This window comes from Hypanus sabinus, chromosome 3 (genome assembly GCF_030144855.1).
Source record: "Hypanus sabinus isolate sHypSab1 chromosome 3, sHypSab1.hap1, whole genome shotgun sequence".
NCBI classification, from domain to species: domain Eukaryota; kingdom Metazoa; phylum Chordata; class Chondrichthyes; order Myliobatiformes; family Dasyatidae; genus Hypanus; species Hypanus sabinus.
The window spans coordinates 189,860,613-189,932,222 of record NC_082708.1 but is presented as its reverse complement, the minus strand read 5'-3'; the positions used below and the strand labels follow the sequence as shown (position 1 = coordinate 189,932,222).

General features: G+C 49.1%; 1 protein-coding gene across 5 annotated transcripts; it reads right to left on the bottom strand.

The window, feature by feature from the left end:
- Positions 1-11,365: 11,365 nt before the first annotated feature.
- Positions 11,366-57,449, bottom strand: LOC132391992 (heat shock 70 kDa protein 12B-like). Of its 5 annotated transcripts, none has more exons than XM_059965860.1 (13): positions 57,190-57,449; positions 51,565-51,641; positions 46,423-46,523; positions 45,512-45,639; positions 41,473-41,659; positions 39,580-39,684; positions 36,516-36,632; positions 33,466-33,625; positions 30,119-30,205; positions 25,095-25,199; positions 19,156-19,414; positions 13,420-13,523; positions 11,366-12,936 (listed from the first exon to the last, which is right to left on the bottom strand). In XM_059965860.1, the coding sequence occupies exons 1-13, from the start codon at positions 57,228-57,230 to the stop codon at positions 12,281-12,283; spliced, it is 2,127 nt and encodes a 708-aa protein (XP_059821843.1). In that variant the 5' UTR covers positions 57,231-57,449; the 3' UTR covers positions 11,366-12,280. The 5 variants fall into 5 exon arrangements, with proteins under 5 accessions (XP_059821843.1, XP_059821844.1, XP_059821842.1 ...); XM_059965861.1 differs by lacking the exon at positions 57,190-57,449 and adding an exon at positions 55,406-55,577; XM_059965859.1 differs by lacking the exon at positions 57,190-57,449 and adding an exon at positions 54,236-55,334.
- Positions 57,450-71,610: the final 14,161 nt, after the last annotated feature.

The window sequence follows — 71,610 nt, the reverse complement described above, 5'->3', positions numbered from 1 at the left end:
CCATCAAGGGCTTTCACCATTCGATACGTTTCAATGAGGTCACCCCTCATTCTTCTGAATTCCAGTGAATAGAGGCCCAGAGGCTTCAAATGCTCTTCATATGACAAGACATTCAATCCTGGAATCATTTTTGTGAACTTCCTTTGAACCCCCTGCAGTGTCAGCACATCCTTTCTCAGATAAAGGAGCCCAAAACTGTTCACAATACTACAAGTGAGGCCTCATCAGTGCCTTATAAAGTCTCAACATTACATTCTTACTTTAATATTCTAGTCCTCTTGAAATGAATGCTAACCTTGCATTTCAAGTCAAGTCTCTTTTATTGTCATTTCAACCATAAACTGCTGGTACAGTACACAGTAAAAATGTAACAACGTTCCTCCAGGACCCTGGTGCTACATGAAATAACACAAAACTACACTAGACTGCGTGAAGCAACACAAAACTACATTAGACTTCAGACCTACATGGGACTACATAAAGTGCACAAAACAGTGCAAGACAATACAATAATTAATAAACAAGACAATAGACACAGTAAAGGGCAAACTACAATATAATAAAGTAAATGATGTAAATGTAAACAATGTTTTAACAGGAATTGAAAAAGAAATGAGCAAAAATTTCAAAGGGAGTGGTGTTCAGGTGTGTGTGTTTCTGACTGTGAGACTATGGGTGTCAGTGTGTGTGTGTGTGTGTGTGTGAGACAGCCTTTGCACCAAGACCTGGCCGTTTCACACTGAATAGGTCACACACTTCCATCTCCGACCGTTCCATCATTCTGTGGAAAGAAGACACCCTCTGTTCTGAGGCACTGACTAATAAGCGGAAGATGGATATCTCACTCCAAAACGTCGTGTCCATTCCCCTCCACAGAGACTGCCCGGTGATTTGTGTGTTGCTGCAGAATGGAGTGTGTTGATTGAACGGGCAGGAGCTTACTTTGCTCCCTGCAAGTTAGCAAGCACTGATTCTGTACCTGCCTGGCCTGTAGAGAATCCAACTCTACCTCCGTCTCAGAAAGTAAACCCTCATCCGAAGGAGTGGATTAAAAACAGACCTCAGAAGTTGGACAGTGTGCCATTAATTAGTTCTTCCACACTCTAGCCCAGCCTCTCCTGAACCAGCCTGATAGGAACAGAGAGAGGGTAAGGCTGGGGGCTCCTGTGGGGACCGACAGCAATTTCATAGAACAACACAGCACAGTACAGGCCCTTCGGCACACAATGTTGTGCTAATGTGCTCCAAGATCAATCTAACCCTTCCCTATAACATAGCTCCTCTCTTTTTAACTATGTTTATTTCGCATCAGCACAGTCTGTCATAAAATCAGGAACACTTCCCCATTCCTTCTTGTTGTAATATGCAAATTCTAACAAGAACCACTTTAGAGAACTATTAGATGAGTGGAAAGAATGCAGCAGACAAGCACAGAATTCAGAACTTTTATCAGCCTTGGTATCCATCAGTGCCAACACATGATTCAGAATGTTGATAAGCCTGTATCAGACTTGTACAGCACAGCACAGAAACAGGCCTTTTGGCCCATCTAGTCTATGCAAAACAATTTAGACTGCCTACTCCCATTGACTTGCATTGGGACCATAGCCTTCCATGTCCCTACTATCCAATGTTCATGTAGTCTTAACTTCTCTTAAATGTTGAAATCCAGCTCACATGCACCACTTGCGCTGGCAGCTCATTCCACACTCTCACCACCCTCTGAGTGAAGAAGTTTCACCTCATGTTCCCCTAAAACTTTTCACCTTTCATCCTTAACCCATTATCTCTGTTGTAGTCTCACCCAACCTCAGGGGGAAAAGACCGTTTGCATTTACCCCATCTATACCCCTCATAATTTTGTATACAGTACTACTGTCAATTCTCCTCTCAATCTTCTATGTTCTAAGGAATAAAGCCCTAACCTATTCAATCTCCCCTTATAACTCCGGTCCTCCAGACTCACTATAGCCTGGTAAATTTTCTCTGCACTCTTTCCACATTAGTTACATCTTTTGTGTAGGTAGACCAGAACTGCATACTATACTCCACATTAGGCCTCACCAATTTCTTATATAACTTCAACACAAAATCCCATCTCCTGTACTCAGTACTCTGATTAATGGCCAATGTGCCAAAAGCTTTCTTTATGACCCTATCTACCTGTGATGCCACTTCAGTGAATTATGTACCTGTACTACCACACTCCTCAGTGCCCCACTGTTCACTGTGTAAGAGCTACCCCGGTTGCTCCTACAGAAGTACAACACCTTGAATTTGTCTGCATTAAATTCCACCTGCCATCTTTCAGCCCATTTTCGATCTGGTTCAGACCCTGCTGCAAGCCATGATAGCCTTCCTCGCTGTCCATTACTCCCCAGTCTTGGTGTCATCTGCAAATTTGCTGATCCAGAACCACATTCTCATCCAGATCATTGATATAGATGACAAACAACGATGGACCCAGCACTGATCCCTGCAGCAAACCACTAGTTACAGGCCTCCAGTCAGAGAGGCAAACTTCTCCTACCACTCTCTGGCTTCTCCCACAGAGCCAATGTCCAATCTAATTTATTACCTCATCTTGAATGGCAAGCAACTGAACCTTCTTGACCAACATCCCATGTGGGACCTTGTAAAATGCCTTGCTAAAGTTAATGTAGACAACATCCACTGTCTTGGCTTCATCAAAATTCCTTGTAACTCCCTTGAAGTTCTCTGTAAAATTCGTTGGACATGACCTACCATGTACAAAACCATGTTGACTATCTTTAATCAGATCATGTCTGTCCAAATAGTTATGCATCTGGTCCCTTAGAATACCTTCCAATAACTTTCTCACAACTGATGTCAGACTCACCAGCTATAACTTCCTGGTTTATGTTGAGAGAATTTCTTAAACAGTGGAACAGCAATGGGGCTATCCTCCAATCCTCTGGTACCTCTCCTGTCACTAAGGATGTTTTAAATATCTCTTGTAGGACCCTTGCAATTTCTGCTCTTGCCTCCCATAGGGTGTGAATCCCCTTGTCAGGCACTGGGAATTTATCTACCCTAATTTGCCTCAAGACAGCAAACACCTCCTCTTCTGTATAGGGTCCAAGAAGTTGATGCCACTTTGCCTCACCTCTGTAGACTCTGTGTCCGTCTCCTGAGTAAATACAGAAGCAAAAAAAATTTAAGATCTCCCCCATCTGTGTTGGATCCTGAACATGGATTACCATTCTGGTCTTCCAGAGGACCACTTTTGTTCCTTGTAATCCTTTCACTCTCAACATATCTGTAGAATCCCTTAAGATTTTTCTTCACCTTGAGTGCTAGAGCAACTTTATCCCTCCTGATTTCTTTCATAAGTGTTCTCTGGAATTTCTTGTACTCCATAAGTACCTCACTTGTTCCTACTTGTCTATACTGCATATGCATCTTCTTTTTCTTCTCTTGACCAGGGCCTCGATGTCTCTTGAAAGCCACGGTTCCTACACTTGTTATCTTTACCTGTGTTCTCCTACCTTTTACCCCCTGTCCTTATCTTTACCTAGAAATGTTGTGACTGTGATTGGAGGCCAGAGGGACACTGAAGCTGGTGATATAGAAGATTTTATTCAGCACAACAAGCAGGCATCATTCTGGCGACTCTCTCGGCAAAGGCTCACAAACCCAGAGGAAAATCACATTTTTATATCTAAGTTAACGACAGGCAATTCACCACGATATCAATATTACAATGACGTTGTTTACTTCGTCGCTTTGAGTTGACAAATGGTTCCTTTGAGGTACGTAGTGGAAGCTTGGTGTAATTGATAAGACTCCTCTGAAGTTTCAAACACCTTTGTTGGGAGAAAATAATTAACAAAGATATTCTAAAAGCTTCTGACGGCAGAGGGCCAGACGAAACCCATGGCTGCTTGGATTGATGCAGGTCAGTGTCTTAACGTTTGGCTGCTGTATATACAAGCGTCTCATGTTCACCATTTTCCAGACCATATCCTCAGAGATAGCACAGGTTATTTGAAAAGGGGAGCTTTCAACTTTAATTTACTGCTTGCAATATTTTAAGAACTGATTTCTCATTTGAATTAATGTTTGCTATATTCAAATAACTGCAGAGTACTCCCTAAGGCATGGTGTTTGTTACAAGAGGTGTTTAAAAATTCATACCCAGCTTGAATCAGGAGAATGGCTGCCACCATTCTACCAGAATACGCTGCGTACACAGTGCCTCTGGCATTCTCCAGCCTCCCATATATCCCACAACTTCTTTGAGCCAGTAGGCTCCGCAGCATAAGAACCAGAACTGTCAGGCTGGGTGCAGCTTCTTCCTAGGCTGTTAGACTTCTTAACACCCTGTTGCTGCTCAGCACACACATGTACACCCTGTCTGATTGCACTCCATCTAAACCCTCTCCACACCCCCTCCCCAACTCATCCTGCACTGGTCACTGCTGTACCTTCTATTGCTGCTGTTTTACATATGAAACCCCGCTGGTTTCTGTGGCTGCATAAGTCTAGGGAACACACTTCGGTCCCGCCAAACCCGTGAGATTGAGGTGGCCCTGCCACCCCAAACCCCGGTGTAATTTGCTCCCCTGTTACAACTCAGTGCCAAGAAACAACAGACAGCACGCTGCATACCACTAACGGAATTACATTGCTTAACTAAAGAGTTAGTAAAGAAAACAAAACAGGCCCATTATAATTCAACAGTCGAATGTGCACAAGTTGGAGCTCATCTTGAACTTCTCTATCACTCACGCGCTGGGCCCTCAGTCTGAGTGAAAGCACAGACCACCTCCCGAACGTTGCTCGCAATCCATCTCGAACAAGTGGGTCGATGTATCCTACCAGTGGTTCTCCCCATTATCTCCTCTCTTCATCTCCTGTCGAACAAAAGACCCAAGACCAACCAAGACCCTCGGCAAAGAACCTTCCCCCCACCCTGTTCCACCATCCTGATGGCACACATTCCTCATCAATGTTATCTTCAATAATAGCCCAAACAGGCTGAAAGCAGAACAGACTGCTCTGTACCTACAGCGTAGCAGTAAAGATGTGAGCCAGGGCATTATTTATATTTATATGGCTGCTTGTTTTATTATATACTGTCAGTAATTCTATACTGTCTTACAGAAACATGCACCTCGCACTTTAAAAATACCGTGAACTATTTGAAAAATGAAAGGTTTAAAAAGGTAAATAACTCCATAACTTTAGCCTCATCCTACTCAGAAATCCCAACACAAGTTGCAGTAACTCTTTATCAGCAGCTGCACAGGGATATACCGACAATCCCCTGCAAGTCTCAGGGCAACAAGAAACTCCCACCCACTCAGAAAGTTATAAAGAGAAGGTACGGTCACTGCTCGATGTACGTATGTGTCACTATACGCTGCTGAGCTGAGGCCTCTGTTAGTCAGAGTTGACCGTGGATATTGCATCCTAGCCTGGGCAGAACAATATGGAGAGCGAGCTGCTGCCCATGAAGGGAGCTCCCTCTCTCCAAGCAGCTGATGAACCCAAAGGAACGGCGGAGACTGCAGTTTGGTACCAGCAGCGTCACGGGAGTTACCAGTCAGCATCAAACTCAATGTAGGACTGCCTTAGGGTCTCCAACTCCGGACTTTTCCCTCGGGGTTTACCTCCCCGTGAGTGGGTGTAGCCGCAAGGCAGCGGAGGCCTGAGATCAGAGTTTTCCTTCTCCTCGAGGAGCTGCCAACCACGGCTGACGAGCCCCGTCTGCTCGAAGCGACCGGTTTTAAGGTACCAGTAGCCCACTTTGCACCTTCTCCTGTCAGTAGAAATGGTTATGCCGGGCTCGGTAGCTAAGCCACACGTGGAGATCAGGAGCTGAAATTGGTTGTCAGGGGCTAGTTGAAACATACGCCGTTGGGAGCATTTAATAGGTAGTGGGAGCTTGTCCCTCATTAACACCCCCCCCCCCCCGAGCTACAGAAACCAATGTCCCCCTATACTACCTTGAGATTCTTACAGGCATTTGTAGTAGAATAAAGAAATACAGTGGAATCAATGAAAAACTACACACAAAGACCGACAAGCAATCACTGTGCAAAAGAAGACAATACAGAAGGAACCAATAAACAAGTAGGTAAATATGTTATACTGAGCACACTTGAAACTGTGTCCATAGACTGTGTAATCAGTTCAGAGTGCTGGTGAGTGCTGTTGTCCGTGCTGGTTCAGGAACCTGATAGTCGTACTTGTTCCACACCCACCCCCCAGCCCACTCTTTTGGCTTCATCTATCACTCTTCAGCTGGCTTGACCTCCTTCCTCTTCCCCACGGTCCTATTCTGGCATCTTCACCCTTCCTTTCCAGTCCCGTGGATGGGTCTCAGCCTGAAACGTCGACTGCTGCATGCTGCTGGCACAGTGGCCGGTTCTGAGGCACGACAGGGAAGGGAAAGGTCAGGCAGTGCAGTAGTTGTACGGGGCTCAATAGTTAGGGTGACCGAAAGGAGATTCTGTGGCCAGAAAAGAGACACCAGGAAGGTGTGCTGCCTCCCGGGTGCTGGGTCTGGGATGTATCGGAGTGACTGCAGGATATTCTCGAGGGGGAGGGGGAACAGCCAGAGGTTGTGGTGCATATTGGCACCAGTGACACAGGGAGAAAAGAGGAAGAGGTCCTACGCAGGAAAGAGGCTGAAGAGAAGGGCCTACCAGGTAGAAATCTCTGGATTACTCCCAGAGACACGGGTTAGTGAAGGTAGAAATGGGGTGATTGTGCAGATGAATGAGTGTCTACGGAAATGGTGCAGATGGCAGGGTTTCAAGATCTTGGGTCATTGGAATCTTTTCTGGGGAAAGGGGTGACCTGTACAAGAGGGAGGGGTTGCAGCTGAACTGAAGGGAAACTAATATTCTGGCCGCGAGGTTTGCTCACGAGAGCGATAGCTCGTTTTCCAGGGAGCCGTGAACCGGAGCCCCAGATCAGTAAGGGAAGGGTCGGACCAAAAGCTTTGAAAGGCAAAGTTGGAATTACAGGTACGATGGTTGGATAGTTTGAAGTATGTTTATCTTAACGTGAGGAGTATAATGGGTGATGAACTTACAGCACGGACCAGTACGTGGAACTATGAAGTTGAAGCCATTACTGAAACTCGGCTGAGGGAGAGACAGGAACAGGTGATTAATGTACCAGGTTTTCAGAGCTTTAGAAAAGGTAGAGGAGGAGGTAAATGATGGGGTGGAGTTGCACTACTAATCAGGGACAATATCACAGCTGCACTCACAGGAGTCCACAGCCTGAATAGAAAAGCCAGCAGCAGTTTGCTACAGCAAAAAGGAGCTTTGACCCGTGACCAACTGGCGTTTGGGATTGAATAACACGAGCAAATTAAAGGAGGGCAGTGGCAAGCACGGTGGCCATGGTCAGAGTGGACAGAGCCAGACAGGTGATCTTCAGGCTTTAGCTCCTCGAGCCCTCGGTGAAGAGAGACGTCAGTCAGAGAAAGCAAAGTCAGGAAAAGCTCAAGGTTAAGCTTTCTTCTCCTCTTCCCTTCGTTATATCTGTCAGTAGAGATAACTGACAGGACAGTGGAATGCTCCTCTTACGGGATGTGGGAAGGCAGGGTCCCTGACAGCTACAACCATGAGACGTGCATCCAGCTGCAGCTTCTAACAAACTGCATTAAAGAGTTGGAGCTGGAACTGGATGAACTCTGGATCATTCGGGAGGCTGAGGGGTGATAGATTGGACATGTAGAGAGACAGTTAAATCCAAGATGCAGGATATAGGAAACTGGCTGACAGTCAAGAAGGGGAAAGGGGTTAAGGAGCTAGTGCAGAGTTCCCCTTGACAACAGATATATCACTTTGGATACTATCGGGGGGTGGGTGGGTGGGGAGGTGGATGACCTAACAGAAGAAAGTCACAGTTGTTGGGTCTTTGGCACTGAGTATGCCTCTGTGACTCAGAAGGGAAAGGGGGCATAAGAGATGAATTGTGGTGATAGGGGATTTATTAGTTAGGAGAATGGATGGGTGGGGGTGGTTCTGTGGGTGAGAACAAGATTCCCGGATGGTATGCTGCCTCCCGGTTGCCAGGGTCTGGGATATTTCAGATCGAGTCCTTAGCATTTTTAAGTGGGAGTGCGAACAGCCAAAGGTCGTGGTCCGTGTAGGTGCCAAGGACATGGGCAGGACAAGTGGCAAGCTTCAGGGAGTTAGGTGCTAAATTAAAGGGCAGAACCCACCAGGGTTGTAATTTCCAGCAGATTTGTCAGGCAAGATTTCCCTTCACAGTAACCATGCTGAAACTGATTTTGATTTATTTTAACTTTAGTCTCCAAGTACCCCAAAACCTCATCCTTAATAGTACATCCTTAATCCTTAACACTTTCCTAACCATTGAGGTTAGACTAACTGATTTTCCTTTCTTTTGCCTTCCCCCCTTCTTAAAGAGTGGATTGACACTTGCAATCTTCCAGTCCTCCGGGACCATGACAGAATCTTGAAAGATCATGACCAATGCAAATGCATCTGTTACCTCATCAGCAACCTCTCTCAGGATTCTGGGTTGTAGTCACAGGTACATTGAAACTTATAGTGAGGAGTCATTGCCTAACGCAGTCCGAGGATGTACTGGGGCAGCCCTTGGGTATCGCCAAACCTCTGGTGCAAACCCCAACCCGTACGTCTTTGGAAAGCGGGAGGAAGCCGGACCACCGAGAAGGAACCCACACTGCCGCAATGTACAAACTTCTTACAGACTGCGGCAGTTATCAAACCCCCATCACTGGCGCTATAACGTGTTACACTGGCCATTACACTACAGTGCTGCCAGTAAATGCCAAACTCATTCACAGAAAGTGCACTGGATTGGAAAAGTTACAGACGATTTTAATCTCAGCCCGCTCCATCATGGGCACTCGTTTCCCCAGCTTCCATGACATGTTCAAAAGGTGATGCCTCAAATGAATTGAATGAATGAATTGACTTTATTACTGACATCCTTCATCTACTGTGAAGAGTAAAAATCTTTGTTATATCTCTGTCTAAATATGCAATGTGCAATTTATAGTAATTTAAAATAAATATTATGTGCAACAGGGTAGTCAATATGACATAGAAATACAGTTGTGTCAGCATGAATTAAGCAGTCTGATTGTCTGGTGGAAGAAACTGTCCCGGAGCCTGTTGGTCCTGGCTTTTAAGATAGCAGCTGGAACAGGTTGTAGTTGGTTGGAGTGACTCAGATCTCCAGTGATCCTTGGGCCCTTTTTACACACCTGTCTTTGTAAATGACCTGACTAGGGGGGGAGTTCACATCTTCAGATGCGCTGGGCTGTCCGCACCACTCTCTGCTGGGTCCTGCAACTGAAGGAGTAGAGTTCCCATACCAGGCAGAGATGCAGCCAGTCAGGGTGCTCTCAATCATGCCTCTATAGAAAGTTCTTAGAGTTTGGGGGGGGGGGCATTTCAAACTTCTTCAACCATTTTAGGTGAAAGAGGTGCTAGTTGTGCCTTTTTCACCACACATCCGATATATATATAGACCACATGAGATACTCGGTGATGTTTATGCCAAGGAACCTAAGAGAGGTGGCATCCATCATTAAGGACCCCCATCACTTAGGACGTGCTCTCTTCTCATCCCTACCATTAAGGAGGAGATACAGGAGCCTGAAGACACACATTCAATGTTTCAGGAACAATTTCTTCCCTTCTGTCACCTTCTTCTGCCCAAGGAGAGTAGTGTGAGCTGCCTTAATGACTATCGTCCAGTAGCACTCACATCTACGACAATGAAATGCTTTTGAGAGGTTGCTCATGGCTAGAATCAACATCTGTTTCAGCAAGGACCTGGATCCACTGCAATTTGTCTATTGCCACAATAGGTCCAGAGCAGACACAATCTCAATGGCTCTTCATTTGGCCTAAGACCACCTGGACAATACAAACACCTACACTTTGTCAGGATGCTGTTCATTGACGATAGCTCAGTGTTTAACACCTTCATTCCTACAGTCCTAATCAAAAAGCTACGGAACCTTTCCTAACTGGAAGACCACAATCTTTGTGGATTGGAAATAACATTTCCTCCTTACTGACGATCAACCCTGAGGGGTGTGTGCTTTGTCCGTTGCTCTACTCCCTCCATACCCATGACAGTGTGGTTAGGCATAGCTCAAATGCCACCTATAAATCTGCTGATGATACAACCATTGTTGACAGAATGTCAGATGGGAGGGTGTACAAGAGCGAGATATACCAACAAGCTGAGTGGTGTCACAGCAACATCCTTGCACTCAACATCAACAAGGCCAAAGAATTGACTGTGAACTTCAGAATGGGTAAGACGACGGATCACAAACCAATCCTCATACGGTCAGCAATTTTAAGTTCCTGGGTGTCAACATCTCTAAGGATCTAACCTGGTTGCAACATATTGATGCAGCTACAGAGAAGATAAGACAACGGCTATATTTCATTAGGAGCTTGAGATGTGGTTTGTCACCTAAAGAACTTGAAAACTTCTACAGACACACTGTGGACAGCATCTTGACAGGCATCACCATCTGGTATGAGGTGGTGGGGGGTGCTACTTATCAAAAGAAGCTACAGAAAGTTGTAAAATTAGTCTGTTCCATCATTAGCCTCCGTAGTATCCAAGACATCTTCAAGCAGTGCCTCAGAAAGGCAGCGTCTATTATTAGGGACTCTCACCCACCCAGGCCATGCCCTCTTCTCAAGGAGGCACACTCTCGGTGATTCAAGAACAGCTTCTTCCACTCTGCCATCCAATTTCTAAATGGACTTTGAACCCATTAACACAACCTGACTTTTTATTATTTCTGTTTTAGCACTATTTTAAATTTAACTTATATATATATATAACTACTGTAATTCATTATTTTTAATTTACAAAAAATTAATTTGTAATTCAGTTCTTTTCTATATTTATCATGTATAGCATTGTACTACTGCTGAGAATTAACAAATTCCATGACATTTGCCGGTGATAAGGAGGGTCTCGGCCTGAGACGTCAACTGTTCATTCATTTCCTTCGATAGAGTTGCTAAGTTCCTCCAGCATTTTGTGTATGTGTTGCTCTGGATTCCAGCATCTGCCTGCGTGTTATCTAGACTCCATTTTCTGTACATCCATATACCTATATAAGAGCCTGTAAATGCCTCTATGTCTCCACTGCCACCCCAAACAGTGCATTCCAGGCACCCACAACTTGCCCTGCACACCTCCTTACAAGTTACCTCCCTCTCCTTAAATGAATGTCATCTGGTATTAGACGTTTCAGCTCTGGGAGGAAGATACTGTCTGTCAACCCCCATCTTCCTATTTTAATACACAAACGGCAATTTCAATTTTAAATATTCATAACACCAAATCATAATATCACATAAAAATGTTTATCCATGGTTTAATGTCAGAAAATTATATAGAAATTTTAAATAACAGGTTATAGGTCAGGTTAACAGTGGCACCATGTTACTATGCCCTCCTACACACTCAGTGGTCACCAGACTGATGATCCAAGTGTTAATTTGCTCCCCCCATCTCCATCCTCCTCCTCAACCCCCAATCTGTTGATGGTGAACATCGATGGGTGAGGCCAAACCCACCCTTCTCATATCATCTTCGACTGTGGACACACAAGGCAACGAGGCCTTCCTTCCCAAGCAGATGGGACCGGGAGAGGTTCCAGTCTCAGAGGGGTTGATCTAACTGCTCACCAGGGCAAGGGTAGACTCCAAATCAATACTGAGACCTTTCTGAAGGGCAGTTTGTGCAGGTGGGAGCCTTTGGGAAGACAAGAGTCCTGGGTGCTCTGGTTCAGATTTGGGTTCTGTTTAAGGTAGAGGTTGATTAATCAGGGTGTCAATGGTTGCTAGAAGATGGCAGGAGAATGGGGTTGAGAAAGATAATATATCAGCCATGATGTAATGGTGGAGCAGACTTGATGGGTCTAATTCTGCTCCTATGGTTTAGACCAGGATGAGTGGATGTACGAGCAAGGTTCCTGACGTGGGATACTGACTGATGACAAGGTTAGGATGCGTACTCCGATTATGTCTGACCAGCTGTGCTCAGGGAGTGCCCCGCAAAGTCACCTTCACCCAGTTACCTCAGGACCATCCCAACAGAGGGTCTGAGACTACCTGCTCAGGACAGCTGGGGTGGTAGAGAGTCACCCTCCCTCAGGATGCAGGAGATAAGGATTCAGTGGGTGGGGAGAGGGTCTGAGATGTGGGAGCGGATTTAACGGGGTGTTTAAAAGGCGAAGGAGAGGGCTTCCTTTCCCCTCTCATTCCGACAGCCAGTCGAGGGTGGCTCGGACCTCGGCGCCGGTGAGGGTATCCAGGGCCGACACCCCGATCTCGGTGTCGCCGAATTGGAGGCTGACTCGGATCTCGCGGGCCGGGCCGGGCCGCTCCACCGGCTCAGCCCCGTCTTCCGGGCCGGCGTCCAGATCCAGGCTGAGGGTGGCGCAGCGCCGGACACCGGGGTCGCTGACGAAGCGCACCCCGGGCTCGGGGGCGCAGTAGAGGCTAATACGGGCGGAGCGCTGGCCGGGCCGGGCGGGCATGTAGCGCCGCTGTAGCCGCTCGCCGGGGGCCAGCGGCTGGCCGGCCCGCACCAGCCGGTCGAAGACATCGGCACACCACTGGGCGCCGTCCCGCTCCAGCAGCTTGTGGGCCGGGTGGCGGCCCGGCTCGAAGCGCCGCAGCACGGCCAGGCCGTAGGTGAGGGGCGAACGCCGCAGCCGCACCACGGCTGGCTCCAGGCCCAGCAGCACGGCGCCCTGCAGCGTGCTCAGCCCCGAGGCCTGCGGCAGCAGCAGCCGGCAGCCCTCGGGCAACACTCGCTCCAGTTCCCGCTGCAGCCGCCCCGACGCCGCGAAGCCCCCCACCAGGAAGAGGGAGCGCACGCCTGCCGCCTCGGGCCGCCGCAGCACAGCCTCTGTGAAAGGAGGGAGTGAGGGGGAGGTAAATCAGGTGGGAAGGGGAGAGAAAAGTGGGGTAGGTTGAGAGGGAGGTATGAGGGAAGGGTGTGAAGAGTGATGGTAGACGGAAGAGAGGGAGGAGAAGGGTGGAATGAGAGAGTGTGGATAGGGGAGGGAGGATGGGGAGGGAAGGAAAGGTGGAAAAAGGAGGAACAGTTATATTGGGATATTAGGCCTGGGACCACCACATGCCTTATGCCTCACACACACAGTAACCCCTCCCAATCCTCCCATTAACCCCACACACATTCCCTGCCTCCAAATTCCCTCATTCCTAGAACTTCTTCCCCTAACCCCCCCCCCCCCAACAACCACACTGCCCCTTCACCACGACTTCTCAGAGCGTAGAAAGACAAAGTGGGTGGAACAGTGCCGTCTCTCAGTGCCTGCCAAGGACACCCACCGCCCCCCCCCCCCAGGATAGCCCCTACCCCACTCACCAATGTGCTGCACCACCAGTCTGATAGTTGGCTGGAAGAGCTCATCCACAGCTTGGGGCGATATCTGCAGCATCCCCTGCGAGCTCCACTTTATCAGTTTGTTACTGTGGGCAGAGGGAGAGACACAGAGAGCATCAGCAACACCTGGGTGATTATTGTCACCGTTGGCAGGTCCAGAGGGAAGTCTGTCCTGTACAGTTCTCATACAGCTGCAATTCGTCACATCGGTGGATCGAGGTAGTCCAAAGGAGAATAACAATACTGAATCATCAGCACAAGAGCTGCTGCAGATCTCGACTGATCAATTCCCTCCATGGATGCTGCTTGACCTACTGAGTTCCTCCCACATCTTGGAATATCCTGATGACTCTCCAGTGCAACCTCATAGAGTCAGAGAGCAGTACAGCACAGAAACATCCCTTTGGCCCACCTAGTTTGTGCCAAACAGATCCTCTTGTATCCGGACCATTCCCATCCATGTACCTATCCAAACTTATCTGAAATGTTGAAATCAACCACTTGCTCTGGCAGCTCATTTTATGCTCTCATCACCATCACTTAGACAGATGAGGAGAATGGGCAAGGAAGTGGCAAATAAAATGCAATGCTGGAAAATGCATGGTCATGCACTTTGGGAGTAGAAATAAATGTGTGGACTATTTTCTAAGTGGGGAGAAAATTGAGGAATCTGAGATGCAGAGGGACTTGGGAGTCCTTGTGCAGAACAGCGAAGAAGTTCTCCCTCGTGCTCCCCTTAAGCATTTTACCTTTCACACTTAACCTATGACCTATACACCGAACCTCAGTGGAAAAAGCTGCCTTACCTTTGTCCTCATAACTTTGTCTACCTCTCCTCTCCCCACATTCTCCTTTGCCCTGGGGAATAAAGTCCAAACCTGTTCAGCCTCACACTGTAATTCAGGTCCTCAGGGCTTGGCAATTTCCTTGTAAATTTTCTCTGGCACGTCCTTGGATGTGTTGCATGTTAACACAAATGATACATTTCACTGTATGTTTTGATGGATGTGTATCTGTATCTAAATATGATCTACGCCTGTACTTTCAACCTTATTAATTTCCTGTAGCTAGAGGACCAGAACTTCACACAATACTCCAAATACTCCCAAATTAGACCATAAGACGCAGGAGCAGAATTGGGCCATTTAGCCCATCGAGTATCCTCCGCCATTCAGTCATGGCTGATCATTTTTAATCCTCTTCTCAGCCTCCCTCCTGACCTTTTCCCCATAACCTTTGATGCCATGTCCAATCAAGAACCTATCAAGCTCTGCCTTAAATACACCCAATGACCGGGCCTCCACGGCTGCCTGTGGCAACAAATTCCACAAATTCACCACCTCTGGCTAAAGAAATTTCTTCACATCTGTGTTTTAAATGGAGGCCCTTCTATCCTGAAGCTGTGTCCTCTTGTCCTAGACTCCCCCACCATGGGAAACATACTTTCCATATCTACTCTGTCTAGGCCTTGCAATATTCAAAAGGTTTCATTGAGATCCCCCCTCATCCTTCTGAATTCCAGCGAGTACAGACCCAGAGCCATCAAATGTTCCTCGTATGATAACCCTTTCATTCCTGGAATCATCCTTGTGAACCTCCTCTGGACCCTCTCCAATGTCAGCACATCTTTTCTAAGATGAGGGGTCCAAAACTGTTCACAATACTCAAGGTGAGGCCTCACCAGTGCCTTATAAAACTTCCGCATCACATCCCTGCTCTTGTATTCTAGACCTCTTGAAATGAATGCTAACATGGCATTTGCCTTCCTCACCACCAACTCAACCTGCAAGTTAACCTTTAGGGTGTTCTGCACAAGGACTCCCAAGTCCCTTTGCATCTCAGATTCCTCAATTTTCTCCCCACTTAGAAAACAGTCCGCACATTTATTTCTACTACCAAAGTGCATGACCATGCATTTTCCAACATTGTATTTCATTTGCCACTTCCTTGCCCATTCTCCTAATCTGTCTAAGTCCTACAGCCTTCCTGTTTCCACAACACTACCTGCCCCTCCACCAATCTTTGTATCATCTGCACACCTGGCAACAAAGCCATTGATTCCATTATCTAAATCATTTATATACAGCTAAAAGCAGCCCATCACAGATCCCTGCGGAACACCACTAGTCACTGTCAGCCAACCAGAAAAGGATCCTTTTATTTCCACTCACTGCCTCCTACCAATCAGCCACTGTTCTAACCATGCTATCAACACAAAAGATGCTGGAGTAACTCAGCAGGCCAGGCAGCATCTATGAAAATGCCTTCTGAAAATTCAAAATGACCAAATCCACTGCATCCCTTTTATCTTGATTAGATTCAACTTTATTGTCATTGTGCCAAGTACAGATACAAAGCCAATGAAATGCAATTAGCATCTAACCAGAAATGCAAAGAATAGTGTTATTTACAAAATAACTACGAATAAAAAGTAAGTGCTACAGCACATAAATATAAAAGTACTGAGACAGTACAATATTAGTGCAATACTGCTTAGCGCTGTGATGTGAGGTTCAGCAGGGTCACAGCCTCAGGGAAGAAGCTCTTCCTGTGCCTGCTGGTGCGGGAGCGGAGGCTCCTGTAGCGCCTACCGGATGGGGGGAGAGTAAAAGGTCCATGGTTAGGCTGAGATGCATCCTTGACAATGCTTTTTGCCGTGCCTGGGCAGTGTTTATGGTAGATGTTCTCAATGGTGGGAAATTGGGTGTCGATAATCTGCTGGGCAGTTTTCACCACACGCTGGAGTGCTTTGCGGTCCGATAATTGCCATACCTCACTGAGATGCAGTTGGTGAGTATGCTCTCAATGGTACAGCGGTAAAAGTCCATCAGTATCCTGGGACAGAGGTGAGTTTTCTTGATGCTCCGCAGGAAATAAAGGCTCTGTTGCACCTTTTTGATCAGGATGGAGGAGTTCAGGGACCAGGTGAGATCCTCGGAAATGTGGACACCCAGGAATTTGAAGCTTGATACACGCTCCACTACAGCTCCATTGATGTAGATACGGACGTGAATGTGGCTCCTAGCACGCCTGAAGTCCACAATGATCTCCTTGGTCTTCTGGGTGTTAAGGGCCAGGTTGTTGTCGGTACACCACGCGACCAGGTGTTACTTGGAATCTCCTCAAAGAATTCCAACAGGTTTGCTAGGCAAGATTTTGAGTAAACCATGCTGACTGTGTCCTATCTTGTCCTGTGTCACCAAGTACTCCATAACCTCATCCTTAACAATTGACTCCAACATCTTCCCAACCACTGAGGTCAGGCTAACTGGTCTATAGTTGCCTTTCTGCTGCCTTCCTCTTTTCATAAAGAGTGGAGTGACATTTGCAATTTGCCAGTCCTCCAGAACCACGGCAGGTTCCAATGATTCTTGAAAGATCATTACTAATGCCTCCACAGTCTCCACCACTACCTCTTTCAGAACCCTAGGGTGCAGTTCATCTGACTGGGGTGAATTGTGTACCTATAGATTTTTCAGCTTTTTGAGCACCTTCTCTCTTGTAATAGTAACTGCACTCACTTCTCTTCCCTCACACCCTTCAACATCTGGCACGCTGCTAGTGTCTTCCACAGTGAAGACTGATGCAAAAATACTCTTATTTATTTCACCTGCCATCTCCTTGTTCCTCCCTCGTTATTATTTCTCCAGCCTCATTTTCTAGCGGTCCTACGTCCACTCACATCTCTGTTTTATTTTTTACATACTTGAAAAAGCTTTTTCTACCCACCTTGATATTGTTTGCAAGCTTGCTTTCATATTTCATCTTTTCCTTTCTAATGATTCTATTAGTTGCTTTTTGTAGGTTTTTAAGACCATAAGACCCAATCCTTTATCTTCCTGCTATTATTTGCTTTGTTGTATGCCCTCTCTTTTGCTTTTACATTTGCTTTGACTTCTCGTCAGCCACGGTTGTACTATTTTGCCATTTGAGTATTTTTTTTTGGAAAGATTTTCAATCCTGTACCTTCCTCATTTTTCCCAGAAACTCAAGTCATCCCTGCCAGCACTTCCTTCCAATTTACTTTGGCCAGTTCCTCTGTCATACCACTGTAATTTACTTTACTCCACTGAAATACTGCTGTCAGACTTTCTCCCTATCAAATTTCAAGTTGAACTCAATCATATTGTGATCACTGTCTCCTAAAGGTTCCTTTACCTTAAGCTCCCTAATCGTCTCCGGTTCATTACAAAACACCCAATCCAGTATAGCTGATTCCCTAGTAGACTCAATGACAAACTGCTCTAAAAAGCCATCTCTTAGGCATTCAACAAATTCACTTGCTTGAGATCCATTATTAACCCGATTTTCCCAATCTACCTGCGTTGAAATCTCCCATGACTATTATAACATTGCCTTTTTGACACACCTTTTCTTTTTCCTGTTGTAATCTGTATTCCACATCCCAGCTACTGTTTGGAGGCCTGTATATAAGTGCCATCAGGGTCCTTTTACCCTTGCAGTTTCTGAGTTCAATCCACAAAGATTCAACACCTTCTGATCCTATGTCATATCTTTCTAATACTTTGATGCCATTCTTTACCAGCAGAGCCATGCCACCCCCTCTGCCTACCTTCCTATCCCTCCGATATAACGTGTAACCTTGGACTTTCAGCTCTCAACTACAACCACCCGTCAGCCATGATTAAGTAATGGCCACAACATCAAACCCAACCATCTGTAAAAGGGGAAGAAGATCATCCACCTTATTTTGTATACTCCATGCATTGAGATATTACACTTTGAGTGCTGTATTTGCTACCCTTTTTGATTCTGCATCCCTAATGTACTGATACTCACCCTGCTGGCTGTAATTTTGTCCTGTCATCTGCCTGCCTTTCCTGACAGCCTGACTGCACACTGTCTTTGCTTTTTTACCATCTGTCCTATCCTGAGTCCCTTCACTCCGGTTCCCACACCCCTGCCAAATTAGTTTAAACCCTCCCCAACAGCTCTAACAAACCTGCCTGCGAGAATATTGGTTCCCCCTTGGGTTCAGCTGCAGCCCATCCTTTTTGTACAGGTCATAACCACCCCCCCTCCAAGAAATTCCAATGATCCAAGAACCAGAAGCCCTTCTCAGCCATGCATTTATCTCCCAAGTCCCCCTGTTTCTACCCGCACTGGTGCATGACACGGGTAGTGATCCAGCTGTTACTTCCCGGGAGGCCCTGCCTCTCAGCTTTCTACCTAGCTCTCCGAATTCTCTCTTCTTCAAAGACTTCTTTGCTTTTCCTTTCTAAGTCATTGGTACCAATATGTACCAAGACATCTGGCTGCTCTCCCTCCCCCTCCAAAATGCTGTGTCCCTGATCCTGGTAGCAGGGAGGCAGCGTACAACCCAGGTGTCCTGTTCATGTCCACGAAACTTCTCATGATCCTCTGCAAGTCTTTAACAGGGATGCTTCCTACATTGTGGGGTCACTGATCGGGCAAACCCACATTAAGGGGGACCTTAATGGTAACACCTCCCCAATTACAGAGTTTCTGGTAACACTCCCCAGCTACAGAGGGAAGTCACCATCATAGAGGTCTCTGATGGAGATATTCTTCATTTATAAGAGAGGGTGTCCCACCACCAATTTCCTCCTCCTCCTCATCCTCCTCAAACTGGGCTCCCTGATGGACCCTTCCTCCCCTTCCAGGGGTCCCATTGGGCCAGATTGACTTCCCCCCCACCCATGGTGATCAGGGAGGAGGGGCAGTGGTCTCTGTTACCTGCACTTTTTCAGCACCGCCTCCACACTCTCGCCTCTGTGCTTCCTGTAGAACTCAGTGAAGGAGAAGGGCAGTGATATGTTGAGTGGAGTGGTGAGTTTATGCGAGATGGACTGTTTCCGGGCCTCGAACGCCATCATCAGATCCACCCAGGCTGCCGGGCGCTTCAGCCTGAATCCCTCGATCAAGTCACAGCCGAAAATCTGACACAGCATCTCCTGGAAGGCCAGGTCCACACCCACTGCTCCGTATGGACCACCTGTGGGAGAGGCCACACATCATTACCACAAGACAGAGCAGTATAACATGGCCATTTGGTCTGTCAAAGTCTGTCCTGCCATTCATAAGCCCATAAGACAGAGGAGCAGAATTACATCAATTGGCCCATTAAGTGTGCTCTGCATTCCATCATGGCTGATTTATTTTCCCTCTCAACCCTATTCCCCTACTTTCTCCCCATTACCTTTGACATCCTTACTAATCTAGAACCTATCAGCCTCCTCTTTAAATATATAAGAATGACTTGGCCTCCGCAGCCGTCTGTGCCACTAAAGGACACATCCTTTCCAACTAGGCCTTTCAATATCTAAATGGTTTCATCAAGATCCTCCCTTATTCTTCTAAACTCCAGTGAGTACAGGCCCAGACCGTCAAATGCTCCTCATAGGTTAAAGCCTTTCATTCCCGGGATCATTCTCGTGAACCTCCTCCAGTCTCTTCTATTCCAGAATATCTTTCCTTGGAAATGGGGCCCAAAACTGCTCACAATACTCCAAATGTGGCAGCCACCTTCTCCCCACGTATGCTGTCGCAGGAGACTAGCAAATTTCGACAGTGGAATGCAGGAGAGCATACTGACCAGTTCTGAATGCTCTCTGGTCATGAGAGCCTGACTTATAGGGAGGGTTATGACTGGCTTTATTCTTTGGAATGTAGGAGAGTGAGGGCTGATCTTATAGAGGTGTATAAAATCATGAGGGGCATAGAGAGGGTAAATTTTCCCCCTAGACAATGGGAACTTAAAACTAGGGAACTTAGATGAGAATCAAAATCAGGTTGAATATCACCAGCATATATTGTGAAATTTATTAACTTTATGGCAGCATGAAATACATGATAAATAAATACAGGGGAAAACTGAGTTACGTTAAGTATATATATGTCTATTAAATATTTATGTTAAAATAAGTCGTGCAAAAATAAACATAAAAAAAGTAGTGAGGTAGTGCTCATGGGTTCAATACCCATTTAGAAATTGGACAGCAGATGGGGAAAAGGTGTTACTGAATTGCTAATTACCTTCCCGACGGTAACGGTGTGAAGAGGGCATGTCCCGGGTGGTGGGGAGCCTTAATGGTGGATGCCCCCTTCCTCACGCATTGCTCCTTGAAGACGTCTTGGATCCTACGGAGGTTGGTACCCATGATGGATCTGACTAGTTTTACAAGTTTCTGCAACTTATTTTGATCTTTTGCAGTAGCCTTCCCCATATTAGACGGGGATGCAGTCTGTCAGAATGTTCCCCATGGTACACTTGTGGAAGTTTTTGAGTGTTTTAGCTGATAAACCAAATACCTCAAACTCCTAATGAAATATAGCTGCTATCTTTCCTTCTTTATAGCTGCATCAATACTTTGCATCCAGGTTCAATCCTCAGAGACAACATTGATTTCTCAAACTTCCAGCAATACCCCACCTTCACCATTTCCCATCCCCTTGTCCCTTTTTCATGTTATCTTCTGCCCATCCGTCACCCCCTCGCCACCTTTTTCTTTCTTCCATGGTCTTCTGTCTCTTTCACCAATCAACTTCCTGGCTCTTTGCTTCATCCCACCCCTCCAACTTTCACTTATAGCCTGGTGTTTCTCTCTCCCCTCCCCCCCATCTTTCAAATTTACTCCTCAGTTCTTTTTTCTCCAGTCCTGCCGAAGGGTTTCAGCCCGAAACTTCGACAGTACTGTTTTCCATAGATGCTGAGTTCCTCCAGCATTTTGTGTGTGTTGCTAGGTCCTCAGAGACCTTGACACCCAGGAACTTGAAATTGCTCACTCTCTCCACCTCTGGTCCCTCTATGAGGATTGGTTTTTGTTCCCTTGTCTTATCCTTCCTGAAGTCCGCAATCAGCTCTTTGGTCTTTCTGACGTTGAGTGCATGGTTGCTGCTGTGACACCACTCAGCTAACTGGTGTATCTTGCTCCTGTACACCTGAAATTCTGCCACCAATGGCTGCATCATCAGCACATTTATAGATGGTATTTGAGCTATGCCTAGCCACACAGTCATGGGTGTAGAGGGAGTAGAGCAGTGGGCTAAGCAGACATCCCTGTGTTGCACCAGTGTTGATCATCAGCGAGGTGGAAATATTATTTCCAATCTGCACAGACTGTGGTCTTCCTGAGAGAAAGTCGAGGATCCATTTGCAGAGGGAGGTAGAGGGCCAGGTTCTGTAGCTTTTCGATTGGGACTGTAGGAATGATGAGTTATAATTGATGAACAGCAACCTGACGTAGGTATTTGTATTATCCAGATGATCCAAGGCTGCATGGAAAACCACTGAGATCACATCTGCTGTAGACCTATTGTGACGATAGGCAAACTGCACTGGGTCCAGGTCCTTGCCGAGGCAGGAGTTGATGATAGTCATGACCAACTTCTCAAAGCATTTCATCAACGTCGATGAGAGTGTGCCAGACGATAGCTGTTGCAGCAGCTCACACTGATCTTCAGGTGTAATTGCCCTTTTGAAGCAGGTGGGAACTTCCGACTGGAGCAGTAAGTGAATGAAAATTTCTTTGAATACTCCCACTAGTTGGTTGGCACAGGTTTTCAGAGCCTTATTAGGTACTGCCACCCACTGACTTCATAGCTTTTGAATTGAACCCCTCCACTAATGAAGGCCAATGCATCACACGCCTTCTTGACCATCCTATCAACTTGCGCAGCAACTTTGAGGGATCTTTGGATGCGGATCCCGAGATCCCGCCGTTCCTCCACACTGCTAATTTGCACTGGTGGAAATATATCTCTGCTCCTTCACCATCTAAGCTCTGGAACTCCCTCCCTAACAGCACCAGCTAAGCACCTTCATCAGAAGTCTAGTGGTTCATGTAGCTTCACCCCACCTCCTCAAGGGGCAGTTCAGAATGGGCAATAAATGCTGGTATTGCTGAGAGCGTGAATAAAAAGTTAACACAAAGTATACTGCAGATGCTGTGGTCAAATCGAGACGTACAAAAAAGCTGGATGAACTCAGCAGGTCGGGCAGCATCCGTTGAAAGAAGCAGTCAACGTTTTGGGTCGAGACCCTTCGTCAGGACTAAAGCAGGAGGGGGCAGGGGCCCTATAAAGAAGGTGGGGGGAGGGTGGAAAACCAATCAGAGGAAAGATCAAGGGGTGGGGGAGGGAAAACAGGGAGGGGATAGGCAGGAGTGGTGAAGAGGGAATGTAAGGGGAAAGCACTATGGGTAGTAGAAGGAGGCAGAGTCATGAGAGGTGATAGGCAGCTGGAAGAGGAGACAGAGTGAATGTGGGATGGGGGAAGGGAGAGGGAGGGAATTACTGGAAGTTGGAGAATTCAATGTTCATACCAAGGGGCTGGAGACTACCCAGACGCTAGATGAGAATGAGATGTTGTTCCTCCAACCTGAGTTTGACCTCATCATGGCAGTAGAGGAGGCCATGTATGGACATATCCGAATGGGAATGTGAAGTAGAGTTGCAGTGAGTGGCAACCGGGAGATCCTGTCTATTGTGATGGACGGAGTGGAGGTGCTCGATGAAGTGGTCCCCCAACCTGCGTCGGGTCTCGCCGATGTAGAGGAGGCTGCACCAGGAGCACCGGTTGCAATAGATTACCCCAACAATAAAAATACACCAAATAAAAAGTTGATGTTGCTGCAAAACCTGTAACATAATGAATCACACCCACCCTGTTTGTCCCATTCCCACCTGGGTGGAGGCTACGTAGCATCTCAAAAATAGTTGCTTTCCTCAAGCAGTGAGGCTGATCAACACCGCCACCCACTAACCCACCCCTCCACACCCCCAACCAACATTAATTCATCATTTCTTGTCAGTCACCTTACATACAGACGCTTCTGTGCCTAGCGTCACTTTATGGTCGTATAATCAATCTATGTATATAAGCTACCTTGTGTTTTTGTATTTATTGTGATATTTTATTATTGTGTTCTTTATCTCAGTGTGTTTCGTTTTGAGATGCATTGGATCTGGAGTAACAAAGCTTTTGTTCTCCTTCACACTTGTAAACTGGAAATGACATTAAACAATCCTGAATCTAAAGTTTGTGAGAGGAAAGAGATTTTGACTGTTGGTTGTCAGTCATTGTTTATGTCTAGCCGTTTCATAAGTTCTGTTGCATTCTTTAGCAAATGCATACAAGAAAATGAATCTCAAAGTATGTATATGGTAACATATACATACTTTGAGAATACTGTAAATTTATTTTGAACTATGAGATTTAATAGGGGTATGAGGAGCAACTTCACACAGTTGACGGTAAAGGGAACAAGCTGCCAGAAGACGTGGTTGAGACAGGTACGGTGCATTAACAAAATTCAAAAGGCACATGGACAGGTAGGAAAGGTTTAGAGAGATGTGGGCCAATGGGATTAGCTGGGTGGGTGTGGACGAGTTGGGCCGAAGGGCCTGTTTCTGTGTAGTGACCGGAGGGTGCTGACGCAGCCCGACAGGAGAGTCAGAGACTTCCCATTGTGACTGTACTCAATAACGTGAGAATAAAACACTTGGCAGGCTTTCAGCTCATTGCAGAGAAATCAAACAAAGGGCAACCGGAGTGCCACAGACCATTCCCACCCAGTTCAGACGGGACTGGCACTCTCGAGGCCACTGGATGAGTGGCACAGAGCCAATGGAAAGCTCATATTGTTGCAATAGGACGTAGATCAGAGCAGCCCTTCAGCCCACAATGCTGTGCTGACCCTTTAACCTACTCTTAAGATCAATCTAGCCCTTCCCTCTGGCCCTCTAGTTTCCTATCACCCAAGTGCCTATCTAAGAGTGAGTTCCACCCACCCACCACTCTCTATGTAAAAAACTACCTTTGCTCAGTATCTCAATCATAAATGAAATGGTCACAGGGAGAACTTTTAACCTCCACACAGACAGCACTGGAGGGTTGGGATTGAACCTGGATCTCTGGAGCCGCCACCACCTGCTGTGCCATCGTCTCCCTCTAACCCTGACATCTTGTTGAGTGATGTGAATGATCACAGGGTGCTGAAGGGAGATGGGTCTCCCCATGGTCTCCTGGTCCTGTATGTACCCCCAGCCAGCGCTTGAGCCTCTGGTACTACTACTCTGGGAATCCTGCATGGATCCACCTTCCGTAAGACCATAATTAGGCCATTCAGCCCATCATCTTCTCCGCTATTCCATCGTGACTGATCTTTTTTATCCCTCTCAGCCCCATTCTCCGGCCTTCTCCCCATAATCTCTAAGGCCCTTGCTAATCAAGAACCTATCAATCTCCGCTTTAAATATACCAAAAGACTTGGCTCCCACAACTGTCTGTGGCAATGAATACCACAGATTCTGACTAAAGAAATTCCTCCTCATGCCTGTTCTAAGTGGACATTTCTTTATTCAGATGCTGTGCCTTCTGGTCGTAGGTTCTTTCACTACGGAAACATCCCCTCCACATCCACTCTATCCAATGGGAGGTTTGGATGCAATCCCTCCATTGCCTCTGTGATGAGGCTCCAGCTCGCCTGATCAGCGGGTGGGAAAACCAGTGAGAAAGCAGCAATAACACCACCACCGAGTGGCTAGCACCGGCCTCCCACTCTGCACCAACCCAAAGCCAAGGCTCCAGCTGATCTCCTTTCACTGGGCTCCTTTTCCGTTTGTCCGTGCACCCCGGGACTCAAACTGCACATGGGAACAGCCTCTGTCCTCACCTGAGGCTTTGTAGAGCTCCTTCAGCGTCCCTGCCGGCTGCTCGATCTCATGGACCGTGAGGTCAACGGTCCCGCCACCACAATCTGCCACCATGTAACGGTCTCCTGGAAGCAGAAATAGGATTCAGTGAGGAGGGAGAGAGGGGGCAGGAGAAGGGAGGGAGAGGGGTTGGGGAGTGAGAGGGTGGTGGGGGAGAGAGAGGGATGAGGATGGGGAGAGATGGAGAGACGGGAATAGAGGGGGTAGAGAGAGAGAGGGAGAAGAACAGGAAGAAAATTGTGTGGAATACCACAGCTGTGAAACCGAAAACCAAACTAGGCTGTGCCTCTAGTACCCCCCCAAAGGCGTGGGACACTGCCCGGGTCTGCCCAGACAGTGTGACCCTCAGACTACAGGCGCTGGAATGGATCCTGTTGTCAACATCAATGAATAAAATTTCAGAGAATTTTTCACAGTCGTTTGGAGCAAGAGAGTTGGGGAAGCACAAAGGAGTCAACCTTTGCTCAAAGCCAGAGAGAATGGGTGAGGTCCTGATTGAGTACGTCACCAAGAAAGTGGATGTTGGTGAGATCAGAGAGAATGTGTTCATATTCCACTGCAGGTTGGCATAAGGGAGGAGGAGATGAGTGTGTCATGAAAACATGAAGAAAGGGCTTAATTTTAAGGTGATTGCAAGATCTACTTTGAGGGGGGTGATTTGAACATCCTGTTTGGCTGCATCATTGTGTGATACGGAAGTTACAGGGCATTGGACCACAAGACAGTACAGAGGACAGTAAAAACCACAGGCAGATCACTGGGGTCGCCCCTCCCACAACTCCCCCATTTGTGTCAATTACAGAGAACGTTGTATACAAAGGGCCTGAAGCATTGTTGAGGAAGCCGACCACACAATCCCACAATCTCTGACCCACCACTGCCAGGAAGGAGCTACAGGAGCATCAGGTCTAGGACTGCCAGACTGGGTACTGGGCTCCTTCCCCAGGCTGTGAGACTCATGAATACCTGCCACCACCAAGGTCTCGTCACTAGGACAGCGAGCTGTATACTGTTTACCTCCACCACATGCAATATTTTATTAGCAGTTCTGGTAATATTCTGTTTTATATGCTGTGTGCAGTATATGTTTTGTGGGAGCACCGTGGTCCAGAGGAACGTAGTTTCATTTGGTTTTATCTATGTACAGTCAGATCAGATGACAATAAACTTGACCTTGAAAGAGTAGGGGGATGTCGGAGGTAGAGAGTGATGGGTGCCTGGATGGGTGGTGATAGAGGCAGATACTCTTAAGGCTTAGAGTAGGTTAAACATCATGGACTGAAGGGCCTGTACTGTGCTGTAGTGTTCTGTATTCTTTAAGTCTCTGGAGACTGAAGGTTCCTTAAGGTTGTCATTGTCGAGGTGGGGGAGGTGGGGATAAGCTCCCACTACCTATTAAATGCTCCCAGTGGTGTGCGACTCAAATAGCCTCTGACAACTGTCCAACTTCTGGCCTTCACGCGAAGCTCAGCTACTAAGCCCAGCAAGAACCATTTCTACTGACAGGAGAAGGGGAGAAGGGGCGAGGGTGAGTTAAAACCGGTCGCTTCAGGCAGATGGGGCTCATCCTGGAGAAGGAAAACTCTGATCTCAAACCTTGTGGCTACACTCACTCACGGGGGAGGCTTTGAGAGTAAAACCCCAGGGAAAGTTCCGGAGCTGGAGTCCCTAACGTAGTCCTATGTTGCATTAATTGGCTAACTGGCAACTCCTGCAATGCCACTGGTGCCAGATTGTATTGGTCTCTGTCGTTCCCTTGGGTTCATCAGCTGCGTGGAGAGGAGGAGCCCGCTTGTTCTCCATAGCGTATTGTCCTGGCTTGGATATCAAGGAGACAGCGAGGTCACAACATCTATGGTCGACCCTGACCAGTGGAGGGCTACTGAATGGATCTATCCTAGAATGCTGAGGAGGCCAGGGAGGAGATTGCAAAGGCCTTGACAGTGATTTCTGTGTCCGCTCCAGCCACAGGCGAGATCCTACAGTACTAGAGAGAAGCCAGCACTGTTCCTTTGTTTAGCAGGGACAAGGCAGGAAGTTATCGCCCCCTTGAGTCTTTCACCATGAGTAGGGAAATTACTGGAGAAAATTCTCAGGGTCGTGATTTACCTGCATATGGGAAAGTGTGGACTCGGAGGGAGTCAGCATGGGCTTGTGTGGGGAAGATCAGCTGTCACAAATGTGAATGAGAAAGTGACAACGATGGCGAGGCTGTGGACGTTGCCTGCATGGACTTTGATAAGCATTTGACACGGTCACTTAAGGCAGAACATAGAACTCCGAACACTACTGCACAGTACAGGCCCTTCAGCCCACAATGTTGTGCTGACCTTATCACCTACTCAAAGATCAATTTAAACCCTCCCTTCTACAGAGCCCTCCATCTTTCTATCATCTGTGTGCTTATCTGAGATTCTCCTAAATGCCCCCAGTGTATCTGCCTCTACCACCATCCTGGGAGTGTGTTCCACACACCCACCACTCTCTGTGTAAAAAAATACCTTCTAACATTCCTCTGGTCACCTTACAATTATGGTGACAGGGTAGGCCCATCCCAGAGACTAAGTCACATGGGATCCACGCTACATCCAAAAGTGACTTGCCCACAGATGACGGAGTGGTGGTGGGGTGGTGTTTCTGTGACTGGAGGTCTGTGACCAGTCGTGATCGGGGCTGCAGCTGTCTGTCATTTGTAGATATAACTGACTTGGAGTTAAGTGTAGATGGGTTGATTAGTAAGTTTGTAGGAGACACAAAATTGGTGAAGTTGTGGACAGGGAAGTTGTCAAAGGGCAGAGGCACTTAGCACAACACTTTACGATGGGGTTTAATTCCCACTGCTGTCTGTAAGGAGTTTGTTATGTTCTCCCTGTGACCTTGTGAGTTTCCCCCCACATCCCAAAGACGTACAGTTTAGGGTTAGTAATTTCTGGGTAAGCTATGTTGCTGCCTCTGGCACCTCCTCGCTGTGTCAGTCATTGGAAATGATGCATTTCACCATTTGTTTTAATGTCATGTCAACGGCAGTCTGTAAAGGATATAGCAGGTAGTGCGATGTTGCACCTTGGGATGGGATGGCAGGACCCTGAGGAACACTGGTGCACAGAGCGATCCTTGACTTTCTCTGTCAGGGCAGTGAGTACAGAAGCTGGAAGTCCTTTGCAACTGTATAAAACTTAGGTCAGGATGCATTTGGAGCATGAGGAGTTCTGGTCGTCCCACTTCAGGAAGGATGTCGCGGCTTTGGAGAGGTTTGCCAGGATGCTGCCTGGGTTAGAGGGCAGGCGTTGTCACGAGAGGCTGGATAAACTTGGGTTGTTTCCTTTGAAGCGGCAGAGGCTGAGGGGAGATCTGATAGAAGTTTATAAGATTATGAGAAGTATAGTTAGGGTCTGCTTCTCAAGGTGGAAAAGTCAGATAATAACACAGCTGTACAATGATCGGGGAAGGTTTAAATGGGATGCTTGGGGCAGGTTTTTTTTTTACACATAGTGGTGGGTGCCCGGAATGGGTGGTGGTGGAGGCAGATAGAACAGATTAAGTGGTATTTAGACCATAGACACGTGACCAGGCAGGGAATGGAGAGATATCAATCATGTACAGGCAGATGGGATTAGTTTAAATTGGTATCTCAGTCAGGATGGGCAAGATGGGCCAAAAGGCCAGTTCCAGTGCTGTACTGATCTGCATTTCCACGCTCGTTTCACCAGGACCCAAACCCACTACCTCTCAGGGCAACACCACCACCTGCAGGTTCCCCTTCCAGTCACTCACCACCCAGCCTTGGAGCCACATCTCGGTCACTTCACCGTCACTGGGTCCAAACCCTGGAGCCCACTCCCCAACACCACCATGGGAGAAATCTCACCAGCTCGGGAAGATGGACCAACCCTACCCTCTGGAAGCATAGACCAGTACAGGCCCTTCAGCCCATGATACTGTGCTGACCCTTTAACCTACTCCTATGTCAATATCTTGGAAAGAAACCCTGGACCAATTCACCCTTCGGCTGTCCCACCCTGTTGTGGTTGATTTACAGTATCTAATTAACCAATGTCGTTGGGATAGAACATAGAACAATACAGGCCCTTCAGCCCACAATGTTGTGCCAGCCCTTCAGAATCAATCTAACCATTCCCATAAGACCAGAAGACATAGGAACAGAATTAGGCTATTCAGCCCATCGAGTCTGCAACCAATGAAGCCAACACACCAAATGCCTTCTCAACCGCCCAACCAACTTGTGTGGTAAGTTTGAGGGACCTACGGATGTGGACCCCAAAGGCTCTTTGTTCTTCCACACTTGGGGAATATATCTCAATTCTTCAGCATCAGTGAGATTCCCTCCCCAACAGCACCCTATCAATCAGTATGGCAACTTTGAGAGTTTCCCAAGGGACGGTTAGGGATGTGCGATAAATGCTGGTCTTGTCAGCGATGCAAACATCCCGAAAGTAAAGAAGGAGAGAGACAGGGAAGCAGGACAGAGGACTCCCCCAGCGTCCCTGAGAGTTTGGAACCCGAGTCAGCCCAGCATCCCTCCCTTTCAGGGCCGACAGCGTATGGTAGTGCTTCAGAGCGCCAGTGGCCTGGGTTCAACTCCTGTTGCTGTGTGTACCTTCTCCCCTTGACCACGTGGGTTTCTTCCGGGTGCTCCGGTTTCCTCCCACGGCCCAAAGGAGAACGGGTTAGTAGGTTAATCGGACACGTGGGTTTCTTCCGGGTGCTCCGGTTTCCTCCCACGGCCCAAAGGAGAACAGGTTAGTAGGTTAATCGGACACGTGGGTGTAATTGGGAGGCGCAGGCACGTTGGGCTTGAAGGGCCCGTGACCGTGTTGCACCTCTTCGTAAACTGAATAAAAACTATCGCCCCAGGAGCAGGGGCCCGGGACCTAACAACCTGGGTTGTTGGTACCAATCAGCAAGGGGGAACAAGATGTCATGAGCACTGTGCCCACCGAATGAGAGGGGACACTCAGCATACCTGACTCCATTCCTGCCCACAGCTCTCCCATGCTGCTCTCTAACAGAAAGATCCGACTGTTCCGGAATCGTCGCAGCTGCTCCCGAGCTGGAAAAATTAGAAATCTCGGATCACAAAGTACCAGGAATTGAGTCCAACAGAGAGCTAAGTGAACCACTCCACACCATCCCATCACACACTCCCGGGGTCAGACACAGAGTGAAACCCCCTCCACACTGTCCCATCACACACTCCCGGGGTCAGACACAGAGTGAAACTCCCTCTACACCGTCCCATCACACACTCCCGGGGTCAGACACAGAGTGAAGCTCCCTCCACACTGTCCCATCACACACTCCCGGGGTCAGACACAGAGTGAAACTCCCTCCACACTGTCCCATCACACACTCCCGGTGTCAGACACAGAGTGAAACTCCCTCCACACTGTCCCATCACACACTCCCGGCGTCAGACACAGAGTGAAACTCCCTCCACACTGTCCCATCACACACTCCCGGGGTCAGACACAGAGTGAAACTCCCTCTACACCGTCCCATCACACACTCCCGGGGTCAGACACAGAGTGAAGCTCCCTCCACACTGTCCCATCACACACTCCCGGCGTCAGACACAGAGTGAAACTCCCTCCACACCGTCCCATCACACACTCCCGGGGTCAGACACAGAGTGAAACTCCCTCCACACCGTCCCATCACACACTCCCAGGGTCAGACACAGAGTGAAGCTCCCTCCACACCGTCCCATCACACACTCCCGGGGTCAGACACAGAGTGAATCTCCCTCTACACTGTCTCATCACACACTCCCAGGATCAGACACAGAGTGAAGCTCCCTCCACACTGTCCCATCACACACTCCCAGGATCAGACACAGAGTGAAGCTCCCTCTACACTGTCCCATCACACACTCCCACAGTCAGACACAGAGTGAAGCTCCCTCCACACTGTCCCATCACACACTCCCACAGTCAATAGACAATAGACAATAGGTGCAGAAGTAGACCATTCGGCCCCTCGAGTCTGCACCGCCATTCTGAGATCATGGCTGATCATTCACTATCAATACCCAGTCCCTGCCTTGTCCCCATATCCCTTGATTCCCCTATCCATCAGATATCTATCTAGCTCCTTCTTGAAAGCATCCAGAGAATTGGCCTCCACCGTCTTCCGAGGTAGTGCATTCCACACCTGCACAACTCTCTGGGAGAAGAAGCTCTTCCTCAACTCTGTTTTAAATAACTGACCTCTTATTCTCAATCCATGCCCTCTGGTACTGGACTCTCCCAACATCTGGAACATATTTCCTGCCTCAATCCTATCAAATCCTTTAATTATCTTAAATGTTTCAATCAGATCCCCTCTCAATCTCCTCAATTCCAGTGTGTACAAGCCCAATCTCTCCAATCTCTCTGCGTAAGACAGCCCTGCCATCCCAGGAATCAACCTAGTGAATCTACGCTGCACTTCCTCAATTGCCAGAATGTCCTTCCTTAAACCTGGAGACCAAAACTGTACACAATATTCCAGGTGTGGTCTCACCAGGGCCCTGTACAAATGCAAAAGGACATCCTTGCTCTTGTATTCAATTCCCCTTGTAACAAAGGCCAACATTCCATTTGCCCTCTTCACTGCCTGTTGCACTTGCTCATTCACCTTCATTGACTGGTGAACTAGGACTCCTAGGTCTCTTTGCATTTCTCCCTTACCTAACTCTACACCGTTCAGACAATACTCTGCCCTCTTGTTCCTGCTTCCAAAGTGGATAACTTCACATTTATTCACATTGAATGACATCTGCCAAGTATCTGCCCACTCACCCAGCCTATCCAAGTCTCCCTGTATTCTCCTAACGTCCTCTTCGCATGTCACACTGCCACCCAGACACAGAGTGAAGCTCCCTCCACACTGTCCCATCACACACTCCCAGGGTCCGACACAGTGTGAATCTCCCTCTACACTGTCGCATCACACACTCCCGGGGATCAGACACAGAGTGAAGCTCCCTCCACACTGTCCCATCACTCACTCCCGGGGATCAGACACAGAGTGAAGCTCCCTCCACACCGTCCCATCACACACTCCCAGGGATCAGACACAGAGTGAAGCTCCCTCCACACCGTCCCATCACACACTCCCGGGGTCAGACACAGAGTGAAGCTCCCTCTACACCGTCCCATCACACACTCCCGGGGATCAGACACAGAGTGAAGCTCCCTCTACACTGTCCCATCACACACTCCCGGGGTCAGACACAGAGTGAAGCTCCCTCCACACCGTCCCATCACACACTCCCGGGGTCAGACACAGAGTGAAGCTCCCTTCACACTGTCCCATCACACACTCCCGGGGTCAGACACAGAGTGAAGCTCCCTCCACACCGTCCCATCACACACTCCCACAGTCAGACACAGAGTGAAGCTCCAACCACACCGTCCCATCACACACTCCCAGGGTCAGACACAGAGTGAAGCTCCTTCCACACTGTCCCATCACACACTCCCGGGGTCAGACACAGAGTGAAACTCCCTCCACACTGTCCCATCACACACTCCCGGGGTCAGACACAGAGTGAAGCTCTCTCCACACCTGTCCCATCACACATTCACGGGGTCAGACAGTGAAGCTCCCTCCACATTGTCCCTGCACTGGGATAAGACAGGATCCCCCCCACACTGTCCTGCACTGGGATGGGACAGGATCCTCTTCTCACTGTCCCTCACTGGGATGAGACAGGATCTCCCACACTGGGATGAGACAGGATCCCCCCACAGTGTCCCACACTGGGATGGGACAGAATTCCCCCACACTGTCCCACACTGGGATGGGACAGGATCCCCTCCACACTGTCCCACACTGGGATGGGACAGGATCTCCCACACTGTCCCACACTGGGATGGGACAGGATCTCCCACACTGTCCCACACTGGGATGGGACAGGATCCCCTCCACATTGTCCCACACTGGGACGGGACAGGATCCCCCCCACTGTCCCACACTGGGATGGGACAGGATCCCCCCACACTGGGACGGGACAGGATCCCCTCCACATTGTCCCACACTGGGACGGGACAGGATCCCCTCCACATTGTCCCACACTGGGATGGGACAGGATCCCCCCCACTGTCCCACACTGGGATGGGACAGGATCCCCCCACACTGGGATGGGACAGTATCCCCCCACACTGTCCCACACTGGGATGGGACAGGATCCCCCCCACTGTCCCACACTGGGACGGGACAGGATCCCCCCCACTGTCCCACACTGGGACGGGACAGGATCCCCCCACACTGGGGCGGGACAGGATCCCCCCCACACTGGGAAGGGCTGTGTGTGTCCGGGGGTCAGACCTTGCCTGAAGCTGGAGTTGAGCCTGGGCTCTGGCGTCCGTGGGCTGGCGCACAGGTCCGTCAGCTGGTTGGGCCGCAGTCTCCGGCAGTAGATGGAGGCGGCCTCGGGCTCCAACACCAGCAGCAGCCGCTCTGGGCAGTCGGGGGAGGTGAGGTCGGCCTGTAACCAGGTGGGTGGAGGGACAGGACAGGAGGGAGGGGGAGGGTGGCGAGGGAGAGGGTTAGAGGGGAAGAGGTAGGGGGAGGTGGGTGGGGGTCAGAGGAGATAGAGTGAGGACAGTAGGAGTGGAGGAGGGAGAGGGAGAGATGCTTGGGGAGACAGACAGAGATGGAGGGGAGGAGGACATAGAGGGGGATGGGGGTGAGGGAGAGAAGAGTGGGAAGAGGGAGAGGTGAGCACGAGATGGGTGACCAGAGGTGGGAAAGGAGAGAGAGAGGGGTAGGAAGGGAGGAGGGAGAGGGGGTGATTGGGAGAGGGGGAGATGGTGGAGGGAGGGAGGGAAAGAGAAGTGGGACATCAGGGGAGTGAGAATGAGATAGGAGGGAGAAGGAAGGGGAACGTGAGGGGAGTGAGAAGGAGGTGGGAGGATAGGAGGGAGGGGGTGAGCGAGGAGACACATTGAGTTAGGCCACAACATTGCCATTGCTGCCTGCTGATCACTGAATCTGTGACGAATACCAGGACTGCCTCCACCTCTCGCCCACAGATCGCTATTCAGCCCACCTAGTCTCAGCGCCACATCCGCCCCTCTCACATCCTCTCCCGCTCCTACACACTAGCGATCATTTACAGTGGCCAATTAATCCCCTCAGGCTGGAACGTGAGAGGAACCCGGACCACTCCGAGAAGCACCCGCAGTCACAGGGTGAGCGTGCAAACTCCGCACAGGGAGCACCAGAGGATCTCTGTGGATGTAGAAGCACAGGAACAGGCCCCTCACCGATCACAATGCTACTTCAGACTGAGGAACAGCACCTTCCCCATTTTCAATATCCCTCAGTTCCCTGCTGGCTCCTGCATCTGTCCAACAGCCTTTCAAACATTGGCATTCTATCTGCCTCTACCACCATTCCAGGCTCCCACCACTCTGTGTAAAAAACTTGCCCCTCGCATCTCCCTTGAAATTACCCCTCTCACCTTAAATTCATGCCCTCTGGTATTATACATTTCAACCTCGGGAATAAAAACTTCTGTTTACCCTATCTATGCCTCTCATAATCTTTGCTTTTGCACTTCGGTTGTTTGTCCATCTTTGTCTACTTATGTAAAGTTTTATATATAATTCTATTGTATTGCTTTTGTCCTGAAAATGCCTGCAAAAAGTGAATGTCAAGGCTGTACATGGTAACATATATGTACTTGATAATAACTTTACATTGAACTTTCTATTGGGTGTCCCCTCAGCCTCCACTGCTGTAGGAAACCATCCAGAGACTGCTCTCCCTCCCCTCCCAGCCCCTCCCTCAAGTTGATAGGTGATTAAGAAGGCGTTTTGGAGTGTTGGCCTTCATTAGTCAAGGGACTGAGTTCAAGAGCTATGAGGTGCAGTAATGTTGTAGCTCTATACACCCCTGGTTAGACCACCCTAGGAGTATTGTGTTCAGTTCTTGTTCCCTCATTATAGAAAGGATGTGGAAGCTTTGGAGGGGATGCGGAGGAGATTTACCAGCCTGTTGCCTGGGTTAGAGAGCATGTATTATGAGGCTAGGTAGAACTTTTCTCTCTGGAGGGAAGGAGGGTAAGAGGTGACTTGACAGAGGTGTACAAGATGATAAAGGCAGAGATCAAGCGCACAGTCAGAGTCATTTCCACAGGGCAGAAGTGGATAATACGAGGGGCCATAATTCTGGTGTGTTCGGAGGAAAGTATAGGAGGGATTCAGAGGCAGGTTCTTTACACAGAGGGTGTGTGGAATGAGGGGCTGGTGGTAGAGGCAGATACCTTAGGGATATTTAAAAACTCTTGAAATGTGTGAGGATATTTTAGATTGATCTTGGAGTACATTAAAGGGTCAGCAGAATGTTGTGGGCCGAAGAGCCTGCTGCTGTGTTCTGTACTCTCTCCTCAAGCTAGCTCTCGTGCCGGTGTCGGGGTGAGGCAGGGTCCGAGTTACCGACGCCTCACGTGCCGGTGTCGGGGTGAGGCAGGGTCCGAGTTACCGACGCCTCTCGTGCCGGTGTCGGGGTGAGGCAGGGTCCGAGTTACCGATGCCTCACGTGCCGGTGTCGGGGTGAGGCAGGGTCCGTGTTACCGACGCCTCACGTGCCAGTGTCGGGGTGAGGCAGGGTCCGAGTTACCGACGCCTCACGTGCCAGTGTCGGGGTGAGGCAGGGTCCGAGTTACCGACGCCTCACGTGCCGGTGTCGGGGTGAGGCAGGGTCCGAGTTACCGATGCCTCACGTGCCGGTGTCGGGGTGAGGCAGGGTCCGTGTTACCGACGCCTCACGTGCCGGTGTCGGGGTGAGGCAGGGTCCGTGTTACCGATGCCTCACGTGCCGGTGTCGGGGTGAGGCAGGGTCCGAGTTACCGATGCCTCACGTGCCGGTGTCGGGGTGAGGCAGGGTCCGAGTTACCGATGCCTCACGTGCCGGTGTCGGGGTGAGGCAGGGTCCGAGTTACCGATGCCTCACGTGCCGGTGTCTGGGTGAGGCAGGGTCCGAGTTACCGACGCCTCTCGTGCCGGTGTCGGGGTGAGGCAGGGTCCGAGTTACCGATGCCTCACGTGCCGGTGTCGGGGTGAGGCAGGGTCCGTGTTACCGATGCCTCACGTGCCGGTGTCTGGGTGAGGCAGGGTCCGAGTTACCGACGCCTCACGTGCCGGTGTCGGGGTGAGGCAGGGTCCGAGTTACCGATGCCTCACGTGCCAGTGTCGGGGTGAGGCAGGGTCCGAGTTACCGATGCCTCACGTGCCGGTGTCGGGGTGAGGCAGGGTCCGTGTTACCGATGCCTCACGTGCCGGTGTCGGGGTGAGGCAGGGTCCGAGTTACCGATGCCTCACGTGCCGGTGTCGGGGTGAGGCAGGGTCCGAGTTACCGATGGGGCTGCTCACCAAGTAGGCAGCTTCCCTCATGAACTGTCTGGCCGGCTGCTTCCAGATGGCTGGTACGGTGACCACCCAGCGGACTTCTCCTTCCTCCAACTCCCGGCAGAACTGCTCAGCCAGCTCCTGCGACGGACAGACACCGGGCACATCAGCAGAGCCACAGGCTGCAGCCTCAGACTCAACCCCTGGGCCACAGCCACCCCTCTCACTCACCCCCACCCCCAAAACCTCCCACACTCGGCCACAGACACCCCTCTCCCTCACCCCCACCCCCAAAACCTCCCACACCCAGCCACAGATGCCCCTCTCCCTCACCCCCACCCCCAAAACCTCCCACACCCGGCCACAGACGCCCCTCTCCCTCACCCCCACCCCCAAAACCTCCCACACCTGGCCACAGACGCCCCTCTCCCTCACCCCCACCCCCAAAACCTCCCACACTCGGCCACAGACACCCCTCTCCCTCACCCCCAAAACCTCCCACACCTGGCCACAGACGCCCCTCTCCCTCACCCCCACCCCCAAAACCTCCCACACCTGGCCACAGACGCCCCTCTCCCTCACCCCCACCCCCAAAACCTCCCACACCTGGCCACAGACGCCCCTCTCCCTCACCCCCACCCCCAAAACCTCCCACACTCGGCCACAGACACCCCTCTCCCTCACCCCCACCCCCAAAACCTCCCACACCTGGCCACAGACGCCCCTCTCCCTCACCCCCACCCCCAAAACCTCCCACACCTGGCCACAGACGCCCCTCTCCCTCACCCCCACCCCCAAAACCTCCCACACTCGGCCACAGACGCCCCTCTCCCTCACCCCCACTCCCAAAACCTCCCACACTCGGCCACAGACACCCCTCTCACTCACCCCCAAAACCTCCCACACCTGGCCACAGACGCCCCTCTCCCTCACCCCCACCCCCAAAACCTCCTACACCCGGCCACAGCCACCCCTCTCCCTCACCCCCACTCCCAAAACCTCCTACACCTGGCCACAGATGCCCCTCTCCCTCACCCCCACTCCCAAAACCTCCCACACTCGGCCACAGACACCCTTCTCACTCACCCCCACCCCCAAAACCTCCCACACCCGGCCACAGACACCCCTCTCCCTCACCCCCACCCCCAAAACCTCCCACATCTGGCCACAGACGCCCCTCTCCCTCACCCCCACTCCCAAAACCTCCCACATCTGGCCACAGACGCCCCTCTCCCTCACCCCCACCCCCAAAACCTCCCACACTCGGCCACAGACACCCCTTTTCCTCACCCTGGACCACAGCCACCCCTCTCCCTCAGTCCCACCCCCAAAACCTCCCACACCTGGCCACAGACACCCCTCTCCCACACCTGGCCACAGACACCCCTCTCCCACACCTGGCCACAGACACCCCTCTCCCTCACCCTGGTTCACCGTCTCCCCTCTCCCTCACCCTGAATCAGTCTCCCCTCTCCCTCACCCTGGATCAGACTTCCCTCTCCCCCACTCCCTTACCCTGGACCACATCCTCTAGGGTAAGTTTGTATTTATTCAAACCTCGTAAATGTTGCAATTGAACCTGCATTAAACCACTTCCACTGGCAGCTCGTTCCACACTCTTACCACCCTCTGAGTGAAGAAATTTCTCCTCGTTCCCCTTAAGTATTTCACCTTTCACCCTTGACCCATGATCTCGAGCTTAGTCTCCACAACCTCAGTGGGTAAAAGCCTGTTTGCATTTACCCTCTCTATACCCCTCGGAATTTTACATATCTCTGTCAAATTTCCTCTCAATGACTACATTCAAGGGAATAAAAACCTTTTCTCATAACTCAGGTTCTCAAGTCCCAGCAACATCCTTGTAAGTTTTCTCTGTACTCTTTCAACCTTATGGATGACACTCCCGTACACAGGAGACCAGAAATGCACACAGTACTCCAAATTCAGCCACACCAAAGTTTTAAACAACTTTAACATAACATTCCAACTGTCTTCATAAATCAAAACTTTAATCTACCAAAAGCTTTCGTAATGACCCTATCTATCAAGGAATTATGGGTCACTAATCCCAGATCCCTCTGTTCTACCACACTCCCCAGTGTCCTGTTGCTCATTAAGACCCACCCTGGTTTGTCCTCCCAAGTGTTCCCCCCCCCCCCCACACTTGTCAGCATCAAGTTTCTGAGGAGGAATTTATTTAACCAGAGGATAGTGAATCTGTGGAATCCATGGCCACAGACGACTGTGGAGGCCAAGTCTTTTGGTATATTTAAGTGGAGGTTGATAGGTTCCTGATTTGTCAGGACTTCACAGGTTATGGGGAGAAAGCAGGAGAATGGCGTTGAGATGGATAATGATCAGCCACGATGGAATGTTGGAACAGACTCGATGGGCTGAATGGTCAGGCTCTGTTCCTACAGCATGCCTTATGATCTTAAACTCCATCTACTCCAGATCTCACTGCAAGCTTTGATAACCTTCCTTGCTGTCCACTATGCCACGATCTTGGTGTTATCTGCAAATTTGCAGATCCAGGTTGCTTGCTCCAGCACTGTCCCATGTCCCGCGCCACATTTACTCCCCCCACCCCCACCACAGAAGCCCACAGCAGGGGCAGTGAGATGACCCTCCCCAGGGTGGGATATTCCCCCCCACCCTTCGGGTAATACCCCTCACCGTTTCATTCTGGCTTCTGCTCTCTTTCTTTTCAGCCTCAACCCTGGGGAAAAGAATGTGCTCACCTACCCTACCAATGCCCCTCCTCATTTCATATACCCCGATAAGATTGCCCTCTTCTATGCTCCAAAGAAAAAAGTCCCAACCACTCCCTGCAATTCGGTTCCTCGGGTCCTGGCAACATTACTGGTGAATGTTTATCACCCCCTTTCCATGCCCAGTTTAACCACACTTTACAAAAACCGTACAGAACACTCATAGATCCCGAGTAACACACACAGAATGCTGGGGGAGCTCAGCAGGTCTAGGGAGGGGAATAACCAAGTCCTGATCTTGGCCCGATACATCAACTGTTCATTTCCCTCCTGACCTGCTGAGTTCCTCCAGCGCTTTGTGTGGGAAGCTGCTTTACCTTCAGGGCCCGAGTCCGGAAAAATCTCAGTGCGTGAGCAAACACGTGTAGAGCTTTCATCGTCTTGCCGTTTACAGCCTCCAGCTCTGTCTCCAAGGTAAGGTCCTGAGACACAAAACACAATCAGCACCATGGGTTACTGAAAACCCTACCAGTCCTGTCCCATCACACACTCCCAGGATCAGACACAGAGTGAAACTCCCTCTACACCACCCCATCACACACTCCCAGGGTCAGACACAGAGTGAAGCTCCCTCTACACTGTCCCATCACACTCTCCCGGGGTCAGACACAGAGTGAAGCTCCCTCCACACTGTCCCATCACACTCTCCTGGGGTCAGACACAGAGTGAATCTCCCTCCACACCGTCCCATCACACACTCCCGGGGTCAGACAAAGAGTGAAGCTCCCTCCACACCGTCCCATCACACACCCCCGGAGTCAGACACAGAGTGAAGCTCCCTCCACACTGTCCCATCACACACTCCCAGGATCAGACACTGAGTGAAGCTCCCTCCACACCGTCCCATAACACACCCCCGGAGTCAGACACAGAGTGAAGCTCCCTCCACACTGTCCCATCACACACTCCCAGGATCAGACACAGGGTGAGGCTCCCTCCACACTGTCCCATCACACACTCCTGGGGTCAGACACAGAGTGAAGCTCCCTCCACACTATCCCATCACACACTCCCAGGGTCAGACACAGACTGAATCTCCCTCCACACCGTCCCATCACACACTCCCGGGGTCAGACACAGAGTGAAGCTCCCTCCACACCGTCCCATCACACACTTCCGGGGTCAGACACAGACTGAAGCTCCCTCTACACTGTCCCATCACATACTCCCGGGGTCAGACTCAAAGTGAAGCTCCCTCCACACTGTCCCATCACACACTCCCGGGGTCAGAGACAGCATGAAGCTCCCTCTACACCGTCCCATCACACATTCCCGGAGTCAGACACAGAGTGAAACTCTCTCCACACCATCCCATCACACAGTCCCAGGATCATCACAGAGTGAATCTCCCTCCACACTGTGCCATCACACACTCCCGGGGTCAGACACAGAGTGAAGCTCCCTCCACACTGTCCCATCACACACTCCCGGGGTCAGACACAGAGTGAAGCTCCCTCCACACTGTCCCATCACACACTCCCGGGGTCAGACACAGAGTGAAGCTCCCTCCACACCGTCCCATCACACACTCCCGGGGTCAGACACAGAGTGAAGCTCCCTCCACACCGTCCCATCACACACTCCCAGGGTCAGACACAAAGTGAAGCTCCCTCCACACCGTCCCATCACTCACTCCCGGGGTCAGATACAGAGTGAAGCTCCCTCTACACTGTCCCATCACACACTCCCGGGGTCAGACACAGAGTGAAGCTCCCTCTACACTGTCCCATCACACACTTCCGGGGTCAGACACAGAGTGAAGCTCCCTCTACACTGTCCCATCACACACTCCCGGGGTTAGACACAGAGTGAAGCTCCCTCCACACTGTCCCATCACACTCTCCCGGGGTCAGACACAGAGTGAAGCTCCCTCCACACTGTCCCATCACACACCCCCGGGGTCAGACACAGAGTGAAGCTCCCTCCACACCGTCCCATCACACACTCCCGGGGTCAGACACAGAGTGAAGCTCCCTCCACACCGTCCCATCACACACTCCCGGGGTCAGACACAGAGTGAAGCTCCCTCCACACTGTCCCATCACACACTCCCGGGGTCAGACACAGAGTGAAGCTCCCTCCACACCGTCCCATCACACACTCCCGGGGTCAGACACAGAGTGAAGCTCCCTGCACACTGCCCGTCCCTTCCATTGACCAGTGCTGTCTGGTGTGAGGTTAGTGACCGACAGATATTCCCTTCCACTTACCGATGAGGTGTGGATCTTCATCTTGAACTTGTCGAAGTAAAGCCAGTGAGAGGCCTCTCTCGGGTTCAGACTGTGGTAGAAATCCCGGGCGGTGTAACCCAAGCTGTGGAAACTGCCCTCAGGGGTCAGCAGCAGGCAAGTCGGGCTCTTCTGGTTGGCCACCCCTGGGTCGCCACCCTCCCATCGCCTAGCAACAAGACATCAATCAGCAACCCAGCGATTGGGGTTCCTGCCACTCTGCCCATCACCTTTCTCCCTGCTGACCCAATGGACCCCGAGCCACCTCAGGAATAGAGCTTTCAACTGCGAGGAGAGGGTGAAGGCAGTTTACCTCTCGACTCCATTCTCCCTGAGGGTGATATCTGGAACGCAAGGCCAGAGGAGGAGGTGGAATCAGACAGAGTTACTCTGATTAAAAGCATTTAGACTGACATTAAAACTAGTGAGGGATATGGTCTTTATCTGGCCAAGTAGGATTAATAGGTGATGATTTATTGGAGATGGTTTCTTTGGTCAAGAAAGCCCAGCAGCATCTCCACTTCCTGAGGAGACCCCTCCTCCCCCCCAACTTCCATTCTAACCAATTTTTACAGGAGCACCATTGATAGTGTCCTGGCCAGCTGCATCACTGGTATGGGAATTGCAAGCCATCTGACCCCAAGTCCCTACCAAGGATTGTGAGGACAGCTGAGAGGATCATCCTAAGAAAGGTACAGGAGGCTTAGGTCCTACAGCACCAGGTTCAGGAACAGTTATTACTCCTTAACCATGAGGATCTCGAACCAGAGGGATAACTTCACACACCCCATCAATGAACTATTCTCACATCTATGGACTCTCTTTCAAGGACTCTTTATCTCATGTTCGTGATATTTCTGTCTTATTTACTATTTTTTTCCTTTTTTATACTTGTGCAGTTTGATGACTTTTGCACATTAGTTACTTGTCCACCCCTTTGGGTATTGTCTTTCACTGATTCCATTGTGTTTCTTGATCATTGTGTAAGCCTGCAAGAAAACGAATCTCAGGGTTGCATACGGTGACATATATGTATTTTAATAAGAATAAGTGTACTTTGAACTTTACTTACTGATTAGGTAAGAAAAGGATCTTGGTGATTGTAGGGATGACTTACAGTGGACAGAAAAGCTTGAGCATGTAGATATTAAGGAAGAGGATGTGCTGGAGCTTTTGGAAAGCATCAAGTTGGATAAGTCACCGGGAGTGAACGAGATGTACCCCAGGCTACTGTGGGAGGTGAGGAAGGAGATTGCTGAGCTTCTGGCAATGATCTTTGCATCATCAATGGGTCGGGAGAAGTTCCAGAGGATTGGAAGGTTGTGGATGTTGTTCCATTATTCAAAAAAGTTAGTTTTAAGCCCAATCCTTTAACTGTCTTATTTGGTATTGTTGAGGAAAGAACTATAATTTTGGAGCCTTCTCAATTGCGGGTACTGGCTTTTATTTCTCTTATGGCTAGGAGGGTGATCTTGCTTAAATGGAAGGAGTTGCCCCCCCCCCACACACGCTCAATGGTTATGTGATATTATGTCATGTTTAAATCTAGAGAATATTCGTTGTTTGATTTCCAATTCTAACCAAGATTTTCAAACGTTATGTGGACCCTTTCTGAACTATTTTAAAAGTCTTTGAATTGTTATTATAGTATAGATCTGGGCTATTATTATAAAATACTATATGGTAATAAAGTACCCTTTTCTTTTTTTCTTGTTTTCCTTTCTCCAACCATCTTTGTCTAGGTAGGGAGCATCGATTTTTTTTTTAACAATATAATCAATCATACTAATTAATTTATTTTATTTGATAGATCATCAACATGGGATACTGTGATTGTATCACTATGATTTATATATAGTGCATTTTGTGCTATCTTATTTTGATTTATAATAAGTATCCTTATGAACTCTGTATTTGTGTATATGAAATTCAATAAAAATATTGGAAAAAGAAAAAAGGGAGTAGAGATAGCCAAGGAAAGTAGAGGCTAGTGAGTCTTACTTCAGTGGTTGGTAAGTTGATGGAGAAGATCCTGAGAGGCAGGATTTATGAATCTTTGGAGAGGTATAATATGATTAGGAATAGTCAGCATGGCTTTGTCAAGGGCAGGTCGTGCCTTACGAGCCTGATTGAATTTTCTGAGGATGTGACTGAACACATTGATGAAGGAAGAGCAGTAGATGTAGAGTATATGGATTTCAGCAAGGCATTTGACAAGGTACCCCATGCAAGGCTTATTGAGAAAGTAAGAGGGCATTGGATCCAAGGGGACATTGCATTGTGGATCCAGAACTGGCTTGCCCACAGAAAGCAAAGAGTGGTTGTAGACGGGTCATATTCTGCATGGAGGTCAGTCACCAGTGGAGTGCCTCAGAGATCTGTTCTGGGACCCTTACTCTTCGTGATTTATATAAATGGCCTGGATGAGGAAATGGAGGGATGAGTTAGTAAATTTGCTGATGACACAAAGGTTGGAGGTGTTGTGGATAGTGTGGAGGGCTGTCAGAGGTTACAGCAGGACATCGACAGGATGCACAACTGGGCTGAGAAGTGGCAGATGGAGTTCAACCCACATAAGTGTGAAGTGGTTCATTTTGGTAGGTCAAATATGATGACAGAATATAGTATTAATGGTAAGACTCTTGGCAATGTGGAGGGTCAAAGGGATCTTGGGGTCCGAGTCCACAGGATGCTCAAAGCTGCTGCTCAGGTTAAGAAGGCATACAGTGCATTGGCCTTCAACAACGGTGGGATTGAGTTTGGGAGCCGAGAGGTAATGTTGCAGCTATATAGGACCCTGGTCAGACCCCACTGGAGTACTGTGCTCAGTTCTGGTCGCCTCACTACAGGAAGGATAGAAGGATAGAAACCATAGAAGGGGTGCAGAGGAGATTTATGAGGATGTTGCCTGGATTGGGGAGCATGCCTTATGAGAGTAGGTTGAGTGAACTCGGCCTTTTCTCCTTGGAGCAACAGAGGATGAGAGGTGACCTGATAGAGGTGTATAAGATGATGAGAGGCATTGATCATGTGGATAGTCAGAGGCTTTTTCCCAGGGCTGAAATGGCTAACATGAGAGGGCACAGTTTTAAGGTGGTTGGAAGTAGGTACAGAGGAGATGTCAGGGGTAAATTATTTACACAGAGAGTGGTGAGTGTGTGGAATGGACTGCTGGCAACGGTGGTGGAGGCGGATACGATAGGGTCTTTAAAGAGACTTCTGGATAGGTACATGGAGCTTAGTAAAATAGGGGGCCTTTGGTGAGCCTAGTAATTTCTGAGGTAGGGAAATGTTCGGCACAGCTTTGTGGGCCGAAGGGCCTGTATTGTGCTGTAGGTTTTCCATGTTCTATGTCTTTCTATGATTAGTTGTGCATTTCTTTAACACTGATATAAAAGGGGGTGACTGGAGTTTGTACAGACACCAGTATTAAAGACTGAAAGGGTTCTGCTCATTGAGATGTGCAGTCATGCAGTTCAGTACATTTACCTGACTATATTCTAAATGTTGAAGAATGTGAGGATGTGCTGGGGGCAGCTCTCAGGTGTAACCATGGTTCAGGCATCAACACAGCAGGCCCACGGCTTACTAACGCTTACTGTACGGTACCCACATCCCACAGAGCACCCAGAGGAAACCCATTTGGACGTGGGAAGAATGTACAAAGCCCATACCGACAGCGGTGGAATTGAACCTGGGGCGCGGGCGCAGTAATAGTGTTCTGCTGCCCGCGTTGCTCCTTGTGACTTTGCCAGTCACAGCAAGCCTCCCCCTGTCAGCGGAGGAAGGTGAGGAGAGTCGGGTCAGTGTGGGAATGGGGGATGGGAACTACAGTGGCTGGATGCCAGCGATGGGGATCACGGCAGAGTGGACTAGTCAAAGATCGGACCCCTCACCGAGGGCTGAGTGAGGTCTCCGTGCTTCACTTCCCTCGCTGGAGCACCCCTCCCCAATGCCCTGCACCCAGAACGTGCCTCCCGAGCCCCCTCCCTGTCACCATTCTCCCCTCTCGCCCACATACCTCATCATGTGAATGGCTCCTGGCTCCCGGACCAGGCAGTACGCGTACCCGCTGGCGGTGGTCCCAAAATCAATCGCTACCACCGCAAGGAAAGACTGGGAGGGCGGGGCGTCCCGACGGGGGGAGCACTGAGAAGGAAATGGAGACATGGTCAGGTAACAGACTCAGACCTGAGAGTGGGGGGGGGGGGGGCGGGGGGAGAGTGCATGAAGATCAGGAATTGTGTATGTGGGGGGTTTGCTGGGATGTTTGGGGTGTCCGATGAGGAGTAGCACCTCTGGGTGAAGGGCCTTGTTGTGTCCATTCCAGGGCGGATCACTCAGCTTTGGTCCCCACTGGATACTCAGCTCTCACCGAGTTGCTGTTTGCATGTGACCACGGCCGCACCCCATTCCACCACTGCCACTGGGGGGGATAAAGCAGGTGATAGCAGCCGGCGACCTCGTACCCAGTGAGACTGGGGCAAGCCTATCCCAGCATTGGTGGATTGGGCCGACGAGATCAACAGTGAGATCCGTGGACTGTAACGCTCCGTGGAGAGCGAAGGGCTTGACAAGGCACAAAAGACACCATGGCCATCCACGACAGCCAAGAAGGACCCCAGTTTGTGACCACTCGGCCCAGATTTCTGAGGTTGAGAGAGTGGAATAGCCCCACTTTACAAACTCTCCCACAGAGGTTTCCTGTTCTTGTTGGATACGAGGGACAACCAAAACTGGGTCAGCACTGCAGTGGGGAGTGTGAATCACTCGCCAGAGTGTGGAGAGGGATGGGAGAGGTGTGAATCTGTGGAATTCATTGGGGAGTGGAGAGAGACGCTGGGTGTGTGTTGGGCAGGAGGGGGTGGCTAAGTTGACGAGTGTGAGGAGTGTGAGGGGGTTGTGGTCTGTGTGAGGGTGCGATCCACCTACCGGTGAGAGTCTGGGTGTGAGGGGGGCAATCGCACAGGTCTCCGGCTGCAGAGCAGATCCATTCCCCGGGGTCCTGTCTGCTGGATTCTCCTCTCTCGGTTCTGTGGAGCAGGAAGAGACGTCAGGCTCACACTTGGGATACGCGGGAATCTAGGATCCGCGTCTCCGCACCCTACCAGGAGCTGCTCAGCCCCTTTGCTCTGTCCCACGGGACCCATGGTGTGTACCGCAGGGGTGGGTGGGCATCTCTGTAAGCTCGGTGGATCGGTTTAATATCACTGACATGCAATGTGAATTTGTTGTTTTGCAGCAGTACAATGAATACATTTTAAAAAAGTATACAAGTACAATAAGGTATATTAAAAAAAAACATTATTAGGCAAAAGACAGCAAAACAGCAAACCACAACGTGGAACTGGATGAAGCCTTCAACAGGGTTCAGCCCCAAAGTTGGATGCTGTCTGTGCAGTTCAGAATCAGAATCAGGTTTATTATCACTGACAAATGTTGTCCGATTCGTTTTTCTTTGTAGGGACTGTACAGTGTAATACATAAAAAATGAATATAAATTACAGTTTAAAAAAAAGTGCAAAAGGGGAACTGTGAGGAAGTGGTCATGAGCTCATGGACTGTTTATAAATCTGATGGCCAAGCGGAAGAAGCTGTTCCTGAAATGCTGAGTCTGTGATAGTATTATTATTATTTATCGTGATACAGCATGGAATCAGCCCTTCAAACTGCAGCCCCCAGCAATCCCCCTAGCCTAACCACAGGACAATTTACAATGATCAACAACTGCGTCTTTGGACTGTGGGAGGAAACTGGAGCACCTGGAGGAAACCCACATGATCACAGGGAGAACATGCAAACTCCTTACAGTCAGCGAACCTGGATCACTGGTACTGTAAATCCTTGTGCTAACCACTACACTACTGTGCCGACCCATTCAGTATTGAGTTGTGCAGAAGTTACACAGTAAATGAGAGGACCCTGGGGATTGTTGCAGATCAGAGAGACCTAGATGCACAGATATATGGTTCCCTGAAAATGGCGACACAACTAGACAGGGCAGTGAAAAAGGCTTTTTAAGATTCAAGATTGTTTAATGTAACACACACACACAAAACACTGGAAATTAATAAGCAGTTGACATTTTGGGCCGAGACCTTTCATCAGGACTGGAAATGAAGGGGGAAGATGCCAGAATATAAAGGTGGGGTAGGGGAGAGGAAGGAAGATAGAGAGAAGGTGAAGAGAGGTGAGGAGAAGTGGAGCCAGGTGGGTAGGTTGGAGAAGAAGGAATCTGTTAGGAGAGGAGAGTGGACCATGGGACAAAGGGAAGGAGGTGGGTTCACAATGGGATGTGATTGGCGGGTGAGGAGAAGAGGTAAGAGACAAGAGTGAGGAATAGAAGAAGAGGGGAAAAATTACCAGAAGGAGAAATTGATGTTCATGTCATCCGGTTGGAGATCACCCAGAAGGAATGTGACGTGTCGCTCCTCCACCCTGAGAGTGGCCTCATCGTGGCAAAAGAGGAGGTCATGAAATTGTTGGAATGCAAACGGGCGTAGGAATGAATATGTTTGGCCGCTGGGAATTTCCGCTTTTGGTGGATGGAGCGGAGGTGTTCAATGAAGGGGCCTACAACTTAGTGTCAAGTCTTACTGATATAGATGCTGCACTGGGGACACTGGATACAATAGACAACCCTGACAGTCTTACAGAAGCGTTTAATGTCTATTAGACCATAAGACATAGGAGCAGAATTAGGTCATTCAGCCCATCGAGTCTGCTCCAGCATTCCATCATGACTGATCCTGGATCCCAATTGACCCCATACACCTGCCTTCCCGCCATACCTTTTGATGCTGTTACTGATCAGGAAATGATCAACTTCCGCCTTAAATATACCCATGGGCTTGGCCTCCACTGCAGTCTGTGGCAGAGCATTCCTTAGATTTGCTGTTCTCTGGCCAAAAAATTCCTCCTTCCTTCTGTTCTAACAAGTTGCCCCTCAATTTTGAGGCTGTGCCTCTAGTTTTGGATACTCCCATCACAAGAAACATCCTCTCCACGCCCACACTATTGAGTCCTTTCAACATTCAATAAGTTTCAATGAGGTCCCCCGCATTCTTCTAAATTCCAGTGAGTACAGGCTCAAAGCTGCCAAATATTCCTCATATGTTAACTCCTTCATTCCTGCAATCTCTCTGGACTCTATCCAATAACAATGCATCCTTTCTGAGATACGGGGCCTTAAACTGTTGGCAATACTCCAAGTGCAGCCTGACTAGTGTCTTATAAAGGCTCAGCATAATCTCCTTGCTTTTATATTTTATTCCACTTTGAAATAACTGCCAGCATTGCATTTGTCTTCTTTACCACAGACTGAACCTGTAAATTAACCTTCTGGGGGTCTTGCACGAGGACTCCTAAGTCCCTCTGCACCTCTGATGTTTGAACCTTCTCCCCATTTAGATAATAGTCTGCACTATTGTTCCTTTTACCAAAATGCATTATCATACATTTCCCAACACTATTCCATCTGCCACTTTTTTGCCCATTCTTCCATTTTGCCCTAGTCCTGCTGCAATCACATTGCTTCCTCAGCACTCCCTACCTCTCCACCTACCTTTGTAACATCCGCAATCTTCGCCACAAAGCCATTGATTCCATTATCCAAATCATTGACAAATAATGTGAAAATACTGACCCCTGAGGAACACCACCGGTCACTATCAGCCAACCAGAAATGGCCCCCTTTATTCCCACTCGCTGTCTCCTGCCTGTCAGCCATTCCTCTGTCCATGCTAGTATCTTTCCTGTAACACCATAGGATTTCATCTTGTTAAGCAGTCTCATGTGTGGCACCTTATCAAAAGCCTCCTGAAAATCCAAGTAAATGACATCCACTGCCTCTCCTTTGTACGCCCGATGTATTAACTTCCTCGAAGGGCTCTAACAGATTTGCCAGGCAAGATCTCCCTTTACAGAAACTATGCTGACTTTGACTTATTTTATCATTAGCCTTCAAGTACCCCGAAATCTCATCCTTAATAATAGACTCCAACCACCCTCCCAACTATGAGGTTAGGCTTACTGGCCTATAATTTTCTTTCTTTGCCTTCCTCTTTAAACATTTGTAATATTCTAGTCCTCCGGAACCATGCCAGAATCAAGTGATTCTTGAAAGCTCATGACTAATGCATTTTTTTAGTGCTTCAGCAACCTCTCTCGGGACTCTGGGATGCAGTCTGTCTGGTCTAGGTGAATTATAAAACTTAAGACCTTTGAGTTTGCCTAACACTTTTTCCTTTGTAATAGCAATGTCACTCACTCCTGCTCCCTGACACTCACGGACCTCTGGCACACTGTTAGTGTCTTCCACAGTGAAGACAGATGCCAAGTACCCATTAGGTTCATCTGCCATTTCTTTGTCCCCCATTACTACCTCACCAGAATCATTTTCCAGTGGTTCAATATCAACTCTCACCTCCCTTTTATTCTTTATATAACTGGGAAAAAAAAAACACTTTTGGTATCTTGCTTTATATTATTGGCTGGATTGCCCTCATATTTCATCTTTTCCCTTCTTATCACTTTCTAAGTTGCTTTTTGTTATATTTTAAAAGCTTCTCAATTATCCAACATCCCACTCACTTTGTTACCTTATTTACCTTTTCCTTGGCTTTTATGCAGTCCTTAGCTTCCTTTGTCAGCCACGGTTGCCGACCCCTGCATTTGAGAACTTCTTCCTCTGTGGGACATGTCTATCCTGCACCTTGTGAATTACTCCCAGGAACTTCAGCCACCTCTGCTCTGCTGTCTTCCCCACCTGTATGTCATTATGTTCTGGGACTGTGAGAGGTTGTGCAAGATGCACACTCCCGGGAGTTCGAAACTGCTGGAAGATTCCACTGCTGTGTGGCTGATGCTGTGAGTCCTCCTGAGGTCAATAACCATCTCCTTTGTTTTGTTGATAATGAGTAAGAGGTTATTTGCCTGGCATCAGGACGAACTCTTCCAATTCCTCTCTGTAGTCTGTCTCATCGCTATTCTGTCATCGGCGAACTTGACGATGTGCTTTGGCTGGGCAGACATGTGTGAGCAGAGTATCCAGCTATGGGCTCAGCACACAGTCCTGCAGTCACTCGTGTTGGGAGGGGCAGTTGTGCACCCTGACTATCTGAGGTCTGTTGGTTAGGAAGTGCAACACCCTGTTGCTCAGGGGCGTACTTAGACCGGGGAGTAGGAGTTTGTTCATCAAGGTCCGTGGGACAATAGTGTTGAATGCTGAACTGATATCCAGAATCAGCATCCTGACGTAGGTGTGTCAGGGCCAAGTGGTGACTGATCTTATGCTGCATGCTGGTCTTTATCAGTCAGGGCACTGACTACAGAAGCTGGGAAGTCATGTTACGCAGTAAAAGACGTTGCTGAGTCCCTGGTGTACTCTGATCACCGGCTATGGGAAGGCTGTCATTAAACTGGAGAAGGGGCAGAAAAGATTCGCCAGGATTTTACTGAGACCAGAGGGCTTGAGGAGAGGCTGGCAGGCTGGGACTGTTTTCCCTGGAGTGAAGGAGGCTGAGGGGTGATCTGATAGAGGTTTATAAAATCATGAGGGGCAGAGAATAAGGGGATGGTCATAGTCTTTTCCCAAAAGTAGGGGGAAAAACTAGAGAACACAAATCTAGAGAGTACGTTTAAAATGAGAGGGGGAAGATTTAAAGGGGACCTGAGGGACAACATTTTCACAGAGACAGAGTGGTGGGTAGATGAATGAGCTGCCAGAGGAAATTGTTGAGGCCAGAACAATAGAATCATTGAAGAAGCAGTTGAACAGGTCCATGAAGAGGTGAGGCTTTGAAGGACATGGGTTGACCAGGAAAGTGGGGCTAGCTGGCTGGCATGGACTGGATGGGTTGAAGGGTCTCTATCTCTGCTGTAATGCCTAATGAGTAGTCCAAACCCCTGGTATACTACATCAACTACTCTCCGTAGATTAGCATTCAATGTTCTCCCTCAAGGCTAGGTCACCTGTCTGGAGATGAGGGAAAAGGGGTGGGAGAGTCCACTGGGGGTGGGGTAGGGGGTAGAGTCTGCTGGAGGTAGGGCTGGGGTGGGAGGGGACAGTCCTACCTGTAGCCCGCTTCACAATGGGGGTGTTGATGGTTGAGTTCATGTTATAGGCTTCCGGCACTCCTCCTGGGCAATCCCTGGAAAACAGCAGAGGACTGGTCATTCTGGGAGCTGGCCAGGAGCCTCCACCACACTGCCCTCCCCCAGCCCCATGTCCTGGGTGGGCACACCCTGGGTTCTGCATGGGTAAGGCCAGCCGAGACGGTGGGCCGCACTATTGCTGAGGAAATATACTCAGTGGCCACTTTATTAGGTACAGGATCAGAATCTGGTGCAGTTTCCTGCTGCAGTCGCCCGTCCATTTCAAAGTTCGACGTGCAGCGCATTCAGAAGTTCTCTTCTGCACACTGCTTTTGTAATGTGTGGTTAATTGAGTTGCTGTTGCCTTCTTGTCAGCTTGAACACGTCTCTCCATTCTCCTCTGACCTCTCTCATTAACAAGGCATTTTCTCCCACACTCACTGGATTGTTTTTGTTCCTGGCTCCATTCTCTGTAAACTCTCAACTACTGCGTGTGAAAATCACAGATCAGCAGTATCTGACATCCTCAACCAACCCCGTCTAGTACCAACAAACATTTGACGGCCAGTCACTTAGATTACATTTTCCTTCATTCTGACATTTGGTCCAAAGAACTGAACCTCTTGACCATGTCTGCATGCTTCTATATTGCCACCTGATTGGCTGATTAAATGTGCAGGTGTACCTAATAAAGTGGCCACTGAGTTTATATCACACGGGCACTGGTACTTGTAGGGGAAGTGGTAGGGGTGGGGAGAGAGAGAGAGAGAGTCAATCACAATCTCTCTCTCTCACACAGACAGGTTCTCTCTCTCTCTCTCTCTCACACACACACACAGGTTCTCTCTCTCTCTCTCTCTCTCTCTCTCTCTCACACACACACACACACACACACACACAGGTTCTCTCTCTCTCTCTCTCTCTCACACACACACACACACACAGGTTCTCTCTCTCTCTCTCTCTCTCTCTCTCACACACACACAGACATGTTCTCTCTCTCTCTCACACACACACACACACACACACACACACAGGTTCTCTCTCTCTCTCTCACACACACACACACACACACAGGTTCTCTCTCTCTCTCACACACACACACACACAGGTTCTCTCTCTCTCTCTCTCACACACACACAGACATGTTCTCTCTCTCTCTCTCTCACACACACACACACACACACACACACACACAGGTTCTCTCTCTCTCTCTCTCTCTCACACACACACACACAGGTTCTCTCTCTCTCTCTCACACACACACACACACAGGTTCTCTCTCTCTCTCTCTCTCTCACACACACACACACACACACACAGGTTCTCTCTCTCTCTCTCTCACACACACAGGTTCTCTCTCTCTCACACACACACACACAGGTTCTCTCTCTCTCTCTCTCACACACACACACACACACACACACACAGGTTCTCTCTCTCTCTCTCTCACACACACACACAGGTTCTCTCTCTCTCTCTCTCACACACACACACACAGGTTCTCTCTCTCTCTCTCTCACACACACACACACACACACACACACACACAGGTTCTCTCTCTCTCTCTCACACACACACAGACATGTTCTCTCTCTCTCTCACACACACACACACACAGGTTCTCTCTCTCTCTCTCTCTCTCACACACACACACACAGGTTCTCTCTCTCTCTCTCTCTCTCTCTCACACACACACACACACACACACACAGGTTCTCTCTCTCTCTCTCACACACACACACAGGTTCTCTCTCTCTCTCTCACACACACACACACACACACAGGTTCTCTCTCTCTCTCTCTCTCACACACACACACACACACACAGGTTCTCTCTCTCTCTCTCTCACACACACACACACACACACAGGTTCTCTCTCTCTCTCTCTCTCACACACACACACACAGGTTCTCTCTCTCTCTCACACACACACACACACACACAGGTTCTCTCTCTCTCTCTCTCTCACACACACACACACACACAGGTTCTCTCTCTCTCTCTCTCACACACACACACACACACACAGGTTCTCTCTCTCTCTCTCACACATACACAGACATGTTCTCTCTCTCTCTCTCACACACACACACACAGGTTCTCTCTCTCTCTCTCTCTCTCACACACACACACACACAGGTTCTCTCTCTCTCTCTCTCACACACACACACACACACACAGGTTCTCTCTCTCTCTCTCTCACACACACACACAGGTTCTCTCTCTCTCTCTCTCTCACACACACACACACACACAGGTTCTCTCTCTCTCACACACACACACAGGTTCTCTCTCTCTCTCTCTCTCACACACACACACACACACAGGTTCTCTCTCTCTCTCACACACACACACACACACACACACACACACAGGTTCTCTCTCTCTCTCACACACACACACGCGCGCGCGTACGTTGTCTCACATAGTCTCACACACGGATAAAGATGAAATATTAGCTTGGTTTAGGAATATAAGAAACAGGAGCAGGAGTAGACCATTCGGCCCGTCGAGCCTGCTCCGCCATTCAATAAGATCATGGCTGATCTGGCCATGGACTCATCTCCACCGACCTGCCTTTTCCCCAAAACCCTTAATTCCCCTACCATGCAAAAATCTATCCAACTTTGTTTTAAATATATTTACTGAGCAAGCCTCCACTGCTTCGTTGGGCAGAGGATTCCGCAGATTCTCCGCTCTCTGGGATAAGCGTTGAAAGTTGACTGAAGTCTATAACCGGCAACCTGCCATATGAAACCCATTTTCCAGGTGGGACAGGACGGAGTGGAGGGCAGAGGCTATTGCATCATCAGTGGATCGATTTGAGCGATAAGCGAACTGGAAAGGGTCCAGTGTATCCGGGAGGAAGGCTTTAAATTGCTTCATGACCAGCCGTTCAACGTATTTCAAAATGGTTGATATTGGCACAGGTCGATCGCCATTTAGGCAGGATTCTGTTGCATCCGAGGGGTTTGAAAACCGAGGGGACAATGGATAGTTCCAGAGTCTGGGCCCCGCAGTCTTTCAGGCCCCGAGCTGGTATATTATCGGCCCCGCAGCTTTGCGAGGGTTGACTCTGACCAGGGTCTTCGTCACGTCAGCTTCAGCCAGACAGAGTGTCTGCTCTCCGGCGGGGAGGGGTGCCCTCCCTGTCGGTACTTTGTTCCGAGCATCCGACCGGGCGTAAAAGACATCCAGCCTGCCGGGGAGTGAGGTATCCTGGTCACTGACGCACAGGGCAGACTCTGGTCGGTAATCCTCTGAATTCCCCGCCACACGCACCTCGTGTCTCTGGTATCGCAGAAGTGGTTGTATATTCTCCGAGAATGCTCCTGTTTCGCCTTTCCGAAAGCACAGTTCTTGCTGCCCTGAGCTAAAGGCAGCATCACCATCCCGATAAACAAACAGAGCCCGAGGGTGTTCTGGGGGGCTGTACACAGGTGCTTCCACGGTCCCTGCGTCAACACAGCGTGCCCACACCTTAGAAGTCCTAACCCGTATGTGGGAGGAAACCCGCGTGTTCACAGAGGGGCGGGAATTGAACCCGGGTCACAGCCGCTGTAACGGTGTTAACCAGACCGTCATACTACCGTGGTTGCTGCCTGCTCGAGCTGGGTCGCCCCCTGTACTCACCCTGCCTCCCTACAGGTTTCTCTCGCCCAATGCACTTCAGCTCCGCACACCCCAATTCCTACCACTTCACTTGCCCACCTCTACCACTTGCCCCGGCAGCTCGTTCCGTACACTCGCCACCCTCAATGTGAAAAACCTGCCCCAAGGTCCCCCTCCCTCCCTTTAAACTGTTGACTCCCCTACCCTGGGGAAAAGCCTGTGATCATCCGCCTTGTCTCCACCTCCCATCAGAAACAGCAGACGCAGTGGAACTCCACTAGTCACAGATTCCAGACAGATTAGGAACCATTGACCACCACCCCCTGTCTTCAGAATGTGAGGGAGGATCTCCTCATCTCCCTCAGTGTGGAGGCGAGTCCCAACAATTTCCCTTTGCTTTACAAAAACACATTGATCGCAAATTACAATTCCACAATACTATGCCAAACACAGAAACAATCACAGTGACGAACACAGTCTAAATTAAACCATTCCCATCTCTTTTTTCCCCTGTGGCACCCAACAGTCCTGGAACACCCCTGGATCATCGGGCTGCCCACCTCCAGGGACATCCTCCTCCCTCCTTGTCCCCTCCCCTTACTGGAAGACCACATAGAAAGAGGTTGGGACTAAGATGCAACCAGAAGGCGAGGAGCGGCCCCGCAGACTGCGACCTCGCTCACTCCATGTGGCGCACGGTCCCGTCCAGGCCGCAGAAGGAACAAGTGGTTGGGAGATCCGTGCACAAACTTTGCGGCGGGGATCGTTGCTACAACATGCTGGAGGAACTCAGCCAGTCAGGCAGTCTCTGTGGAAGTTTCGGGCCGAGACGTGATTCACTTCCGTTGGATGCCGCTGGACCTGCTGAGTTCCGCCGGCATGTTCCGTGCCCTACTCTGGATTTCCAGGGTCCGCAGACTTCCTCAACTTTATGACAAACTAGAAGATGTACAAGGTCTTGGTTGAGGTGTACAAGATGATGAGATGCACAGACTGAGTGATCAGCATCGACTCACTGAAATTAAATCTAAGACAAGTCGGAGTCTCAACCGGGTGTGGAGGTCTCTCCCCTCCGACCCAACTCACAGCCTCTAAACCCCAGGGAACACAGCCCTGGCGAGTGGGCGAACCCTGTAGCCTCCGCTCTGTCCCGGAAATGTCACCCTCACCCTCCCTGCGACCCACATCTCATGCAACGCCCAACCCAATGGAAGAACCGTGCGGGGATTACAGCATCCGGATTCTCAACGACCATATGACCTAGGAGCAGAATTGGGCCCTTCGGCCCTTCGAATCTGCTCTGCCATTCCATCATGCTGATTGATTGCCCCTCTAAACCCGATTCTTCTGACATCTCTCCGTAACATTTGACGCACTTATTAATCAAGACCTGTCAACCTCCGAACACAGAACACCTAGAAATGATGGCGGGTGGGAGGGGGGAGAGATGGAGAAGGATGGAGTACCAGAGCTTAGTCCTGAGGCCAGATGTCCGTTTCGGGCAGAGGGAGGCAATCACGAGTCAGAGGGCCGTCGGAGTGGCTCAGGATTCTGGCACTCATTTGGGGGTTGTGGACGGGGTACAGGGACGGAAAGATACCGAAGGTAGGGATCTGGGGCTGTAGCAGCGCTATGCTGTCAGGATGTAGTCTAGAGGGGGAGAACACGGGTTACAGGGAAAAGGGGGGAACAGAAGGGGGTGTAGGGTGTAGGGAGGAGAGGCAGGAGTGAGAAAGGAAGGGGAACGGGTAGGGAGAGGCATGTCGCAAGGCTGGAGGTGAATGGGGAGGGAGGGAAGGGGAGGTGTGGGGTGTATATGGTCGGTGAGAACAGGGGGTAGGTGGGCAGTGGATCCCTCGCAGAAGGAGGGGATGCCCCTCAGAGCGCATTCCCCGGACACGGTAAGATCTCACAGGCAGCCGTATTCCGGGTGTCGGGGGTCGGTGGAGATGCTGCCGCGGGGGGTGAGGGTGTTCGGACGGACTCACCCAGCGATCGCCCCCTCCAACGCTGTTCCCCCGGTGCTCATCGCTTGCGGGGGTGGGCGCAGAATGCGCGATGTCGGCCCGCTCCGTAACCCGGTGCCGATTTGCGGAGAGTCCCTTCGCCCGCTCCACTCACACTGTGTCAGGCGCGGTGGCTCGGAGCGGGATGGTCCCGCCCCGGGATTAACCCTTCACCGGCTTCTCACTGACAAACTCACCCACACACACACACACACACACACACTTGGCAGTGCACTTACTCTGAAACACTCACTCTGAACTTTGACACACGTGACATGCATTCTCACTTTGAAAACTCACAATGACAAACACACACACACGCACACTTACCCACCGGGGCTCTCACGCACAGAGCACACACACACGGGGCTCACCTAACCACACTCATTGACAAACACACATCTGCACGACTCATATTGACAATGGGAACTCACACACACACACACCGAGGACTTTCACCTACAAACACACAGCAACACTCCCACGTTCTACTACATACACACTGAAGTATGATTATTCACACTCACAAGCAGACACGCTCATACACTCACGCAGAGATGTCAGACACATCGGGATCGTGGCCGAGGTTCGTAGGGATGGGGACAGAGAGCGCGGTTAGGGTTCGGGGACAGAGGAAGGGGGCTTGTCACGAGTGGAAAGGTGGACACCAGCTCTGACCACACAGTGTACATCACTGTTCTGCCCCAAACTCTGGACGACCCCTTCAACCAGAGGTTCAAGTTTATGGTCATCTGTCTGTACATGTTTACAAACAAATGGTCCTTCAGACCACGGTGCGCCCACAAAACGTACATCACACACACAGCACATAAAAAGACTGCCATATATAGGTAGATTAACTAGCACACAAAATGCATGTAGTGCGCCGCCCAGGTAAATTGTCATGCTCTGTGTTTTCCGGTCACAGAAACGACGAGCAGAACGAGAAATGGCCGCACTGATTGAAGCCGGAGAGGCCAATGCGACCGTGCGATCCGCCATTCTGTGAAATCAGAAGACATTCTCCCAGCCACCTCGACAGACGCCGGTCACTTTCAGACTCTGTCACATGCCAACTGTCCCAAACCCAGTCCACCATCTCCCTACTCCCTCAGTCTGACCACTCCCTGCTCCCTCAGTCTGACCATCTCCCTACTCCCTCAGTCTGACCACTCCCTGCTCCCTCAGTCTGACCATCTCCCTACTCCCTCAGTCTGACCATCTCCCTACTCCCTCAGTCTGACCACTCCCTGCTCCCTCAGTCTGACCATCTCCCTGCTCCCTCAGTCTGACCATCTCCCTACTCCCTCAGTCTGACCACTCCCTGCTCCCTCAGTCTGACCACTCCCTGCTCCTTCAGTCTGACCACTCCCTGCTCCCTCAGTCTGACCACTCCCTGTTCGCCACCCCTCTCTGCTCCGAGACAGGCTAACACATTGCTGGGGGGGTGGGGGCGAGAGGGACTGAGGCAGTGGCAGCGGTGGGCTAGGATGAGGTGAGGGTGTGTGGGGGGTAGATTGGATGTGGGAAGGCTCAGAGAGGAGGCAGAAAAATGGGGTCATGGAAAGGTTGAAGGTTGGGGCTAGGCATCGGGGTAGGATAGAATGGGAGGGATTAAATGTTGAGGTATGAGATTCGAATGGAAAGAGGTTTGGGAAAGGGGTTGGTATTGGGGATGGGTTGGAATGGGGAGATTTGGGATGGGAAGTGTTTAGGTTGGGAGGGGAGGGGTTTGGGATGGGAAGTGTTTAGGTTGGGAGGGGAGGGGTTTGGGATGGGAAGGATTTGAGAGAGGAGGATATTGGGATGGGATGGAAAAGGGGGATTGAGGGAAGAGGGGCTCGTGGAAGGGGTTGAGATGAACTGAGAGAGAGTTGAGCTCTCTCCCCCCTCCCCGGGTGAGACTCCTTGGACTTTGTGGGGACGTGAGGCTGGGAGTAAGAGATCAGACCCCGTCCCGCTGCCCCGCGGCTATGCTCAGTGTGTGCCGGGCTGTGTGCAATGGAACAACTCTCTGAGGACAGAAGACCACCATTCCACCAGGAATTCCAATTCCTGTTCGTGGCCGCTCCACGCACACACCTCCTCCAACAGCTGGCCGACAGAACGGGTTCCTATACTGAGAGCGGGACAGGCCAATCCTTCGCTCTGTCTCTGACCCCGGGAATGGTGATGGGATGGCGTAGCGGGACAGTGTCTGACCCCAGGAGTGTGTGATGGGGCAGTGTAGAGGGAGCTTCACTCTGTGTCTGACTCCGGGAGTGTGTGATGGGGCAGTGTAGAGGGAGCATCACTCTGTGTCTGACCCTGGGAGTGTGTGATGGGACAGTGTGGAGGGAGCTTCACTCTGTATCTGACCCTGGGATTGTGTGATGGGACAGTGTAGAGGGAGCTTCTCTCAGTGTCTGACCCCGGGAGAGTGTGATGGGACAGTGTAGAGGGAGCTTCACTCTGTGTCTGACCCCGGGAGTGGTGATGGGACGGTGTGGAGGGAGTTTCACTCTGTGTCTGACCCCGGGAGTGTGTGATGGGACAGTGTGGAGGGAGTTTCACTCTGTGTCTGACCCCGGGAGTGTGTGATGGGACAGTGTGGAGGGAGTTTCACTCTGTGTCTGACCCCGGGAGTGTGTGATGGGACAGTGTGGAGAGAGATTCACTCTGTGTCTGACCCCGGGAGTGTGTGATGGGACAGTGTAGAGGGAGATTCACTCTGTGTCTGACCCTGGGAGTGTGTGATGGGACAGTGTAGAGGGAGCTTCACTCTTTGTCTGACCCGGGAGTGTGTGATGGGACAGTGGGGAGGGAGCTTCACTCTGTGTCTGACCCCGGGAGTGTGTGATGGGACAGTGTGGAGGGAGCTTCACTCTGTGTCTGACCCTGGGAGTGTGTGATGGGACTGTGTAGAGTTAGTTTCTCTCTCCGGGAGTATTTGATCTAAAAAGACGGCTTAGTGCAGCCACATACACTGCATCTGGCAGCGATAGGGTTGACCGGAATTTCGACTCTGATCCAAACGGGTCGGGCCGTTATCCAGGACTAAACTGAAGCATTGTTGCCCTGTTTTATTTCGGGAAAAGGCCGTTCTGTATCCGCAGCTGGAGTTCCGCCTCCCGCTTCCCATACCCATTGACAACCTGTCACGCAAGAGGCGCCGGCAGCCAGGAACCAGGAGGTGACCGAGGCACTCCTCCCTCACGAACAGACTCCACACCCTCTGTGTGACTCCTTCCCCTTCTCTGTGACCCCTGCTGTCTCTGTAACCTCCTTTGACCTCTACATCACTCTGTCTCTGTAACCCACTCCATCCCCTACACCCCTCCCTGTCTCTGTGAACCCCGTCTGTACCCTACACTTTTCCCAGTCTCTGTGACCATCCCCCTCTCCAATCCCCCTCCTTGTCTCTGTAAACCCTTCTGACTCCTACACCTCTCCCCATCTCTGTGACCATCCCCTCTCTGACCCTTCTGTCCCCTACACCTCCCCCCATTTCTGTGACCATCCCCTCTCCGACCCTTCTGTCCCCTACACCTCCCCCCATCTCTGTGACCATCCCCTCTCTGACCCTTCTGTCCCCTACACCTCCCCCCATTTCTGTGACCATCCCCTCTCCAACCCTTCTGTCCCCTACACCTCCCCCCATCTCTGTGACCATCCCCTCTCCGACCCTTCTGTCCCCTACACCTCCCCCCATCTCTGTGACCATCCCCTCTCCAACCCCCTTCTCCATCTCTGTGAACCCCTCCTTCTCTCAATGATAAATAAATCTAATCATTTTAACCATTTAGACAGGTTGGCAGAGATGTGTTGGATGAATGACCTTTTTATGTGCTCAGAGTTTCATGTACCCTCCCTCATGGACAATGAACCACCAGGCTTATGTTATAGACATCCTAACAATGTGTGTGACATTTCTACTGTGCCCCCTCCCCCAGGATAACAATACACCGTGAACACACTGTGGTTATTAATAACCACACAAGAATTATGTGGACTGCACCAGGATCCCACACCCTCAACTTCCTTCCCACTAAAACTTGTACAACTTTCAAATGCCGCGTACATTCATACAGAGCTTTTCACATGGCAGACATTCCCAGCCGGTCACTCCACTATAGGAAGGAAGTACACAAGTTCACCATGGTGCCTGGATCGGAGTCAGGTGCTGGGAGAAGATGTTGCATGGCCTTGGGTTGTTTCCTCTGGCAAACCTGATATAAGTTCAAGAGTTTTAGTTTTATTGTCAGAATCAGGTTTATTATCACTGGGGTATGTTGTGAAATTTGCTGCTTTGCGGCTGCGTTCAGTGTGATACACGATATAACCATATAACAATTACAGCACGGAAACAGGCCATCTCGGCCCTCCTAGTCCGTGCTGAACTCTTAATCTCACCTAGTCCCACCTACCCGCACTCAGCCCATAACCCTCCACTCCTTTCCTGTCCATATACCTATCCAATTTTACCTTAAATGACACAACTGAACTGGCCTCTACTACTTCTACAGGAAGCTCATTCCACACAGCTATCACTCTTTGAGTAAAGAAATACCCCCTCGTGTTTCCCTTAAACTTCTGCCCCCTAACTCTCAAGTCATGTCCTCTAGTTTGAATCTCCCCTACTCTCAATGGAAACAGCCTGTTCACGTCAACTCTATCTATCCCTCTCAAAATTTTAAATACCTCGATCAAATCCCCCCTCAACCTTCTATGCTCCAATGAATAGAGACCTAACTTGTTCAACCTTTCTCTGTAACTTAATTGCTGAAACCCAGGTAACATCCTAGTAAATTGTCTCTGCACTCTCTCTAATTTATTGATATCTTTCCTATAATTCGGTGACCAGAACTGCACACAATATTCCAAATTTGGCCTTACCAATGCCTTGTACAACTTTAGCATTACATCCCAACTTCTGTACTCAATGCTTTGATTTATAAAGGTCAGCGTTCCAAAAGCCCTCTTCACCACCCTATCTACATGAGACTCCACTTTCAGGGAACTATGCACAGTTATTCCTAGATCTCTCTGTTCCTCTGCATTCCTCAATGCCCTACCATTTACTCTGTATGTTCTATTTGGATTATTCCTGCCAAAATGTAGAACCTCACACTTCTCACCATTAAACTCCATCTGCCAACGTTCAGCCCATTCTTCTAACTGGCATAAATCTCCCTGCAAGCTTTAAAAATCCACCTCATTATCCAATAATGGAAATGAATAACGGATATGATGGAAAAGAATCATGAATTACAATATGGACTTTGTGTAGTGAGAACGGATTCATGTAGTTTGAGAATGGAGGGATAAGATAAAGGTAAGCTCCTTTAATTAATCTAATTAGATTAGGAGTAGGTAATGGAGGCAGCAGTTAGGGCAGTTGAGTGCTCCGTTTGCAGTGCGTGGGAAGTCGGGGCGTGCACTGCTGTCCCTGGTGACTACACCTGCAAAAGGTGCATCCAGCTGCAGCTCCTGACAAACCGTGTTAGGGAACTGGAGCTGGAGCTGGATGAACTTCGGATCATTCGGGAGGCAGAGGCAGAAATAGACAGGAGTTTCAGGGAGATAGTCACCCCTAGGAGTCAGGAGACAGGTAGTTGGGTGACTGTCAGGAGGGAAGGGGAATAGACAGGAAGAGCAGAGCACCCCTGTGGCCGTTCCCATCAACAATAAGTATACAGTTTTGGATACTGTTGGTGGGGACGACCTACCTGGGACAAGTTGCAGTGGTTGCGTCTCTGGCACCGAGACTGGACCCTCGGCTCAGAAGGGAAGGAGGGAAAAGAGGAGAGCAGTAGTGATAGGGGATTCGATAGAGGGACAGATAGGAGGTTCTGAGGAAGAGATCGAGAATCCCGGATGGTCTGTTGCCTCCCTGGTGCCAGGGTCTGCGATATCTCAGATCGAGTTCTCAGTATTCTCAAGAGGGAGGGTGAGCAGCCAGATGTCGTGGTCCATGTAGGGACCAATGACGTGGGTAGGAAGAGTGAGGAGGTCCTGAAAGGTGAGTTTAGGGAGATAGGCACTAAGTTAAAGGACAGGACCTCCAGGATAGCAATCTCAGGATTGCTACCAGTGCCATGTACAGGTGGGTTTAGAAATAGTAAGATAGTGCAGATCAACACGTGGCTGAAGACATGGTGCAGGAGGGAGGGCTTCAGATTTATAGATAATTGGCCATTTTTCCAGGGAAGGTGGGACCTGTTCCTGCAGGACGGTTTACATCTGAACTGGAGGGGGACAAATATTCTTGCAGGTAGGTTTGCTAGACAGGCTACAGTGGATTTAAACTAGATACAAGGGGGGAGGGAAACCAGAGACTAGGAATAGATAATGGGAGAAGGAAGAAAAAGAAGACAGTAAAGTTCTTTGTACTGTTAGAGATAAACAGAGAGGAAGAGGTGGAGAGTTTCTTAAATGCATTTATTTTAATGCTAGGAGCATTGTAAGAAAGGTGGGTGAGCTTAGAGCATGGATTGATACCTGGAAATATGATGTTGTAGCTATTAGTGAAACATGGTTGCAGGAGGGGTGTGATTGGCAACTAAATATTACTGGATTTCGTTGTTTCAGGTGTGATAGAATCGGAGGGACAAGAGGGGAAGGTGTTGAGTTGCTTGTCAGAGAAAATATTACAGCGGTGCTCTGGCAGGATAGATTAGAGGGCTCGTCTAGGGAGGCTATTTGGGTGGAATTGAGGAATGGGAAAGGTGTAGTAACACTTATAGGAGTGCATTGTAGACCACCTAATGGGGAGCTAGAATTGGAGGAGCAAATTTGAAAGGAGTTAGCAGATATTTGTAGTAAGCACAAGGTTGTGATTGTGGGAGATTTTAATTTTCCATAGACTGGGAAGCCCATTCTGTAAAAGGGCTGGATGGATTGGAGTTTGTAAAATGTGTGCAGAATAGTTTTTTGCAGCAATATGTAGAGGTACTGACTAGAGAAGGGGCAGTGTTGGATCTTCTGTTAGGGAATGAGATAGGTCAGGTGACGGAGATATGTGTTGGGGAGCACTTCAGGTCCAGTGATCACAATGCCATTAGTTTCATTACAATTATGGAGAAGGATCGGACTGGACCCAGGGTTGAGATTTTTGATTGGAGAAAGGCTAACTTTGAGGAGGTGCGAAAGGATTTAGAAGCAGTGGATTGGGACAATTTGTTTTATGGGAAGGATGTAATAGAGAAATGGCAGTCATTTAAAGGTGAAATTTTGAGGGTACAGAATCTTTATGTTCCTGTTGGGTTGAAAGGAAAAGTTAAACGTTTGAGATAGCCATGGTTTTCAAGGGATATTGGAAACCTGGTTAGGAAAAAGAAAGATATCTACAATAAATATAGGCAGCATGGAGTAAATGAGGTGCTTGAGGAATATAAAGAATGTAAGAAGAATCTTAAGAAATAAATTAGAAAAGCTAAAAGAAGATACGAGGTTGCTTTGGCAAGTAAGGTGAAAATAAATCCAAAGGGTTTCTACAGTAATATTAATAGCAAAAGGATAGGGAGGGATAAAATTGGTCCCTTAGGGAATCAGAGTGGACAGCTATGTGTGGTGCCAAAAGAAATGGGGTAGATGTTGAACAATTTCTTTTCTTCGGTATTCACTAAGGAGAAGGATATTGAATTGTGTAAGGTAAGGGAAACAAGTAGGGAAGTTATGAAACTATGAAGATTAAAGAGGAGGAAGTACTGGCACTTTTAAGGAATATAAAAGTGGATAAATCTCCAGGTCCTGACAGGATATTCCCTAGGACCTTGAGTGAGGTTAGTGTAGAAATAGCAGGGGCTCTGACAGAAATATTTCAAATGTCATTAGAAATGGGTATGGACGTATTGCTCATGTGGTTCCATTGTTTAAAATGGGTTCTAAGAGTAAACCTAGCAATTATAGGCCTGTCAGTTTGATGTCAGTGGTGAGTAAATTAATGGAAAGTATTCTTAGAGATGGTATATATAATTATCTGGATAGACAGGGTCTGATTAGGAACAGTCAACATGGATTTGTGTGTAGAAGGTCATGTTTGACAAATCTTATTGAATTTTTTGAAGAGGCTACTAGGACAGTTGACGAGGGTAAAGCAGTGGATGTTGTCTATATGGACTTCAGTAAGGCCTTTGACAAGGTTCTGCATGGAAGGTTAGTTAGGAAGGTTCAATCGTTAGGTATTAATATTGAAGTAGTAAAATGGATTCAACAGTGGCTGGATGGGAGATGCCAGAGAGTAGTGGTGGATAACTGTTTGTCAGGTTGGAGGCCGGTGACTAGTGGTGTGTCTCAGGGATCTGTACTGGGTCCAATGTTGTTTGTCATATACATTAATGATCTGGATGATAGGGTGGTAAATTAGATTCGTAAGTATGCAGATGATACTAAGGTAGGTGGCGTTGTGGATAATGAAGTAGGCTTTCAACGCTTGCAGAGAGATTTAGGCCAGTTAGAAGAGTGGGCTGAAAGATGGCAGATGGAGTTTAATGCTGATAAGTGTGAGGTGCTACATTTTGGTAGGAATAATCCAAATAGGACATACATGGTAAATGGTAGGGCATTGAGGAATGCAGTAGAACAGAGTGATCTAGGAATAATGGTGCATAGTTCCCTGAAGGTGGAATCTCATGTGGATAGGGTGGTGAAGAAAGCTTTTGGTATGCTGGTCTTTATAAATCAGAGCATTGAGTATAGGAGTTGGGATGTAATGATAAAATTGTACAAGGCATTGGTAAGGTCAAATTTGCAGTATTTTGTTCAGTTTTGGTCACCAAATTATAGGAAAGATGTCAACAAAATAGAGAGAGTACAGAGATTTACTAGAATGTTACCTGGGTTTCAACACCTAAGTTACAGGGAAAGATTCAACAAGTTAGGTCTTTATTCTTTGGAGTGTAGAAGGTTGAGGGGGGACTTGATAAAGGTATTTAAAATTATGAGGGGGATAGAGTTGACATGGATAGGCTTTTTCCATTGAGAGTAGGGGAGATTTCAACAAGAGGACATGGGTTGAGAGTTAGGGGGCAAAAGTTTAAGGGTAACATGAGGGGGAATTTATTTACTCAGAGAGTGGTAGCTGTGTGGAACGAGCTTCCAGTAGAAGTGGTAGAGGCAGGTTCAGTATTGTCATTTAAAGTAAAATTGGATAGGTATATGGACAGGAAAGGAATGGAGGGTTATGGGCTGAGTGCGGGTCAGTGGGACTAGGTGAGAGTAAGCATTTGGCACGGACTAGAAGAGCTGAGATGGCTTGTGTCCGTGCTGTAATTGTTATAAGGTTTTATGGCTATGGACATTGTGAAGGAAGAAATGATTTGTTTAGTTGGGGAGTGGAGTTATGTGGATATTGTGTAGGAAGGAAGAATTTGATTAGTTGGGGAGTGGAGGGATATGGACATTGTTATGGCAAAGCAGATTTGTTTAGTTGATGAATGGGGAGATAAGGATATTATGTAGACAGAAAGGATTCATTTAAATTGGGAATGGAGGGGTATGAACATTATGTAGGAAGAAAGGATTTGTTTAGTTGGGGAACTGACAGAGATGAAACTGTGCAGGCAGAGAAGTTTCATTTAGTTGTTGACTGGAGTGATATTGACACTGTAGACAGAATGGATTTGTCTACTTGGGGAATGATGGATATGGATGTTGTGCAGACAGAGAAGATTTGTTTAGTTGGGGAATGGAGGTTTACGGACATTGTGTAGACAGAAATTATTTGTCTAGTTGGGGAATGGGGGGGATACAGACATTGTGGAGACTGAAAAGGTTTGTTTAGTTTGGGAACGGAAGGAGAGGAACATTGTCTAGTGAGAAAGGATTTATTTAGTTGGGGAATGGAGGGATATGAATATTGTGTCGGAAGAAATGATTCATTTAGTTGGGGAATTGAGGTATATGGACATTGTGTAGACGGAAAGGATTCGTCTAGTTGGGGAATTGGGAGTGTGGACATGGTGTATGAAGAAAAGATTCATTTAGTTGGGTAATGAAGGGATATGGACAATTTGTATGTAGAAAGATTTGTTTAGCTGGAGAATTGAGGGATATGGACATTGTGTAGATCGAATGGATTCATTTAGTTGGGGAAAAGAGGGAGATGGACACTGTGTGACAGAAAGGAACCATTTATTTTGGGAATGGAGGAAAATGGACATTGTGTAGTTGAAAGGATTCATTTAGTTGGCAAGTGGAGGAATATGGACATTGTGTAGACAAAATGGATTTGTCTACTTGGGGAACAAGAAGATATGGACATCATGTAAAAAGAAAGGATTCATTTAGTTGGGGAATGGAAGGATATGGAGATTTTGCAGACAGAAAGGATTTGTTTAGTTGAAGAATGGAGGGATATAGAGATTTTGTAGACAGAAAGAATTCATTTAGTTGGGGAATGGAAGGATATGGACATTATGTAAACAGAAAGGATTCGTTTATTTGGGGAATGGAGAGACATGGAAAATATGTAGGCAAAGCATTTTTTTAGTTGTGCAGTGGATAGATTTAGTCATTGGTAGGAAGAAAGGATTCATATAGTAAGAATTTAATTACCATTTTAATTAATTTGACACAACTGTGTGGTGTGGGTTGAAGAGCCTGTTCCTTCAGGGTATCGTGGGGTAGCGGCTAGTGGAATACTTAACGATGCTAAACATCAGGGTTCAATTCCCGTTGATGTCTGTAAGGAGTTTGTATGTTCTCCCCAGCTGTGGGCTGCCCCCAGAAATTCTCAGACTGTATTGGCTGCTGGTGCAAATGACACATATCTCTGTATTTTTTGGTGACATGTGACAAGTAAAATTAATTTAATCTTTGAAATCAATTCTTCGCTGTGCAGTCCCATTTTCTAACCCTGAGCAGTGAAACCAGAGATGAACGGTGAGCGGGGGTAGAGAGGGGTTGGGGTGGAGGTGGGAAGAGTGAGGCCTGATGAGGGTCAGAGAGGAAATTTTGACCTCAGGGCTCAGGAATGTTGGGAGGTTGTGGGGGATGTAGCCATCAGGGATCTGGAGGAGTTTCCTGAAGGAAGGGATTTCTTCCCAGAATGAGAACACTGCAGTCCATTCAGCCCATCCTGTCCCTGTGTGCTAGCAGCCAGCCACTGGACTGCCCATTCATAAAGGCACAGGTTTCAGGGTCATTTTCAGGAGGTCTCTCTGCAGAACTGTCCCTGGCCTTTACCCCCTCTCTCCTTATGTTCCACTCTCTTTAGCCCCCCTTTTGTCTTAAAACCCCTTACTGCACACCACATCACCTTTCCCTCTTACACCCACACCTTTATTCCCCTTCCCGTTTACCCCTCCTCTATTCCTTCCTTTTCCTTCCCCCTCCCCTTTCCAGATGTTCCCCTCCCAATGCTCACACTTCTCCCTCACACTCCCCTCTGCACACCCACTCACCACCTCCATGACTTGGCGGGGTAGAAAAGTCCCACCACCACATCCCTGTAACTCTGATCGATTACCTCCTCACTCTCCCGTACAGACTGGAGGTCACCCAGTAGCTGCTCCAGACCCTGAACACGGTCTTCAAGGAGCTGCAGCTGGATGACTCCACCATCCGGTACGGAGAACACACAGCAGTCGTTCACTAGTTACAGTAAGGGAAAGAAAGGCAGGGAACCTTGATTACCCAGAGCCAATGCCTCTTTGGAGCTGAAGCCTTCTTAAAGCCCTGCTCTGTATACTACTAGAATCTAACCTCCCAAAAGTCAAAAGCTCCCGGGATTATCTTCCACTTGACAATGCTCCACCGCGCTGCAGCCTTCCTCACTATTTTCAACATTGCTGACTTTTGTGTTGTCCACAGGCGTGCTGACCCTATCTCCGACTGCCACTTCTAACTGGTCCCAGTGGCCACTCTATAGGTACCTCCTGTACCTAATAGAGTGGCCAGTGAGTGTGTGTTTGTGGTCCTTTAGCGCTGTGGCCCATCCACTCCAGATTTCAATGTGTTGTGAACTCAGACTGCTCCTCTGCTGTAAAACATGGTTATTTGAGTTACCGTACTATCAATTTCCTGTCAGCTTGAACCAGTCTGGACATTCCCTCTGGCCGTCCTCATTAACAAGGTATTTTCACCCACATAACTGCCCCAAATGGATATTTCTTTTTGTTTTCTTGCATATTTCTCTGTAAAATTCCAGGAGATCAGCTGTTTATGAGATACTCAAACCTCCCTGTCTGGCACCAACAACCATTACACAGTCAAAGTCACTTAGGTCACGTTTCCTTCCCATTCTGATGTTTGGTCTGATAACAACTGAACCTCTTGACCATGTCTGCCTGCTTTTATACATTGAGTTGCTGATTAGATATTTGCATTAATGAGCTGTACAATGGCCCAATAATCACAGGTGACCCAGCACTGCTCCCTTTGGCCCATCACTGGTCACAGAGAAACGAGCACTCACCACGCTCTCTTTCTTATCACCCTGCCAACCTCGGACTCGACCTACACTTCTCACTGCCCTGGTAAAACAGCCAGCAGATCCAGATTCACATTGATAGTTCCCTGAGATCTGTTATCCTGTATATAAACCCCCGAACCCCTGGACTAGATCCCAACCTGTAACCCACTCTCAGGGATCTGTTATTCGATATATAATAGTGTTACGGAATCCCGTAACTGGATCACTTACCAGCAAAGATAGAGAGGTCCGTTGAAGTCTGATGGTACTATTTTTAAAAGTCTTTATTTATGAAGGGGCACAAAAATAAGATTAATACAAACATTCAGATAATATACATCGTCACTACTCAATCTAAAAGCGCGGGTCTAATAATAACCATCAATAAGAAACAGCTCGATCGTTTGTCTAGGGGATAATATATTGTCCAATGGAAATATAAAAGTCACTCAGGTCCTGCAGGTTTCAGCCTTTGGGGACCGCTGGGTTTTCACTTGTTGGAGAGAGAGAGAGATTGGTGAGAAAAGAAACTTGCCCGGGTCTTTTATGAAGCGAATCTGTTGAATCAGGGGAGCGGGCTTCCCCGTTGTTAGCTAAAAGCTGGTTTCCGTGGTTCCAGTCACCGATTCCAGCCGCGGAATCGAACGCATGTGACTTCCTTCAAATGGCTTCCCGCTACTACGGGATCGTTAGCGTTGCTTCTGGTGCGTCTGAAGGGGTTGTCCCCCCCAGACCCTCCTTTATACTTCCTCACGGGGTCTCAGATGTCAATCAGGTTGGGATGATGCAATCTCTCTCTCAACCAGCCCACTTTGCCCGAGGGCGTGCACGTAGCATAGTCCCCAATCCACAAACGTGGTCTCCAGGAGACAATGGTCAATGTCGCATTATTTTGCATCGCGGTGGAACGAGGTATTTGGCACGTCTCTCTCTCCCATTTCCTGGGTCTCCTGAACGGACTCAATAGTGATCTTGCGATTCTCACAAAGGAGGGGGCTACCCCGCACCCTTCGGCCCCTCAGAGCTGTGGTACATTCGTAACTTTAGATATTTAGATATATTATTCTATATATCTGTTATTCTATATATAAAATGCCCAGCCAGTACAAAGCACACCTGTGGCCTCAATAGTAATTATACACCTTAGATAATACTGAGGGGGAGAGCCATAGTGACCGGGTCTCTGGCACTGAGTCTGGTGCTGTGAAGTAGAGCAGAGAAGGTGAAGAGGGGTGATAGGAGATTCTATAGTCAGAGGAACAGAGACGAGGTTCTGTGGGCATGATAGGGACATCCAGATGGTATGTTGCCTCCCTGGTGCCAGGATCAGGGATGTCTCGGATCGTGTCCATGGCATTCTCAAGGGCAAGGGTGAGCAGCCAGAAGTCTTGGTACATATTGTCCCCAGTAATATAGGTAAGAAAAGCGAAGACGTCCTGAAGAGAGTTTTTAGGGAGCTAGGTGGAAAGCTGAGAAACAGGACCTCCGGGGTAGCAATCTGGTGTCACATGCCAGTGAGGGTAAGAATAGGGTGAGTCGGCAGGTGAATGTGTGGCTGAGGAACTTGTGCAGGGGGCAGGGATTCAGATTTCTGGATCATAGGATCTCTTCTGGAGAAGATACGACTGCACAAAAGGGATGGGTTATGCCCGAACCCGAGGGGGCCCAATACCCGCGGACAGTTTGACTAGGGCTGTTCAGATAGGTTTAAACTAATTTGGCAGGGGGATGGGAATCGGAGTGACAGTGCTGAAGATGAGGTAGTTAGTTTACAAACAGAGGCAATGTGTAGTGAGACTGCGAGCACGGAGAGGACAAAACTGCAGCCAACAGGATGAGTTGCAACGTAAAAGGCAGGCAAAATTGAACAATACATGACCGAAGGTGTTATATTTGAATAGGCACAGAGTATGGAATAAGGTTGATGAACTTGTAGCACAGTTATTGATCGGCATCTATGATGTTGTTGGCATCACTGAGTCATGGCTGAAAGAAGATTGCAGCTGGGA

Coding starts and splice junctions, on each gene's coding strand:
- LOC132391992 (XM_059965859.1), bottom strand. CDS start 54,351: ATGGGTTTCATATGGCAGGTTGCCGGTTATAGACTTCAGTCAACTTTC. Junction 45,640..46,422: donor TCACACCCAGACTCTCACCG/GTAGGTGGATCG, acceptor TTTCCTTCTCAG/TGCTCCCCCCGTCGGGACGC. Junction 25,200..30,118: donor GTGGGCAGGAATGGAGTCAG/GTATGCTGAGTG, acceptor TTCTGCTTCCAG/GAGACCGTTACATGGTGGCA.